A 72,089-nucleotide genomic window follows, 5' to 3' on the forward strand; every position below is an offset into this window, starting at 1 on the left:
AAAGTTGGTATAATGTCCAAAATAGTCCAAGGAATGAACACTTCTAAATTTGTTAATAAGTTCTGTGCCAATCAGCTGTAACAAGATAAAAGCCTATCATGAGAGGCCCAAGGCAAACTCAGGGCCGCCATCCCCCTATTGCCTGCTAGGTCTTTTTTCCTTGACTGTTTGTTTGTTTTTTTTTTTTTCCTTCTAGCAATTCTTTGGGTGACAAGAAGAGTTTTCTGGTGTCTTTCACACACAGTCGGCTCTCCTGCCCACCAATCTTCTGGGTATTTTTATTTCACTCCCTGGATGATTTTATTGGATCAACACATCAAGCTGTGAGGTTTTGCAAACATGAAATGTCAGCGCAAACATAGATACATCCAGAATAGCACCATTCCCTCTCTGCCAATAGCACCCCCCAAGCAACACACAGACACACACACACACACACATACACACACACACACACACACACACACACACCCCATCTTTCCTCAGTCATAAAAGTTAGCCAGTTGAGCCCTTCTCCTCAGAATTCTGCTTCAGCCTCATTGAGTGACAACACAAAGGGGTTTCAGTACTGAGCTCGCCAAAGAAGTAAGGCAAACACAGACAACACAGGCAAAGATATGGCAATCCACCTTCTAAGGGCCAGGCCAGGCCTCAGTCTGCTTAGAGTGAATAAAAGCAGCCTCAAGACGAGAGAGCATAGTCTTGAGAGGTAGAGAACTGCCTTCTCAGAGCAGAGAGTCTGCCAGTGGTACTTGAACAAGTCACCAGGAGAGAGTGGGTTCATGGGGGAGGGGCAAGAGAGGAGGAGGGAACAGAGGCCCGTGCAAGGGCCTTAGAGTGATTTTGAACAGAGCAGGTTAATATAGCTACTCCCCAAACTGGACAACTTTGTGGAGTCAAGAGGAAGCGCACAGGAAAATTGAGGCCTGGATCACTGAGGAAGGGCCAAAGGCCGGGCATGGGTGATGGATGAGACAAGAGGGCCCTGTCACTAAGGTTTCAGCCAAAAGCAGGGATTTATACCCTCAGCCACCCAGGAGGTGGGGACCTTCAGGTTGACAAGGACAGAATCACACAGGCCACAACCAAACCTACTCTGCTGCTCACTAGCTGGGTGAACCAGGACAGGTGACTCGGTCTTTTTGAACCTCTTTTTTCATTTATAAAATGGGATGATAATAGTACTGTATTCGCTCTGACTGCCATAACAAAACACCATAAGCCAGGCGGTTTAAACAGCAAATTTACTAGTCACATTTTTGGAGACTGGAAACCTGAGATCAGGGTGCTAGCAGAGTCGGGTTCTGGAGAGGTTGCTTTTCATGGCTTGCAGATGTCCCCTCTCCACTGTGTCCTCACATGGTGGAGAGAGAGAGGGCTCTGGTCTCTTCCTCTTCTTATAAGGACACTAATCCCATCAGCGGGGGATCCACCCTCATGACTACCCTCATCTAAACCTAATCACCTCCTAAAGGCCCCACCTCCAAATACCATTACATTGGGGGTTGGTTGGGGCTTCAAGATATGAATTTGATGGGTGCAGACATTCAGTCCATAGCAAGTACCCACCACAGAGAGATGTTGTGAGGGTTAAATGAAATTTACACACACAGGACTGATTTAACACGGTGCCTGGCACATCATTGGAACTGCTTAAAGATGGCCATTGTTCTCATTTGTTTTAGGGAATGGGCAGAGGAAGCATTTCCACAGGCCAGCACCACTGTTCACCCAGCGCTGTATTTGGCAGGCAGTTTGCAATGACATTTCCAACAAGGGAGATCATTGCCTGTTACTGAGAATTAGGCAGGCCTTGCTCCCTGGTCCCAGGAAGTCTCACTCCCCGTGTCTATGTCCTTGGTGCTACACAGAGGTCTGAGTTATGGGAGGGGTGATCTTCCTCAGGGCCTGGTGTCAGGGCCTCCCTGGGCAACGAGATGAAGACAAGGACCCTCCCGGGTGCAGGAATCCAAGCAGGAGCCTGATTGAAAGTCACATCCTCACTTTTCCTTTTCCCCTATAACATGGACCAATAATCTCAAACCTGAGTGTGCAAACCAGAATCACCCCCAAGAGCCTGTTACAAAACAGATTTCTGAGCCCCACCTCCAGAGTTTCTAATTCAACAGATCTGGGATGGGCCTGAGAATCTACATTTCTCACTAGTTTCCAGGAGATGGTGCTGCGGCTGGTTTTGGAACTACACTTTGAGAATCACCACCGTCGACCATGAAACAGAGGCTGCAGTAGCATGTTTCCCATGCCAATCCAATCATTTTAGAAAAGACTGACTTTCCTATGCCTTCCCTCAAGATTCCAAATTGAGGACAGAATCAGCCACTGCGGTTTTCAACACAGGAAAAAGTGGAGTCACTTTGAAAAGGAGAAGTGATATCTCATATTTGAGGTGAGTTAAGGTACAGCTCAGATAAGTCTGGACTATGTTCCCAGGGTATATGAAAGGAATCAGTCAAGCCTTTGAGAACTAGAACTAGAACTGAGGGAGGAGTCAGGAATTCTAAACTATCAACTAGATGACAATCTGTCTCTTTTCCCTAACAATTTCCCTGGCATTGGACAGTCTTATCTTATCACACCTAGTGTGAAAACAAAGTATGTCAAATACTTGTTCGATTCCCACCCTATGTCTCTCTAGGACACAATTTGATTGACTCTTGTTTGTGGAAAGAATTCTTGGCTTCCCATCTGCATCTGGGATTGGGTTTCCCCTACACCAAACCAGAAGAGCAGCAGGTGGAAACATCAAATGCTCTTTATCCACCTGCATACTGAAAGCAGGAATTCCCAGGTCTTCATGAACTCCCTCTTATTGAAGAATTGCATCCACTGGGCATTCTGCGAAATTCAGTGGTAACTTCCCAAGTTACTCCAGGACACCAGCCAGCTGCCACCTTCTCTAAAGATGTTAACTTCTCTCAGACTAAGTATCACCACCCAAGAACCCTTACTGCCATACAAAAATTCTTCCTTTTATATGTATTTTATTGGGAGGAGGTAGCTCCAATGCAAGGGGATAACCACAAAGATTTTTTTCAGGTCATCTTCTATCTGTCCTTTCCTTCCTGTCGGGTGATCAGAAAGCCTTTAAGTACCCTAAACAAACTCGCCACATTAGACCCACATAAACTTGGATCTAACTCAGTGGTCCTCAGCTGGGGCCAACTCTGGCCCCCAGGGACTTTTGGCCATGTCTGAAAATATTTTGGGTTTTCATAACTCAGGTCAGGGATGCTCCTGACATCTAGTGGATAGAAAGCAGGGACGCTGCTAAACATCCTACAATGCACAAGACAGCTCCCGCAACAAAGTTATCCCGCTCTAAATGTCAGTGGTGCCAAGTTGGAGAAACCCAGATAAATGACTGTCTAGAGGGAACAGGCAACCTGACTCAGTTCCTAAATAATGAACAGGATTTCTGGTTAAATTTCCAGCCTAAGAGCACTCAAGAAAGTCCCTAGAACAGTGTAGTTTCTTCACATCCACGTGAGAAGAGTGAGAATTTAAAGTCATGGTGTCATCCTTGGATGATGGGTACCTTAGGTTAGGTCCTCCCAGAAGGAACAAGTACAAGTGGTTCATCTGGGAAGTGATCTCCAGAAACCTCAGTAGGGGAGTGGAGACGTAATACCAGGAAAGGAAGGAAGCCATTAGAAAGTGTGTTTTCAAGCAAGTTGCTACTGTGGGCAACTTCAGCTTAATCCCAACAGGGAATGCCGGGAGAGACTGCAGAACATTCATTATCTTCAGTTATCCCAACCAAGAGGCAAGGAGGCTGAGATATTTACTCATGCATCCTGTCAGTCACTGGTCGAGGGATCCCAAGGGTTACTCATTCCCCAGCACTTCCAACCATCCCAAACACAGGTAGAGCGGGCCCTCAAGCAAAGTCCGCAGGCAAGAACTTTCTGGTGCTGGTAGTGATGCATGAAACTGACAAGTGTATGAAACTGACAAGTGTGAATGGTTGTGGGTGGGGCCACCAACAGCATCTGCTACAATGAGATTGCTGAACGCATTCATTTTTTACATTGTATTTCTCTCATGTTGAATATTTACAATAAATTTATTACATTAATAACAAGAATAAAACACATATAACTAAAAATACCAGAGGGAAATGCAAAGAGCATTTAAAAGATGGGATAAAATGTAGCTCTTGCAAGCAACTAAACTGTCCGATTCAAAACTAAGAACAAGGCAATTCAGAACCATATTGTACCCAACATGAAAGAGGTGGTGGTAGCACGGTCATTTTAGATCTGTCATCTCATGTGCCGCTAAGCTCCAAGTCAGAGGGCCTTCTCAGTCATATTCCTAGTGCCTGCAGCAAGCTCCTGGAGGTGACAGAAGGAGGAAGCCAAGGCAGAGATCCTGGTTTCCTAAACTTCATGCCTGCCTTTGGATCGTCTGTCTACAAAATTTGAAAATCCAAAGACTTATAAAAAGTACCTAAGTTTAAATTTTAAAAAATTAAAAAAAAAAAAACTATCAGCAAAGTAACTCTAGCAGAAACAAGAATGTTATGGGGAAATTAACTGATTTCAGTCAACATTGGAATGTTAAAACCACCCAGCCCATTTAGTGAGACCTCGCTTTCCAAAATCTGGTGTTTGTGGATTCATACACAACATAACTAAGAAGTCTAGGCCTTATCAACCATCAAATACGTTATTTGTTACCTTTTTTTCACATTACTTTTTAATGCCAATAGTCTGAACCTCCACTCAAGTAATACATATAAAAGAAACTGAACTTGTTTCAACTGCATTAACTAACATAAGGTGAATTAATTTAAATTACAATACTCCTCAGAAAAATGCAATATCAGTCTAGGATTAATTTTAGCATCTTTCCTACCAGAAGAAGGTGCTCAATTATTCTAAACTCAAGAATAATTTAAAGTAAATTTAAAGAAACTTTTCAGATTTCAAGAGTATCTCAGAAAATAATAATTATTTATTGATGTATATATTTGTTTTTTTGCTACTTAGCTCCAATTTAAAAGGTTAATCATGAACATTTGGGAAAGAGAAAGGGCAGAGATTCTTGTGATTCCAGATAAGGATGATAGCATTGAAACCCAAAACAATACTTTAAACACACACACACATTTGTCTTTTTAAATTAATAAACATATTTCAGACAGTTTCATGCAGCATAGAAAAAATCATTTTAACTAGAAACACACATCCTTTTGAAATAGTAACTATTCAAAAATTAATGTAAATTTAAAAAGGGGATTCTTTAAAAATAGAAAATGAACAGATTATTTCTACAGTATCAATTTGAGAACTTAAAATATTGGATATGTCATTGTAGAGGAAAAGCCCAGTCCAACAAAAATACACCTCATAGGACAGCTCTTTGGGAGAGCATTCTACCTGCTTGTGCTTATTCTCTACATCAGGTATGTAGGTCACCCCATCCAAGAATCTGTGGATAAACATTACCTGGAAGAGTCCTTTGAGCTAAAACTTAAGGCAAAATAACTTGCTGAGAGTGGCTAATTCACATTCTAGAATGAGAATGATCAACATTTTCCTATGGCTGACTTGCGGGGAAATGTACACAGTAAACATGGAGTTCTGACATCCCCTTCCTCCACCCTGTGGTCAAGACCACACATCTTCAGTTTGACCCTTTCTGGACCTTTCATCTCCCTACATGTGTCTCATGATCATGAAACTTTCGTCTTATGTCATCATGCACTGAAATTTCAATCTTTATTGTTTAAGGTATCTTACAAATGGATGATCATTTCAAAAATTCTTTTGACTTTTCACTCAAGCTGGTGCAGTGATTCACCACTCTGCTTCATAAAGAAAGCAATGATAAAGTGTAAAGACAAAAAGACAAAAATCCAAACTTGGGCTCAAAAACCAGATAAAAATCTCTGTAGGTCGGAAAAGGATATAAATGCTAAGCAATGAACGGGGCTGAAGCTGCAGACTCATTGGGGTTGTGGCAAAAGTATGCAGCAGACAACTTGAAAAGGCTCCCACTGACCACAGATGGAAAATGAAACCTTGAAAAGAATGATATCTACCAAAAATTGAAACACAGTGAAAGTGGGAAATCCGGAGTTGATAACAACACTTTTTAAAAAAATTAGTCACCTTTTAGGAGTGCCAGTGACTCAAATCATTATTCTGAAGACTGGCAAACAAAGGAAAAGAATCAAGTATTTATTCCCCCTTTCCTATATGAACTATACCTCTGGGTAACAATAGATGGAAAGGGAAAATTCTTCTTTAGGAGAAGAATTCCACCTAAATAAATAAGAAATGATGGAATTGGAATATCACCATTTTGCAACCCCTAACAAAATAATGGACGTGGGCAGATACCACCAACGGCTGCTAAAACCAGTAGGTGAAAAGCTGATCAATCTTAATGTCATGAAAAACAGAAACAGATGTTATGTGCCTTCTCTTAAGTGCCATGGGAAGTATACACCACCACCTCCGAAGTATTCTTGGAAAAAGAAAAAGAAAAAAAAAAGCCAGATCTCATCAAGCCTCATCTGTAGGTCTATTATCATTTTATGGGTAATGGAGGAGGTGGAGGTACATATCGAACCATATCATGGAGGAAAGGAGAAACTACGTTAACTTTCTTAATAAATAATTGTAAGAAGACAAGAGGTGAAAGTTGGAAACGTTCTATGTATTTGATTTTTTTTTTTAAGTAGTGTCAGTTTTTTTAGATGTGATAACTGCATTGTACTAACGCTTTAAAAAGATTCCCACTGAAGTATTTACTGATGAAATGATATAATGTCTAACTTTACTCCAGAACAATCCATTGCAGGAGGGAGATGGGGGATTCGAGGAAATGCAACTGACCATGTGATGAGAATCATGGAAGTTACACCACTAGTTAATATTACAGAAAGAGAGAGAGGTGGAGGGAGGGAAGGGGTGAGGGTACTAGGGCACTGAGTGGGATTTCATTGAATCTGTACACCTTTAGTAGCCAAGGTGTGGCTCAAAGACCAGCAGCATCAACGTCACCTGCCAGCTTGCTAAAAATGGGGAATCTCAGGCCACGCACAAGATCTCCTGAATCAGAAACCACATGAACAAGATCCCTTCATAAAATCTGCGTACACAGTAAAGTTTGAGAAGTACTTTTGCAGATCACTTGGAAGAAAACGATTATCCTCCAATCCATGCTATACTACTCCATTTATTTAGGTCTACCCTAATGGCTCTCAATAATTTTTTGTAGTTTTCTGCAGAGTCTGTATTAGTCAGTGTGGGCTGCCATAACAAAATACCACAAGCTGGGTGGCTTAACAACAGAAATTTACTTTCTCACAGTTCTGGAGGCTCAAAGTCCAAGATTAGGGTGTCAGCTGATTCAGTTCCAGGTGAGGGTCACTTCCTGGGTTGCAGATGGCCACTTTGCAGATGGTCTTCACATGGTCTTTCCTCTGAGAATGAGCAGAGAGAGAGCAAGAGAGCCCTCTTGAGTCTCTTCTTATAAGGACACTAATCCCACCAGATCAGGGCCCCACTCTTGACTTTATTTAACCTTAGTTACTTCCTTAGAGGCCCCATCTCCAAATACAGCCACACTGGGGGTTAAGGTTTCCACATATGAATTTTGGGGGTACACAAACATTCAATCCATTAACAGAGGCCTTGGGCCAAGCTTTTTGCATTTATTCCTGGATGATTAGTATTCTTAACTGATTTATGAATTATAATAATTTATTTGTAGATTCTTCTAAATTTTCTATGTGCATAATCCTATCTTCAAATAAAGGCCGTTTTATTTCTTATTTTTCAGTCCTTATACCTTTTACTTTTTTCTTACCTTGTTCCCAAACTCAAAGGGGAGTATGGTGTCTGCTGCAGGCTTTTTTTTTTTTTTTTCTGAATTTTTGAATTTTATTTTATTTTTTTCTATACAGCAGGTCTTATTAGTTATCCATTTTATACATATTAGTATATATATGTCAATCCCAATCTCCCAGTTCATCCCACTGCCACCCACCCACCCCCCACCCTGCCATTTTCCTCCCTTGGTGTCCATACATTTGTTCTCTACATCTGTATCTCTATGCTGCAGGCTTTTTGTAGTTACCCTTTAACGGACCAAAAAGTTTCTATCTACTCCTAGGTTACCCAGAGATTTTATCATGAATGGATGCTGAATTTCATCAAATGCTTATTTTGCATCTATTGAGATGATCTATGGTAATATCCCCTTTTCCATTCCTAGCACTGGTTGTCTGTACCTTACCTAATTTTTTCTGGGTCTGTATTGCTAAAGATTTTATTAATTTTATTAATTTTCATTTCATTGATTTTCTTTATTATACATTTATTTCATATTTCATAGATTTCTACTCTTTATTATTTCTTCTTTTTCTCCTTCTCTAGATAAAATTTGATATTTTCTTCTAACTTCTTGAGGTTCAAGCTTAGATTATTGGCTCAGGAGGGTCAGTCTAAGTTACTCTGTCCACCATTATTAGAGGAATAAGAGGGAATTCCCTGGCAGTCCAGTGGTTAGAACTCTGCACTTTCAATGCTGAGGGCGAGGGTTCAATGCTGAGGGCGAGGGTTCAATCCTTGGTCGGGAAACTAAGATCCCACAACCTATGCAGTATGGCCTAAATAAATTAATTAACTTAATTAAATGAAAAGATATAAAAGCAAAATATATTTAAACTTAATTTCATCCTTTGTTTTCAATCTTAAATGAGAGGAGCTAGGAAAACAAAAAGCTACCTAATTCCTTCTATTCCCAAGCAGTTCATCAATTTATAATTATTTAATCCAGAGTAACCAAATACTCATTTGACCAAATTAATGTCTTTTAAAAAGTATTAATCTAAACAAATGGTTATATCAGAATACTTTTACTTTCAGTTTTATTGAGATATAATTGACATACAGCCCTGTACAAGTTTAAGGTGTAGGTTATGTCAGAATGTTAATGTGACTTCCATTTTCTTCAACATCTTAACAAAACTGTGCTTCAGAGTCACAAAGCTTATCATAGTTGATGTAACCATAGGAATAACTAGAAGTATTCCTCACAGGAAAAGCTTCCTTAGACTTGTTCATTGAGATTACGGTTTTAATAAAATGAGTTAAAGATATTTCAAAGCTTGCTGCAACTTTCGTGAACTTTTCGAAATGATTGCCTAAGTATGTTAACCCAAGCACTATCGAATTAAAAATTGTCATTCTTGTCTCATGATGTTTTCTAACTTTACTGTACTCAAACTTTAACCATTTCAGAAAATCCAATTTAAATCAAAATCATAAATTATGACCAAAAATCACTAATTTTTAGAATCTCTTCAGATTAGCATTTGAGACAGAAATTGCTTTTCAATCTTTCAAATTCATTCACCATTTAACAAATATTTGTTGAGCACTAACTATATGTCAAACACATAAGTATACTGCTAGGTTCCTTTTTAAAACATGTCAGATTCTTGCTCCTGTCCTTTGCTGATTTACGTGTCATGTTAAACATTACTGTCTGTAACGTAATCAGTGAAAAGAATATCTCCCAGTTCTCGGTGTAATGTGTCTTTCTAAGACAGCCTTGAAATTTAATCTGGTGTCGGTATTATCTTCCTCATAAAAAGGGACAAATGCAATTGATAGTAAATGACATCAACATTCTTTTCTACTCACCCAGCAAAAATGATCACCTGTGGTTAGAATTTTTCTAAAGCAAGTCTACAGCTAATTGGAACTTCAAATCTCTACAAGCAGGGTTAATTTGAGAAGTCAAAAAGGATCGTGGAAGTAGTAGATAAAGTCTTTGGCTTTCCAGAATCACGACTGCAACCCCCTTTTATAAGTGAGGAAATTAAAGTTGAGTGAGAATAAAAGAAACGTTTAAGGTCCCAGCCAGGACCAACTCAGGTCCAGAATCGATGTCTATCCCCCAGGTGGATCTTCTTTGTACCACACAATGAAATCACGAGCTGTGATCCTACAACTGATATCTCCTGCATGTGTTTTTGTTTATATGTACATGTAAATGATTTTACATCCGTATTTGAACGCTTCAAGTAGTGAGATTTCTTTTTTCTTTCTTTTTTTTTATTCATTCCAGGCAAAATAGAGAAACTGCTGATTTCTTGTAATTTTTGTACGGGTTCTTGTTCAACTTGGGGAAAATATTTCTTTCATTCTGTGTCAATATCTAAGAATTTCAGCAGTATCTGAGATGGCTCAGATGAATTTCATGTTCATTTTTAAGTTCCTTTTAATGGCAGAGTGAGTAGATAGGCTGGAAGGAATGACCCCTTCCCTCACAGCAGTACAGCCAAGTTAGAATCGTCCCAGGAAGCCCCATGGTTAGCTGACAAGTTTCGCTGTCTGACTTTGAGCACATCTTCATTATATGTTGTTTGTTTTCAAGTTACAGGTTCACTTTGGAAAAATAAGATAACAAAAGCAAGAACAAAGTAACGGATGTTGAAGGCTGTTCTCTTTTTAAGGCTTTTACAAAGTTGTTATTGTTCCCCACCTGTCTCTAGATCAATGCTTCTCAACCTTGGATAGTCATTACATATCTTGAGGAGCTTCAGACAATACCAGTGCCTGGACACCATGCCTAGAAAGTCTGATTTGTACTTCCTAAACCTGAGGATTTTTTTTTTTAACTCCAAAAGTGATGTGGAGCCAGAACTCAGAGCCACTGGTCTAGACACTGCTCTGGAGTCAAGAGGAACAATTCCCACTCATAACAAACACAGGGGAATCTATTTCTTGTGGTGTGGTCTTCTCTCTCTAAATAAATTAGAGAAGCGTTGACACTTTCTCATATAATATAATACCTTTTCCTTTGTTAGAAATTGTTCACTGCCTGACTCCTTCAAGGGTCAGCCCATGATTTCAAACAACATAGCAAAACCTTAGCTATCCAAACAGAGTGCATAAGACTCTAGGCAAAGAACCATACATGTAGAGGTCTGAGAACACTAACTTCCCAATAGGACCTCTTCAAATATTAATTTAGAAACCTTATTTGGAACAAAGAAAATAAAGGACAAACTAGAAGAGAAACTTTCCATTAAATTTGTCCAGCTTTGAGGTAAGTCATCTTAATTTTAGTACTATCAACATAACATTTTAAGTAGCATTTTCTTCCAAAGCCCCTACTCCCTTTCATTTGAATTTGTATAGTTGATGGTGAAAAATGGGCATGGTTGTACCCACTTTATAGCTGGAGAAGCATAGGCATAATTTCAGTGACTTATTTCAAAGTCAGCAGTCATTGACAGAATCAAGAAAATCAAAGCTGGGCTTCCCTGGTGGCACAGTGGTTAAGAATCCACGTGCCAATGCAGGGGACACGGGTTCGAGCCCTAGTCCGGGAAGATCCCACATGTCGCGGAGCAACTAAGCCCGCATACCACAACTATTGAGCCTGAGCTCTAGAGCCCACAAGCCACAACTACTGAGCCCACACACCACAACTACTGAAGCTCACGTGCCTAGAGCCCGTGCTCTGCAACAAGAGAAGCCACCACAACGAGAAGCCTTCACACCACAACGAAGAGTAGTCCCCGCTCGCCACAAGTAGGGAAAGCCCACGCACAGCAACGAAGACCTAAAGCAGAAAAAAATAAATTAATTAAATAAATTTTAAAAAAAAAAGAAAATCAAAGCTGTGTTGTAATGTTCCTTCTGATGTTCTAACATTTATACTAAAAAGTACTCTCTTAAGATATTTTCCTCAAGATATATTTTAAGAAGCAGTATTTAAGGCTGGAACTTCAAATTCCATGAAATTTAAAATAGCCACAGGACTTCCCTGGCGGCACAGTGGTTAAGAATCCGCCTGCCAATGCAGGGGACATAGGTTCGAGCCCTGGTCCGGGAAGATCCCACATGCCGTGGAGCAACTAAGCCCATGTGCCACAACTACTGAGCCTGCGCTCTAGAGCCTGCGAGCCACAACTAATGAGCCTGAGAGCCACAACTACTGAAGCCTGTGCACCTGGAGCCCATGCTCTGCAACAAGAGAAGCCACCACAATGAGAAGCCCGTGCACCACAATGAAGAGTAGCCCCCGCTTGCTGCAACTAGAGAAAGCCCACGCACAGCAACGAAGACCCAGTGCAGACAAAAATAAATTAATTAATTTTTAAAAATAATAAAATAAAATAGCCACAAAAGTAAGTCGAGCAAAATAAACCCTGAAATTTGAAAGCTAGGTCTGTATGGTCTGTAAAGACAGCTACAAATTATATTTAGTTTCAGCCTTTAGTTTTACCATCGTTTACTTTCAAAACGAACTTTGTTTCATTTATTTATAATTTCCCTTTATCTTGATAGCAAATACAAATAAATCAAAACCACATGGCCAAATGATAGACACAGGGGAGATGTATAGGTGACTATTACTGAAGAAGTGTGTAGAACTTTCTTCTTTTTTTTAATTTTTATTTATTTATTTATTTATTTTTGGCTGTGTTGGGTCTTCGTTGCTGCACACGGGCTTTTCTCTAGTTGCAGCGAGCGGGGGCTACTCTTTGTTGCGGTGCGCGGGCTTCTCATTGCGGTGGATTCTCCTGTTGTGGAGCACGGGATCTAGGCACACGGGCTTCAGTAGTTGTGGCTCACGGGCTCTAGAGCGCAGGCTCAGTAGTTGTGGCACACGGGCTTAGATGCTCCGCGGCATGTGGGATCTTCCTGGACCAGGGACCGAACCTGCGTCCCCTGCATTGGCAGGTGGGAGGTGGGTTCTTATCCACTGCGCCACCAGGGAAGTCCCAGAACTTTCTTTCCTAGAAATTTTCCAAGAGGATTTACAACCCTCGGCCCCCAGATACTCTGGACTAATAGAAATAGCAACTGAGACTCTTTCAGTGTTGTGACTCTATGTAGTTTCTAAAGAAACTAAATACATCTCACATAAATCTGTCTTGCATTGAGACAATACACATGCTTCACTTCTGCCACTTCACCCCCCTCCAAAAAAAAAAATTGCTCCAAAAGGAGGGAATGGTGAAAATAAGAATTATTTCTCTCTCCTTGTTCTTGGTTTACAGCAGACACTGATGGCCAGAGACCAAACCCAGGAAGGTTATCAGATATAGTTTCAGGTTGGGGTTTCAGGTCTCAGTACCCATAAATACTGCTGGAACTTCTTGAGTACTGTTAAAGGAAGTTAGACATTGAGACTCTGGTGGCCATATACTTCCTTATTGGGGGAAAACTATCCCACTTTCCAAAACTTCATTTCCACTAAGAGTTAAGTAACATAAGGTCAACCTGATCCGTATCATACATACATCAAAAGGCAATGATAATGTGCCAGTAAGAAATAAAATCAAGAAGGGTTCAGGTTCCAAACACAACTGGAAGGTCCCAAACTCAAGAGGGGAAGAAACACATGCTCTGTTCTTCCATGATCCTCTGACAACAAGCCCCAGGACGATACCCTGGCTTCACTCAATACTCAGCTTTCTGGACAAATGCAACCTTTCCATTCTGCACTTAATATTTTATGTAACTCATTGAAGCTTTCAGATAGACTAAATACATTTTGTCTAAAACTTAAAAGGTTCTTTTAAAGTAGTAGGTTGACAAATGTTTGGGAGAAAGGGACAGCTGTATTTTCACCTAAGCAAATTTCATATATCTGTACAAAATCATAAAATAAAATAAAAAACAAGTGTTTGTTACTTTGTCACTGCCTCAATCCCATTTCACATTTTCAGTTGGAGCTATATATCATTTGTAAGGTATGCTCAGCTCAGAACTAAAGCCATTGTAACTTTATAGAAATGGGATGAAATCTTCAAAGACACTCATTACTTTAAATCTGCTTGGTAAGCAATTTTTTAAAAGAAAAAGGAAAACAAATTCTTGTATATGAACGAGATCTCCAAACTCAATGGATTTTTCTCCAAGAATGATCTTCAAAACAGGCTATCAAGAAAATGACCCCTTTCCACGGTTCCTTGACATTCAAAATCTCTGTTCACAAGTTTCCTGCTAAACAAGTTTTTCTTAATATCTAGTTTGGCTCTTATTTTTCACTTTTAAAAACAGAAAAGTAATGGCATGGGAATTTTTAAAGATACTTTGTGACTGAAAGAAACTGGAATAGAACTTTACAATATGGCTTTGGTAATAATAGAGCATACATTTAATCTTTTATGTTACTACAGTAACATACATCCAGTGATGATATGTGTTGGCGTCTCACCTGCTTTAGTTACATATCAAGTTTTAATCACTTTATTTTCTCTTCACCCACGAAATCCAAATAGCTTTCTCTTCATTTTTGCCAATGCAAAAGCAAAACAAACTCTTCTATGTTCTTTTGCTGCCACCCAGTGGCTCTGACCAGCAAGTGCCAGGATGACAAATCTAACTGAAGAGAGAAACACACCTTCAAGAAAACCCAAAGCATGAAAATCCAAATTATGAAAAGGGATAAATGTCGAAGCAAGCAGTTACATGAAAAAGGGTTCCTTTATGTTGCATAAAGATTGAGGGGAAAACCTCCCCTAGATTGTAAATTCAAGCAAAAATGGGAGCTCAGCACTTCACTCTTCCTAGACTCTGAGGCTGGTTGGGCGTCAGCGCGTAGTAGGTGCTTAAACACTTGTTTAGCCTAACCAGCTACCTCTTTAATCCGTTTCATTAAAATGCTTATTATAATCAAGCGGAAAAATAAAGAACGAAAAAGCTGTATTTGCATTTGAATATAAATGGATAATAGGCTCAAAAAAAGTATTCTAAATGGTAGTCAATTATCTTTCCGTGAGAGGACTTTGGCCTCGCCGCGCACCATGAGGGATCTTAGTTCCCCGACAAGGGATCTAACCGGCGCCCCCTGCAGTGGAAGCGCAGAGCCTTAACCACTGGACCGCCAGGGAAGCCCCGAATACTTTTAAGACAGTCTGAGCAGGAGAACAAATTGTCAAAACTGGTCAAAAATTCAGGATGATTTTCCCATCGCGGACACAAGCGATAGAGCACGGGGTCAGAGATATGATATAGCTCCAAATCATGCTCCAAAGTTGGTGTGCAAACTTAACACCGAGACTACATAAACCAAAACTGAAACCAGCTTTCCAGTGTTTGAAAATTCAGTGTAGGTTTAGCCAATCAGCAACCAGCATCCATGACCTGGGTCCTCTCCTCCTGCGAAGCCCCTCTGTGTGCAGTTTCTGGGCGGGTTATAAAGTTCAGGGCAGAGACAGTAAGAGAGGTGCAGTCTCCAGAGTGGGCTCACATCCTAGCCTCACTAATTGTGTGCTCTTGGACATAAATACCCACTTCAATTGGCTTGTATAGATCACAGATGAGATAACACAGGTCTGCCCCAACCATGGCCAGGATCTGGTGTTAGCTGCCACAAATGCCCACACATGGACCAGGCACGACCTTAATATACATATGCACAGAAAAATTATTATTCAGAGAGGAAGGGATGATTGGAGAATCTTTTTATTCATTTGTAAATCATTATTTAAATTTATAACCTATGCTTCAACTACAGGTACTAGTACAAAAACAGTAAACAATGAGCCTGGAATCCAGCGGTGAAAATGGCAATCCAGTAGGAACTTTAAGATATCACTTATTCCACTTTATCTTGATAAATGGCAAAAATATTTAAAACAATTGGAAAGGACAAAGCCCTAGTAAATTCAATTGTGCTTCCCAACCCACATATTAACAAGCATTTCTTATTTCTCTCTAACAAAAAATATGTATTTGGAGAAGAGGATTCCTACGCTTTGCCTCATAGAAATTTGAATATATTGAAAATACCTTCCAATGAGTCAGGAAATTCAAAAAATTTTAAGGCACATTCTAAATGAAAGCCCAAGTCTTATTCAGAATGAAATGTTCTAGTTGCCAGCTTCTCAGGATGCAGCCCCTAGCTCCATTTCTATTTTATCATCAAGAAATGTAAGATTTTCTACCTCTGCTTTGATCCCTTAAATAATTTTTTTGCTTTGAACCCCTACAAAAACATATAGCAGAATCCACAAATAAAAGCTTTAAAAATAAATTCCACCACCACCAAATGCTGGCAAGACGTGGAAAAACAGGGACTCTTATTCATTGCTGGTGAGGATACAAAATGGTACAGCCACTTTGGAAAAGTTTGGCAGTTTCTTACAAAACTGTACATACTTTTACCATATGATCCTGCAATCACACACCTTGGTATTTACTCACAGGCATTGAAAACGTATGTTCACACAAAAACAGGCATGTGGATGGTTACAGCAATTTTATTCGTCATTGCCAAAACTTGGAAGCAACCAAGATGCCCTTCAGTAGGTGACTGGATAAATAAACTGTGGGACATCTAGGCAATAGAATATCATTCAGCACTAAAAAGATATGGGCTATCAATCCATGAAAAGACATGGAGGAGTTTAAATGCAAATTACTAAGTGAAGGAAGCCGATCTGAAAAGACTGCATACATGATTCCAGTTATATGACATTCCAGGAAAAGCAAAACTATTAAGAGAGTAAAAAGATAAGTGGTTGCCAGGGGTTGTGAGGAGGAGGGGATGAATGGGTGGAACACAGAGGATTTTCAGGGCAGTGAAACTACTCTGTACAGGACTATCATGAGGGATACATGTCATTATATATTTGTCCAAACCCAGAGAATGTACAATACCCCGAAGGAACCCCAATGTAAAGCATGGACCCTGGGTGATAATGATGTATTTATGTAGGTTCTTCCAGGGTATGTAACAAATGTACCACTCTGGTGGTGGAGGCAAGAGGGGGTACACGGAACCTCTCTGTGTTTTCTGCTGTGACCCTAAAACTACTCTAAACATTAAAGTTTATTAATTAATCTATTAAAAATTACATATAAGAGGGAAGGGGAGTACAGGCAACAAGGACATCTCATACAATTATAGCTTAAAATGATTAATTCAAATATTTCTGTGAATTTCAAGGCAACACATAAGAACTAAGCTTAACAAGTCAGAGTCTAAGAAGATGTATTAAGCTGTACCTGGTACCTGCCTTAAAGGATTAAAACACACATTGACACTATTCCCAAAAGCTGCTTTTAACATTTCTTTTCAATGTTATATATTTAAATTATTGTAAGTTACTTTAAATGCCTAGCTAAGTGGGAGAATGAAATTTAATTACAGATATTTCCAATGTTATGTATCTAGGTATAATATAGCTAAGTATATATAATGTAGCTCAAATAACAACTTATGCTAAAATAAAATTTTAAGTAGTCGATAATTAAGGAAACACTATTAGGTTGGTCTTTATTACTGTCTTCTACAAATTTAAAAAGTGATAGATAAAATCTAGCAATTGTAATTCATTAAGGCTTAGTTTAAATTGTGTTTAGAACAAATCCTAAAAAAGATTTTATATTTTGCTACACTTCTGACGTATATAATTTCTGATACTGAACAATTAATTTCCATTACAATACAGTTAGATTGCAGTGAGAAAACAGATCCTGAAAAAAATATAAGCATGTTTCCTATGAACTAACCTCCCTTTATGAAAATTAGGTGCAATAAGATCCTCCTCTTCCGATTTGGCATTATTAAGACAATCAAGCAAAGATCCCACTATCACTTACACATAACCCTATTTTTGTGGTATCTAACCTTACCTTAAACAACATTTAGAAGTTTCAAAAGAGTATAGAAAGCAGGTTAGAAAAAGAGCCACTTTCAACTAAGAATTCTCATTTTTCTGGCTATATCTGAATGTAATTTGTCTAACATTAAAATTAAAAATAAACTGGGCCCACATGTAGGAAACTATTAAATGCCTACATTTTTATATACACATGGTGTTTTTTTTAAGACAATGAAATATCTGCTATTACACGTAAGCATTCTCATGTTATTTCCTTGTCACGGAAGGATTTTACTTCTTGCCTAACATCTCACAAACTGAATAACTAGCATTCACTAGGTTATCCGATTCTCGTGCTGCTTCTTTGAGCAAATGTTGATCAGTACAACTTTTTTTTTTCTCATTTCTTTTTACCGAAGAAACCACGCACACGACACAACAGAAAGCAAAAACCCTTTGCTCCCACTTTACTTCTGCTCATGTGAGGGATTATCACTTTTAAATAACTGGTCTTTAATTCTGGTGATTACCTTCATAACACACACCTACACTGCTATTTCGTTGGCCCTCGTCTATTGACTCCCCAGCCTAAAAATGAGGATTTAATTTATACCACTCCCCGCACCTTACTCCCTTACTCCTTCCAGTTTTTGACAGAAGAATGAAATCACTTTGTACACCAGAAATGAAATCACTTTGACTGAATCACGTCGCTGTACACCAAAAACTAACACAACATTGTAAATCAACGATACTTCAATTTAAAAAGAGAAAGAAAGAAAGAAAAAATACAGCTATTACCTTTACAACTTACTTAAAATCACATTCACCCAACAGTGTCATGCAACATCCAGGTTTCCTGCCATGAGCGTGCCCTCTTCCCTCCCCTCCCCATTTCTAACTCACTTCTGTCTACCGTACTTTCACTTTTACATCATCAAAGTTGATTTCCTTCACATTCTTGCCTTCTGTTTAATCTACTGGTTGATTGTAAAAGCTGAAAACCAGTAAGCAACATTTACAATTTTTTTTAATTAAACTGGTCCCAAATCATTAAGAGTAAAAACCCACTTCTGAGTTCTCTAATACCTAACTTTAAAGGAAAAAAAAAAAAAAAAAAAAACTGAATGGTACACTACAGAGTTTAGAATTTGGGGGGGAAAAGGGTTTAGGGCTTTAAAAAAAAAATCTCTATCCAGATGAATTCAATAAGCAATTTTTTAAGTGGTTTGTGCTCTTGGATGAGCACAAATTACATACAACTTGTGTAAGATGTTTTATGTATTTATTTTCATTATTTGAACCTGACTGCTGTGTTATATTAGGAAAAGACCACATGGCACATGATAATAGGCTTAGTGAAAATCTCTCCTCCATGGAAACCTGACAGGGTTTTCTTTCCATCATGGAAATGAGTTTCTTCAAACCAAGGTAAAGTTTAAAAGATGGTACACCCAATCAAAACTAACAAAGTCTGCTAGAAAGGTCTGAACATTTTGGCTTCAGAAAGAGGGTAAGAGACCCTTGACATTTCAAGGTCTAAATTTTGAGATCTTTGCTCCAATTCAAAAATAGTCCTAGATAAGTCTACATAGGTTCCTGGTTTTCTTCAGAATTACATTTTCATCTTGTGTCATGAAGTTTCTTTGCACATACTTTCACTCCAAGTTATAAATCTTTTTAATTCCTTCCATCTAAACGGCCATTGTATTAGTTTGCTAGGGCTGCCATAACAAAGTACCAAAAACTGAGTGGCTTACAAGACAGAAATGTATTTGCCTCACAGTTGGGGAGGCCAGAAGTCCAACATCACAGTGTTGGCAAGGTTGGTTCCCTCTGAGGGCTGTGAGAGAATCTGTTCCATGCCTCTAATTTAGCTTCTGGTGCTTTGCAGGCAACCTTTGGTATTCCTTGGCCTATAAAAGCAACACCCTGATCTCTGCCTTCATCTTCATATGGTGTTTTCCCTGGGTGCAAGACTATGTCCAAATTTCCCCTTTTTATAAGGACACCATATTGGATTAGGGCTCACCCTGTGGTGTCCTCTTCACTAACTACACCCACAACAACCCTATTTCTAAATAGGGAAATATTATGAGGTATTAAGAGTTAGGACTTCAACATATTCATTTTGGGGGAAAAATTCAACCCAGAGCAGCCATTTTTCACATGATCAAGTTTGACATCTCCTAATCACTATACACTGTTTGAATAACTGCTGTATTTCCCATGCTTGTAACAGAACTTGGCACACATGAGAAGCTCAATATATTTGTTGAATGAATGAGTGAATAAATGAATGTGACTGCAACTGAGGAAAAAAACTGTAGCTGCTGAGAGATTAGCTAGGCTAAATCATTAGCTGAATAAGGCCTTCCTGCATGGAATTTAGCAGGAATTAAGATTATGCCTTGGCAAAACTGCAAAATACTATATACTCCATGAATCTCCATAAAGTCACTCACCAAAAAACAAAAAAAACAACCAAAAAAACATACAAGTCTCTCACCAATAGTGAAAATCATAAATGTTGAGACTCACAAATGTCAAAACCCAGCAACTATTGTACATATTTTTCCCCACCCTTATATTGCCCCTCCCCACTGGCAACCACTAGTTTGATCTGTGAGTCTGCTTCATTTTTGTTTTATTCACTAGTTTGTTGTATTTTTTAGATTCCACACATAAGTGATATCATACAGTATTTGTCTTTCTCTGTCTGACTTATTTCACTTAGCATAATACCCTCCAAGTCCATCCATGTTGCTGCAAATGGCAAACTTTCATTCTTTTTTATGGCTGAGTAGTAGTCCATTTTGTGTGTGTTTGTGCGTGTGTGTGTATGTGTGTGTACACCACATCTCCTCTATCCAGTTACCTGTTTTTTGGGTTTTTGGTGTTGTTGTTGTTTTTTTGCCACACCGCTCAGCTTGGGGGATCTCAGTTCCCCGACCAGAGACTGAACCCAGGTTATGGCAGTGAAAGCTCGGAATCCTAACCGCTAGGCCACCAGGGAACTCACTCTATCCATTTTACCTGTTGATGGACACTTATGTTGCTTCCATACCTTGACAATTGTAAATAATGAACATTGGAAAACTAAAAATGGAACTACCATATGATCCAGCAATTCCACTCCTGGGTATATATCCGAAAAAAACAAAAACACTCAAAAAGAAACTAGCACCCCAAATGTTTATACATACTTTTAATGATTTCTTTCTTAAGGGAAAACAGTAAAGAAGAAAAGGATCAGAAATGGGATAGTAAATGATTTCAATTTAACTAAGTCAAGGAATGTATTATTAGAGAGAGCAAAGGTCACTAAATGAAACAAAATCAGCCAGATACATTACAACATGGTCTACAGACCACTGCTATAGCACTAAATCAGAAATGATTACTTGTTATAATCATTCTTTTGTATTTTAATAATTAAACATCTTTGGACAAGGTCTAAGATGCATTATACACTATAGTAAATTGCATATAACAAGCCTCTATCCTTTTTACAATAACATTTTTCAACATAGGCTCTCAATAGCTAATACTCACCTAATAAGAAAATGAAGGCATTCTTTTCTATTTCTCCTAATCATCTCATTCAAATCCTATCACCATGAATTTCCTGGGTACTTGGCTTTAAAATACTGTACTACTATAAACTTTAAATTCAAGCCCTGGATAGGTCTACATTCATTTCAGCAGAAGCATCTTGAAATGCTGAATTATCATCTTCAATTTCCTTCAGTCATTTATTGTAGCTGCTAAACTGAAATGGCACACCTTAAAGGCAACACTAAACTGAAAGGAAATAATAAAAGAGTCTCTTAAATGTTTCATTTATGAAAGCTTATTTTTCCTGCCATGAAATTTTGTGTACTATCTGAGATATATCACTTTACAAAATTGACATCTTGCATGCAGTTATTTTGCCACGATACACTTGCCAGACTTCAAGGTTTTGGGGAGGGGGGGTCGGAGGGAAGGGACTGGCATGTTTTCTCAACCTTTTATAAACAGATGAGTAATAAAGAGCTAGGCTGGTTTTGGTTTTTGGCCTAAGATTGGGAGTAGGGGGTTACAGAATTAAAATTAAGCCTCAATTGCCAGTATATATCACTACAGCTACCCCCTTTTCTGGATAGCTTTAACTAATCTTCCTGGCTATATTACAATTATACCATAGAATAAACACTTTAAAAGGCACATCAGGTCAGAGGGTGGTTGCTCTCTGAAAGGAAAACGAATCTGCAAACCAAAATCATTCCAAGCATTTTCTTGAAATCCTGCTCACAAGCAATATAACAGCAAATTAATCAAGTAGAACAAATCTACAGAATAATGTAATAAAATCTGTATACTCTTCCCCCTAACATAATTGTTAATGAAAACTATAAAATGCTAATATATAAAATAAGCAAAATATGGTTTGTATTTCCAAAACTGATGAGTTTTAGACCAGGATATAGGGAAAAGAAATGTTTTTATTAGTTAAGTACATTCGGATCACATTTATATAAAATAGGTTGCTATTCAGTTAAAACAGCCCCTGAATTTATCAGAGCAAGTTTACTAACTATTCTATGAAGGGAGAAAACAAGATGCCAGTGCTTCTTTTTCTCTGCTTTATCTACCAAACTTAGCTATTACATGAGGCTCAGAATCACTGTTCAAACCTTTCTCAGTTAATGTTACTTTGTAAAGCCAGAATTTCTGATAATTTATTGCATAAAGGTATGGTTTAACAGTATTATAAGCTAAGTGATTCCTAAAACATCTTTTTCTCCAATGACCTGCGCTTAGGAAAAAGTATCTATATTCAATATATTGTCCATTTTTTAAGCATTTCCTGTATTTCTAGTCAATTTTTAAAGGCTCATTTAGAAATAATACTAATCCATTTCTAATAGCTAAGTAGAACAATTTTTTAAATTTGCAGGGTATCTTAAAAACCAATCAATTTGACATAACCTCAAATTCCAGGAATGTAAACCATAATTCAAGCTTCAGTTTTCCTCTTAAAATATTCTACTTTACTAAAATGAATTCCCATCCTGCAACTATGAACAATAAGAAAACTGGGCTTAAAATAATATTAAAAGACTAAATCTCATTATTTAGTATTAGATTAATAATCCATAATTCTAATCTTAAAAGTATCTATAGCTATAACCCCTCCAGTTTGTTAATTCCCAAAGAGATTAATACAAGATATAATTAACATCTAAACTTAGAGCAGACTGTCATTTGGAACAAACTATGTTAACAATAACTGTACCATAGTCAAATAGATCAACCCATCACCCTTTATGATTCTCACTAAGGTTAATGAGCACAAGTTGTCATAAATTTTCCAGTAACTCTGAAAAACTGGATTGAATGAAAAGACTAGTTTTTTCATAATACTTAAAATCGAATAAAGGCTGGAGTTGTCTTATCTGGAACCTAGCACAGTATTTAGCAATGTAAATGTCATTAAGTATTTGTGAAATGAATAGACAAAAAATAAGCAACCCAATACACTTACTATCACTCAGCTCCTTACTATGTGCTAATAAAGTACTTAAAGTCATACATAATAAAATGGAATACACTCAAATTGTTTTTTACCTCTAATAAACACTTTAAAGAATTATTCACTTAAGAATTTCCAGTTTAAGAGAAGGTAGAATTGGACTTTCACAAACCAATAATTTGGCTAATGATTTTCTGCAACTGCATGACATTTTTCATTTAACTTTTTTTTTTTCTTAATGAAATGAGGAAATATAAAGAGATGCAAGCTATAACCTTTGCAATAAATAATACTAGGCCACTATATTTGATCTTAATAACATTTATTTCTCTCATGAAGAAGTTACTTTAAAAAAAAAATTTTTTTTGAATTTTGAGGGGACGAAGGTGAAAAAAGGAGTGAACTAACTATAAATGTTCTTCCACTTCAAAAATTGTCTGACATCTGAGCCAGACGACTTTCTGCATCTATCAGTGACTACCTCTTCATGTGTCATAGGAAGAGTTCAACATGCGTTACAAAACCCATTACATTTTAAGACCATTTCCAATATCTGCTACCATAAATCAAGAAATCCATTTATTCAAGGTTACTTAAGGAGAATTAGTCACAAAAAATTTTAACAACTTCATTTTCAAAAATTAAAGTATTTTACTGTACTTGGCATTCCTATACATAATGATGTGAATTGAAAGACTGAAAGCATTAAGGGTATATAATTAAAATTCATGGGCTTAGACATAAAAAAATTCATTTAATATTTAGAATTCTCTGTAGCAAATACTGCAGAAAAATAAATCAGAATATAAACACAGTGTAATCTCCTTTGGATTTCTCCTCTGCTTAAGTGGCATTAAATAACATACAAAGTTGTTCCAAAATACTTCTATGTAATTGCTATAGCCTCAGAAACATACAATAAAAAAACCTGAAAACATGAGGCCAAGAGACCTGTGGGCACTATTCATAAGGAACAAAAACTCATGAATTCCCCCATTCCTAAGGATTTCTAAAAACTACCTTCCTAATTTCAAGAGAAAATTTACTCAAAAGAGAAAAATAAAAAACAGGTCAGCTACACAACATTTACAGCTTTATTGATAGGGTATAGCCATTATGCCAAAATTCAGCCATCAATATACAACCTCATTTCCCATCTAAAGTTAATGAGAATATATTTTACTTTAAATGGGACATAGTGGCAAAGCGCCAAGAATTAAAGAATAACCTTAAAAGTCTTAATTTCATACTTCAAACATCACAAAAAGCAGTAATTCCCAAAATCATGAAAGCATAATGAAATAACTTCACAGAAAAAATGGACATTTAAGTCATTTCTTTCTTTCCTAATATTATATAGTGAAAACAGATGTATTCAAAACTTCAGCATACTTCATAAAATCATTATTCATCGAAAATAGACAAATGTTTGCAAAGAACATTTAACTTAAATTTCATAGTTGCTTATAAAATGGCACTTGAAAACCTGACCTATATAAGGAAATAAGAGTCTTGTCAAGAGACAGTAAACTATAAATATAAAATATACCACAATGTTAAAAAAACCTCATAATGTTCTATAGGAAAATCAATAAGGATAACTTAATCTTTCTGCGGGAAAAGTATTTAGCATTACAAATTTAAAATGCAAATTTTACACGCGAATTCAATATGGAATACATTTAAACCTTACTATGCCACATAATCATCATCTATTTTGTGGAAAACAATAAAAATTATGTACTTTTTCAATATGTGTACATCCAAATCAAAAGGTTAACTTTTACTTTTTCCTTTATTGGCAACCTTGGATGCATTTTTAGGTTTTGGTTCCCATAGGGCATTTTTTACAAATCTTGAAGCTGCAGCCCTGTCCAGCTTGCCAGCCTTTTTCTTGTCTGTTATTTCCTTGACTCTGTTCATGTATACTCTGATTCTCTCCTTAAAGACAAAAAAAGAAGAAAGGCAACAGATTTACTAAGCTGTTCACCACTAAGTTCTATTATACTATACCTCAGTTAAATTCAACAGCTTTGTATTTATTCCTTATTGAGTGGTGCTAATAAGTGCAAAGTGAATAGGATAAACACATTCCATGTTCTCCTGGGGTTCACAGTCTGAGGGGACTACAGATATTAAAAAAGTCATTTCAGAAGTGTTCTGAGTGTTTCGAAAGAGGAAGATCTAGACACTACAGAGATAAACATTTAATTGTTTATATGTGGTTATACTAAATTTTTAAATTTAGCATTCACCTAAATCCACATACTAACTCTCTTGTATCTGAAGCCTATAATCTAAAATAGAGCTTTCGGGACTTCCCTGGTGGTCCAGTGAGCAAGACTCTGCACTCCCAATGAAGGGGGCCCGGGTTCGATCACTGGTCAGGGAACTAGATCCCACATGCATGCCACAACTAAGAGTTTGCATGCCGCAACTAGGAAGCCCACATGCCACAACTAAGAAGGCTGCATGCCACAACTAAAGATCCCACGTGCCGCAACTAAGACCTGGCGCAGCCTGAATAAATAAATAATTAATTAATTAAAATAATAAAGCTTTCACATACTTTCAACATACAAACTAAACTCTCCAGAAATTTTTCTAAACAGGAAATGGCTAAGGCAGTATTTAACTATTTATTTTTTTGTGTTACCTTCATGTCACAATTAAAATAAGTATAATGAAAATACAAGATCTTTTTATCCAATGTCATAGTTCTGACTGAAAAGCACATGATATTTTCTAATGAAATATACAGTTCTAATCAGACTTTACAAGGTGAGAAACATACTAGGTTGCTGTACCACTTTGAATCTTCTGAGACCACTAATCAGAATAAAGGGCTATTCTATACTTCAGTTGGAGAACTAAAGGCGTGAGAGCTATAAAACAGCAGAGTAAATGATTGATCACTGCTTAAAAGCAAGTTTCATTAAAATAATCAAAATAGTTATATAAACATACACAGAAAAATGCAGAACCTTAGAATTTTTTAATCGTAAAACACTGACAACCCTGCTCAAAACCCTCTCGTGGCTCCCTATTTCTCTGAGTAAAAGCCAAAGTCCTCACAACACACACCCAGCCCAGCCCTGCCCAGAATGATCTTCCCTCACAAACCCACACGGCCAGCCCTTGCTTCTTTCCAGTCCCCTCAAATGTTCACCTTGTTAATAAGTGCTGCCTTTACTACTGAAAATGGCAATCCTACCCAAGCACTCCAATGCCTCTTACTCTGTGCTATTTTTTTCTTTTTTCCCACAACGTAACTTTCCAACATACTATATCTTCATATGTATTTATTATTTGTTGTCTGTTTGATTAGGTTGTTTGTTTCCCTCCACTAGATAGTCTGGCACCTGCCACAAAGGCAGGGATATTTATTGGCTTTATTCACTGAGGAATTATCTCACTTGGAAATAATGCCTGGCTTCCAGTGGGCATTCAAATATTTGTCGAATGAATAAACTATTTTCATTGCCCTTCCCCATTCATGAAAGATATGGCAAATAGTCTTCCTCTCACATACTAACTCTGTGATCAATTAGTGACATCTGTCACAAGGTCAGAAAAGGGGAATAGGTTTATGGATGCTTTTCATTTATCAACCCTTGTCCAAAATATAAATGTACTCCTCCATAAAGTGGATTCTGAGGGAAAAAGACAGATGATTTTTTTTCCAATGACAGAATTAAGTATTACACTACTCCAAATAACTTTGTGTTTAAGAGAAGAAAGAGGAATTTTATAAATGTAAAGTCCATATTAGAAAGGTGAAAGCAGATGATACAATGCATACTTCTTAAGATTTAAAGCCAGTATCACTTGTCAAATCAAGCTCTGTGGATCATGTTGCTTTTTATTTTTGCTTTAAGTATTTTTCACAATTTCTGTATTTAAAAATAAATTTACTTTTCTCCCAAGAAATTTAAAAGAAGAAAATGTCTTAGTCTACACATTTAAAAATTGAAGACAACAGATCTGGTTTACTCATTTTTTAAAATAAATTACCAAGTACTTTACTAAGTTATAAAAAAAATACATATCAACCACCATAAAACTTTAGAACAATAATACAGTGTCAAGTGTATTTCACATATATATTTACCTCATATTTTATAAACAAAAAGAATAAATTTATTAATATTCTTATTCATAAAGCCAAGTCAAGAACGTAACCATAAGTTTGATTTCTAAATTTTTTTCTTTCAAATTGAATGATTTAATTTTTGAAGTCAGCAAAAACTCCAAGATACCAGACCTTATATAATATACTATACTTATACATCTAAATGGAATACAAAGACAAACCTAGAAGATTTATTACAGGTTGTAAATATGTCACTAATGCAGAATTACTGGACAGTACACATACAACTGGTGCCAAAAAAGCTTTTAGCTTTGTTGCCGAAGTGGATTCTTTACTGCTGAGAAAATGAATTAATGGAAGAATTGAAACGGTGGAGGAGAAACTTTCCCGTCTTGGCTAGTAAATCAACTAGAATATACTTTTAAGAATTGCATAAGAGTTTAAAAAAAAAACAGGCGGTTGTAGAGATGAACAGGATTTCAAGAATTTATAGGAAAAATAATATAGCAGTTATAAATAATTATTAGAATCGTGACATTTCCCCATCCAGAGATTTATATAATATATGGAACACCCTTCTCTGACAAAGGTGAGAGAAAGAAAAACTAAAGGCACGATGAAATCTGGCTCACTTTCGTAATTTCATCCCTAAATAATTCTGTTCTCCACAATTCGTGTGATAAAGGTACCGCGATTTTACCTTTAGAAACACTACAACAGACATTACACGTAAAATAAAAAGAAATCGATCCACTGCAATCTTACCAATTCCTGCTTTACTGGATGTTCCTTAGGATTAACTCCCTGCGTTGCCAAATAAACTACAAGAGAAAGATTTCATGGAATAAAATGCATATATATTAATTAAGAGCATTAATTAAAGAAACTCTAGTTACAAAAAGGAAACGTCGCACAAATTATTAACTAAATCTTAAATTATTCAACCTCTTTGTAATACCAAATGTATGTGTGGCTCATGGGCATCTGGTATTCTGATTTAAAAGAAATAAATATCTGACTATTAAAATTGCCATAAAGTATAATTGCTAGCATTTAAAAAATAAGTCACCTTTGACATGATAAATAATTTGCTTTCTAATTAACTCTAAAGTAATATACATACCCCAAAACATTGAATTCAACGTGTAAGCAGAAACTAAATCCACTTTTGCTTGTTCAAGTGGGTCCAACTATTAAAAAAAGAGGGAGAGAGAAAGAGAAAGAAAAAAGAAATACAAACTTTGAGCACCATCACATATTTTAAACTTTCACCAAGTACAATGTATCAAAGAAATGTTTTTTTCACTTCCTATAATCCAATAATCAAACCAAATAATCTGGAAATAATTTGCAAAAAGCAAAGTTTTGTTAACCAGTGATTTTTGCCCACAAATTTTCACTTCAGCATACCATCTTTAAGTTAAACAAGGAATGTGTATAATCCAAAATTTTAAAAAACTCTTTTGAATTATTTTAATTTCAGGATTTACAATCTGGGCTTTGTATGTCAAAAGTAATTCATCAATATAAACATTGTACATGATGCATTTATGTATAAGAAGCAGGCTAAAATGCTTAGGCAATACCAAAGACAGAAGAAACATAATGAGATTTGTTTTAGACTGTCAAAGTCAATTTACTCTTTTTGTCCTATAGGGTTTCCAGAAACCCTGATAACATCATTGTAATACTTAAGAGGTCAAAGATAGAGTCTGTCAAAAAGAATGCTGGGAGAGCTTTTTTTATTCAAAACCAAGTCAAAATAAAAATATAGTTAGGAGGTATTTCCTAAGCTTGGAGTTTGTTATATTTTCTCCTTAAAGATATCCAAACACTTAAAAATTGAACTAAAGGGGGAAAGGGGCATATATCATGTATCTGTTTCTTCTTCTATACGTTTCATAACATAGCACTCGGTTTTATGAATTACATTTTTAGAAATTACTTAAAATACCTTCTGCAACAACTCATTTCTAGAAACAGACATCATGGTCTTCAGCATCTCATCCACAGCACCAATGGAATTCTCAAAGGTTGATAAATATTCATGAATTTCTACTGGGTAGTCTTCATTAATTTCTTTGCTTGCCATTATGACCAACTGGAAAAAAAATTAAATTCTTAGTTCATACTGGAGACAGAGAATGCTCTCTAGGTTACAAAAAAAAAATTAATAGGTCATATCATATGTTTCAAAAGTGCTAAAAGAGTTAAAACCTGAAGTTAATTAAACAAATCTTAGAATATAATTCTGGAGCAGCCACGTTTAAACTTCCCCTTCTCTTAGGTTGCTGGGGAGTGGGGGGTGGGCCGCCAGGATGGGACCCACCCAAGTTCATTAACGCTACACATATCAATCCCTCAATCCCTCGATGCTTTTTGAGAACTAAAGAGATATGACTACCAAACATGTTATATCAATAATAAAAATCCTACATTTTAAAAACGTTCTGTTGAAGTTAAAGACCAAGCAAAGCAATGAAAGTGTGATAAATATACCCTACCCCCTAATGCTTGCTGAAAAAAATGATAAGCAAAGCTCTTTTTTTAAAAAACATACATATTAGCACTTCTAAATTTAGATGTTGATCTAGCAGCATGGTATATTAAACCAAAAAATTAGAAATCTTAGGTCTGAAATATTTTATGATTATTTATCACTAAAATAAATTTTCAAGCCTATATTTATATTTCTATATACTCCTTAAGCTTAAAATATTAATAAGAAATTCAAGAGTCCATAGATCACATAAAGTCTGTAAGCAGAAAAGATGAAACATGGGAGAAATAAACTATATGGTTTTCATTTAGGCTAGAGCATACCTTGACAGCCCATTCTTTAAAATTCACATTTACATCATAATATTTAATAGCTATATGAGGAAAAGAAATATCCACATCAATGTATTTAATATGGTATCTAAGATCAAATTTCAGAAGCAATTCCAAGCCATTGTACCATCCTTAGGTTTTATTAGCTGAAAATACCTCTCTCATTACACAGCTAAGGAGAACATCAAGAATGTGCAAAATAACAAACAGCATAGCCAAAATGAAGTAAAGGGACTCACTCGGGCTTTCCATCTTGCCTGATCACTGACTTTGTTACCTTAGATAAATCACTGAATCTCTCTGGGCCCCAAATATGTCATCCATTAAATAAGGCATTTGGTCTAATGATCTCTGAAGTCCCTTATAATTCTAAATGTTATGACTATGTCATTTAAGTTTTAAAAGTACTACTTGAATATTTAGTCACAATATATCCACATTTCTATTCAACAAGTACAGTCCACTGAGACATCTGGTTTCATTTCAAATTTTAAAAAAGTGAAGTCCAGGGGACTATCACTACTCACGATGTGAAGTTACTATCCAACTACTGTGCAAACAGCAATTAAACAAAGGACTATGAGAAAAGAAAACCACACAGGAAAGAATTGTGACTTCCTATTTCAAAAAGTTAACTGAAAACACGGATTTGCCTCTCATTCCTCCCAGAAAAATCTCTCCAAGATGACAGAAGAAACACAAAACTAAGTCCACAGTAATGCTGGAAACCAAGAAGGGCACATATCCATCAGCCGACCTCAACAGCAGAAATTTTTATAAGCTAAAGAGCAAATGGGATTAGACTGATAGGGAACAGAAACAAGGAGCCTGCAATCCCTTACGAACAGAAGAGAAGGAGAGGGGCTTCCCTGGTGGCGCAGTGGTTGAGAATCTGCCTGACAATGCAGGGGACACGGGTTCGAGCCCTGGTCTGGGAAGATCCCACATGCCGCGGAGCAACTAGGCCCATGTGCCACAACTACTGAGCCTGCGCGTCTGGAGCCTGTGCTCCGCAGCAAGAGAGGCCGCGATAGTGAGAGGCCCGCGCACCGCGATGAAGAGTGGCCCCCGCTCGCCGCAACTAGAGGAAGCCCTCGCACAGAAACGAAGACCCAACACAGCCAAAAATAAATTAATTAATTAATTTAAAAAAAAAAAAAAAAGAGAAGGAGAATCTAGGAATAAACCCAAGATGAAGGACAGTAAGAGGTGAACCATGAGGGCTGAAAGCTGCTAAACCAATCTCGCAATCTGTGAAAGGACAGCTCCAGCATCTACTGCCCAGATAAAGGTATAAGTACAGGGACAGACACAAATATAGAGAAGACTTGATATTTCTTTTCTTCACATAAAATTTTAAACCAATAAATTTGAAAAATATGGATGATAAGAATGAGGTGCTGGGAAAAAAAATTACCAAAACTAACCTAAAAAGAAGTACATAAAACAAATAGATCATTACACAGACAAAAAAAAAAAAAAAACTTTAAAGAAGTCAAAGATCTACGCTCCAAAAAGGTTCCAAGTCTAGAAAACGTTATAGGTAATTTCTTCCAAACCTTTAAGAAACAGTTAATTTTTATGGTATTTAACTGTTTAAGAACATAGAAGGAGATGGAAAACTTAGATACCTACTTCATAACACACACAAAAATAAACTCCAGATGAATTTAAAAGATAAATGTATTAAAAGATTACTTATATAAAATATGTAAATAATCCAAATGAAACCCAAATGCTATAAAAGGAAATGGCTGACAGACTTAAATACATAAAAACTGAAAAAACATCTATATGGTAAAAGTATACCATAAGCAAAGTTAAATGCAAGAAACAGCACGGGGGCAAATATTTGCCAAAATACAACAAAGGATTAGTCAGATTATCTAAAGAGTTCCTACAAAGCATAAAACAGATTAAAATAATGAAGATCTCACCCATCAGATTGGCAATAATTTTAAAGACGGGCAAAGTTTGACGTCAGCAAGGGTATACACTGGAGGTGGAACGTAAATTGGTACAGATTTCTTAAACGCACACACCCTTTGACTCAGGATATCCTCTTCAGAAAGTAGCCTACAGACATCCTTGTATACATGCATATGAAGTTATTAAAATGGACTCCAGACTCTTCAAGTGGGGACTTTGCCTTCCATCAATTTTTCTCTCTGCTGGATCACTGCCCATAAGCTTGAAACATTTTATTCCTCCATTTTAGATAAGAAACAAAAGAAACAGCTTGACTTCATATCCCCCTCCAGCTTAAGCCCCATTTTCTATCTCCCTTTTAGAACAAACTCCTCAAAAGGGTTGCTAATATTGAATACTAGAGTTCCAGTTCCTCTCCTTCCATTCTTTCTTGAATCGACTACAATCAGGCCCCTTATTTCTCACTCAAAATTGTTCTTGTCAAGGTCACCCACTCAGCCACACTGTCAAATTCAATGGTCAAGTCTCAGTTCTCGTCATTTGACATAGCTGGCTCAGTCTGTCTGGTTTCCAGGGCATCACATTTCCTTGGTTTCTCTCTTAGCTCACAGGTTGCTTTCTTGGTCTTCTTTGCTGCATCCTTTTCATATCCTCAAGCCTCTTAACCTTGATGTGCCCAAGGGCTGCCCTTGAATCTCTTCTCTAATTTACTCTCTAGGTGAGCTCTGGGTTTAAACTATATTAATAAACTGATGACTCCCAGGTTTGCGTCTCCAGCCTTGACCTCGCCACTGAACTCCAAATTTAATGTCCAACCGCTTACTCAGTACCTTGGTTGGCTGTTAATAGATTCTCAAATGTAATGTGCTCAAAGCCCAATTCCTAATCTTGCTTACTTTATCTTGTAATAACCTATAATGGAAAAGAATCTGAAAAAGTATATGTATGTATGTATGTATGTATGTGTGTGTATATACAGTAAGTCCCCTACATATGAACAAGTTCAGTTCCGAGAGCACGTTCGTAAGTCCGATTTGTTCGTAAGTCCAACAAAGTTATCCTAGGTACCCAACTAACACAATCAGCTATGTAATACTGTACAGTAATAGGTTTATAATACTTTTCACACAAATAATACATAAAAAACAAACAAATACAAAAAATAAAGAAAACATTTTTAATCTTACAGTACAGTACCTTGAAAAGTACAGTAGTACAGTACAACAGCTGGCATACAGGGGTTGGCATCGAATGAACAGGTAGGAAATAAAGATACTGTACTACTATACTCTATACAGTACTGTAAAGTACACAAAAGGACAACCACTTGTAGAGGATGCATGCACATGACAATGTACGCCAGACACTTGAACTAACTTACATGACTGGACATGTGAACGTACATTCGCATCTTTAAAAGTTCACAACTTGAAGGTTCGTATGTAGGGGACTTACTCTGTGTATGTGTGTGTGTGTATACACACACACACACACACACACACACACACATATATATAACCAAATCACTTTGCTATACACCTGAAACTAACACAGTATTGTAAATCAACTATGCTTCAATGAAAAAAAAAGAAACTAATCTTGCCTACTGCAGTCCTCCCCATCTCATTTCATGGCAACTCCACCTTTTCGACTGCTCAGACCTAAAATTACAGAATAGTCCTTGACTCCTCTTTCACCCTATCTTTAAAACATATTCACGTCCTACCACCTCTACTACTACCACCCTAGTCTAAGCCAGTCCGAGCCATCATTGTGTCTTGCCTGTATTGTTGCAATAGCCTCCTAAATGGCTTCCCTGTTTCCATTCCAATAGTTCATTATCAAGAAAGTGATCATCTCAAATCTAAGTCAGATTCTATCATGCCTCTGCTTGGAAACCTTCAGAGGCTTGCCGCCTCACTCAGTAAGAGACAAAGTCCTTATAATGGCCCAAAAAACCCTGACTCTCTGCTGCCTCCTCTGTGACCTCATCTCCTCCCACTCTGCCCCTGGCTCACTCCATTCCAGCCATAATGGCCTCACTGGGCATGCCCCTATCTCAGAGCCTTTGGACTTCTCTCCTTCCTATAATGTTTCTCCCCCACCAATGGCTTCAAAGCTCATGACTTCACCTCTGCCAGATCTCTACTCAAACGTTATCTATTGGTAAAGCTTTCCTGACCATCCTATTTTAAAATGCGTACCCCTCTTCTCATTCCCAGCACTTCCTATCTCCTTCTTCACCCTTCAGGCCTCAACAGCACCTGACATGTTTCACTTATCGTCTGTCTACCTCCAAAAGAAGGTAACTACATGAAAACAGGCAGTTTTGTGTTTTGTTCACTACCACTGCCTAGCAGTCGATGAACATTTGTTGAATGAAGAAATTATAACCAAATACTGGGAATAATCTAAATAGTCATCAATAGGGGAACAGTTAAATGAATTATACCACATCCATCCAAAAGAGTAAAAATAAAGAAGTAAATCTTTATGTAGTAATACACGATAAGTGGTGAAAAAAGTCATAGAACATAGTATATAACACATAATGTGTCTAACGGATGCCATTTATTTTTTAAAAATTGTATATGTAGATATGTAGAAAAAGGTCTGGAAGGAGACATACAAAAATAGACATTCTTTCTGAGAAGGGATAGGAATTGGGAATGGGATTAAAGCAGACTCATGTTTTTAGCTCTTCATTCTTCGTTGTTTCAATTTCGTTATTTCAAAAAGCATGTATTAAAATTGTAATAAAAATAAACAATCATTAAATTTAAATAAAGGCATATTTCAATAAAGTATTTTGGCTTTTAACAAATACTGCAAGTATAAAAAACACAAAAAAGCCTTTATTTAAATGTGAATTTTTCCATCCGATTTTTCTATTAGAAAATATTTCCCCTCTCAAGATCATGATGGGGATTTTTCCTGCAATTATTCCTTGTCCCTAAGCCCCAGTAAACAAGTAGTTATTTATTGTTAAAATGGGTTACGGTGAACACTGAAAGCAAGGCAGTAAGTAAGAATAATGACTCTCATTAAATCTGAACTGAACCACTTGCCTTTTTCCTAACTAAAAAATAAAGGCAAGGGAGACTGAAAAATAAAGGTTCTTCTATTATCAGAAACTCCCCCCAATTCAGATGATTTCTTCTAACATTTTATAGATAGTTCCTGAGTGTTTGTTCCTTCCACGGGAAGCACCGCCAAGGAGGGAGCTGCAGAAGCCGCCCTCTGTCCCCTTTGTTACTCAGGTGCCAGGATGAAGCAGTGGACGGATGGTTATCAGCAGCCAAAGCCAACACCTGAACCCCACTGCGTGTGAGCCAGGCACTACCCTAAGCACCCACACACACTCATTCATTTACTCCTCACACACAACAAATGGACCCACAGTGAGTCTCCGTAACTTGCCCAAGACTGTACGTGGTAAATGTCCAAAGAAGAGAAAGAAGAGAACTCACCCCCCTCTGCCCCTCACTCCCTGCCCGGTTCTACAGGGACTCCCCACCCCTCCACCTACTCCTTCTAAAGCGCAGGCTGCAGAAGTGGAGAAAGTGGAAGAGGGCATGAGAAAAGGTGCCTCTCTTCATCCCTCAGGAAGGTCTGGCTGAGACTCAGGGGCAGAGGGGAGAAACCCTGCCCAGCAATCCCTACAGGACGTTACTGCCATTCCTTCCCTCCTCTCGTTGGTGATGAGAGCCACAGTACCGACAGGAGAAAAGGAGGGGCACACGACATCATCCCCTACCTCCTCCCCTCCATTCTCTGCTTCAGGGAGCTCAGTGCAGCCTGGAACCTGGAAGTCGCCCCTCATTGCTTCCTCAGGCCCCAGTCCCAACAGTCCTGTCAATATGGCCTCCTTAATCTCCTTAGCCACAAGCTTTCCCCCATTCTCACTAACTAGATCATTTCAAGAGCCTTGGAGTAGTCTCCCTACTGTCAATTTTTCTCCACTCTCAATGTTAGGATGTTACAAAACATAACTTTTCTATAAAGATAGTCTGGTCATGGTACACACCCCTGCTTAAAGTCCTGCAATAGTTTCCCGCCACCTTGAAGATAAACTCCAAACCCCTTATATGGATGTGAGGCCCTTTACGATGTGGCCCTTGCTTGTCTGACTAGCCTCATCTTTCATTGCTCCCCTCTTCCAATCCTATAGCTGTAGCCGCCATGGCAGTTTTCCAAATGTTCTATGCCCATTCAGTCTAACCTTTCGCCTGTGTGTTTCTCTATACATGAACCACCCTTCCCACTTCACTTTGTTCAAACCCTGCTTATGTTTGGAGGTAACATCAGGTTTCCCTTTAGTGGATAAGACTTCTCTGAGTGCCACCCTCCCATTCCCTCTGTCTGGATAAGCACAGCTACAGGTTCTCACGTCACCTAAAACACTATCTGGTGACATGTGTTGATTTACTTAACTTTGACTACAAGCTCCCTGAGGGGGCGGTGTCATCAATATGACACCGCCATGCTGATGTGTCACCGGTGGCTGACACGCAGAATGACTTTATGTCTCAACTTGCCCAAGAGAGTCCCCATTTATGTCTATTGTTTCAGCTTGCGTCTGCTCAGCTCCCCATTTCTCTTTCAGAAGCCCCAGCTTGAGCAATAAATTAGAGGGTCACCCTAACAAAAGTAGGTTCTCTGACCCTTGCCACCACTCCTCACTCCACTTTGTTAGAGAACATGAGAGCCTAGAGAGTGCCTCCTGGTACCAGCTGGGGTTCAACCAGAGCAGCGGAACCAGTAGGAGGTATTCTGAAGAGATGTACTGCAAGAAACTGGTTTATGCAATTGCGGAGGAATCTGCAGGGCAGGCGAGCAAGAAAGAACATGCTGGAACTCTTGGCTGCAAGCTGAAACTGCTGTCCACAGGTGGAACTTCTTTTTCGTCAGGGAAGCTTCAGCTCTGCTTCTAAAGCCTTCTAATTAATTGGATCAAGCCCACCCAGATTATCTAGAATAATAAAAGTCAACTGTTTGTGTATTTCGATTATATCTTCAAATACCTTCAGAGCAATACCTAGTTTGGTGTTGGACTGAATGGGGGCTGCAGCCTCGCCAAGCTGACACATCAAAAAGACCATCACACTCCTTTAAGCCTCCAGAACTACAGCCAGGAAAGGTATATTCCTGGCATCACAAATTGTTGCTCTGACAGCATTTTTCCACAATAGACATGTTATTGATGATTGTCAGGTTCCCAAGTAATAAAACTAGAGTTCAAATTCCAGTTAACAAATGTGGAAGAAATCATAACCTTTAAAAAAAAAGAAAATCACCATTTTGCAACCCCTAGTGAAATTACAGATTCACGTAATGTTCACCGACAGATAAAAGGGGAAGTTTACAATAGAGAAGTGAGACTGTCACTACCTGAACCCACGGATCAGTCTTCATCACTAAAAGCATGACATAAACGTATCATGAACCTCCTGATGTGAAGCAATGTGACATACACAGCAGCGTCTGTGTAGCATTTCCAACTCCCCAAAAAAGTTGAATCTGAATCTAACTGAACCTTTAGAGCTAACTTTCAACTTACAGGAAATATGGAGGATAAAGAAACAAGTTCATGCCACAAGAAAGCAAACACACAAATCTGGAATGAGAAATACTCTATAGGACAACTGACCTGGTTTCCATAACAAGATAATGGCATGAAAAAAAACTAAGAAAAGGGAGAGGAGGGAGAGAAAGAAGAGATCTACCTTCAGATATAACAACCAAATGGAATGTGTAGACCTTGTTTGGATCTTGATTCAAATAAAGTAAGTGTAAAACGATATTTTTGAAAGAAAGAAACCTAAACATGGAACGGGTACTAGATGACACTGAGAAATTATTGATAATTTTGCTATGAAATTATAATTCAGCTATAAAAATGGCATCACAGTTACATAAGAAAATACCCCTATGATTTAAGGATGTAAACTGATGCACATAAGGGTAAAATTACAAGACATGTTGAATTTACCTTAAAAAAAAAAAAAAAGCTAGCCTTCAAGGATTCACCATACTTTGAGAACAAAGATAAGAACTTATGTACATTATTTCTATAGTGAAATTAGATAGCCAACCCACAAATTAACTTTTAGAATATAACCCAGTTCATAAATTAGGGAAGGCTTCCCTGGTGGCGCGGTGGTTGGGAATCCGCCTGCCAATGCAGGGGACACGGGTTCGAGCCCTGGTCCAGGAAGATCCCACATGGCACAGAGCAACTAAGCCTGTGTGCTGCAACTACTGAGCCTGCGCTCTAGAGCCCGCGCACCACAACTACTGAAGCCCGCACGCCTAGAGCCCGTGCTCCACAACAACAGAAGCCGCCGCAGTGAGAAGCCCGCACACCGCAACGAAGAGTAGCCCGCCCTCTCTGCAACTAGAGAAAGCTCACGTGCAGCAATGAAGACCCAACACAGCCAAAAATAAAAATAAATAATAAAATAAATAAAATTTTTTTAAAAACCTCCTAGGTTTCAAAAAAATAAATTAATTGGGGAACACCTAAATAGAAAGTATAGTCTAGAATACTCGACTATATCTCATTTCAACTCCAAATATAATTTGGGGTGAGGGAAAGGTAGGTTACTGGGTGTTCACCAGCTCTGTGATAGTTGCTAAACAACTTATAAAAACAAGACAGAACCAGTGGCCTCAAATGAGGTTTGTATTGTATTACTAACCTTTCCAACAAAGGCTGACGTTCCAGTCTAATTACTTCCATAATGTCACAAATTTCCTTCTAAAAAAATCCTGATGCCTTATATCTTTACTTGGCCCTTACAAAAATGTATGCATGCAAACATGAATTAAAAAACCAAGTCTAAAGTCAAATGAAAAACTAGGGGAAAATATTTGCAACATTAAGACAGATAAAAGAAGCCTCTGCAAATCAACTTAAGAACAACACACAAGAATACCTACAACCCGGACTTCCCTGGTGTCACAGTGGTTAAGAATCCCCCTGCCAATGCAGGAGACAAGGGTTCGAGCCCTGGTCTGGGAAGATCCCACATGCTGCTGAGCAACTAAGCCCGTGCGCCACAACTACTGAGCCTGTGCTCTAGAGCTCGTAAGCCACAACTACTGAAGCCCGCGCACCTAGAGCCTGTGTTCTGCAACAAGAGAAGCGACCGCAAGAAGAAGCCCGCACACCACAACGAAGAGTAGCCCCTGCTGGCCGTAACTAGAGAAAGCCCGTGCGCAGCAACAAAGACCCAACGCAGCCAAAAATAAATTTATAACAAAAAAAAAGAATACCTACAACCCAAAAGAAAAATGAACAAAGAAAATCAGCAGTTCACATATAAAGGAATCCAGACGACCAATAAGCAAAAATAAAGCTATTCAATCTTACTCATAATTAAAGAAACATAAATCACCAGAACAAGATGCCAGTTTTCTTTTTAACATCTTTATTCGAGTTAATTGCTTTACAATGGTGTGTTAGTTTATGCTTTATAACAAAGTGAATCAGCTATACATATACATATATCCCCATATCTCTTCCCTCTTGCGTCTCTCTCCCTCCCACCCTCCCTATCCCACCCCTCTAGGTGGTCACAAAGCACCGAGCTGATCTCCCAGTGCTATGCGGCTGCTTCCCACTAGCTATCTATTTTACATTTGGTAGTGTATATATGTCCATGCCACTCTCTCACTTTGTCCCAGCTTACCCTTCCCCCTCCCCGTATCCTCAAGTCCATTCTCTAGTAGGTCTGCGTCTTTATTCCCGTCTTGCCCCTAGGTTCTTCCTGACCATTTTTTTGTTTGTTTTTTAGATTCCATATACATATATGTTAGCATACGGTATTTGTTTTTCTCTTTCTGACTTACTTCACTCTGTATGACAGTCTCTAGGTCCATCCACCTCACTACAAATAACTCAATTTCGTTTCTTTTTATGGCTGAGTAATGTTCCATTGTATATATGTGCCACATCTTCTTTATCCATTCATCTGTTGATGGACACTTAGGTTGCTTCCAGGTCCTGACTATTGTAAATAGAGCTGCAATGAACATTGTGGTACATGACTCTTTCTGAATTATGGTTTTCTCAGGGTATATGCCCAGTAGTGGGATTGCTGGGTCTTATGGTAGCTCTATTTCTAGTTTTTTAAGGAACCTCCATACTGTTCTCCATAGTGGCTGTGTCAATTTACATTACCACCAACAGTGCAAGAGGGTTCCCTTTTCTCCACACCCTCTCTAGCATTTATTGTTTGTAGATTTTTTGATGATGGCCATTCTGACCGGTGTGAGATGATATCTCATTGTAGTTTTGATTTGCATTTTTCTAATGATTAATTATGTTGAGCATTCTTTCACGTGTTTGTTGGCAACAAGATGCCATTTTTCATCTGTCAAACAAGCAAAAATCAAAAAGATTGATAGTACTTAATATGGGCAAAGATGAAGAGAAACAGCCTCTCATTTACTATTAATTGGAGTGTAAACTGAGCATTTTGGGGGGCAAATTTGGCACTATGCTTTAAAATTGTACATGAGTAAATACTTTGACCCAGCAATTCTATGTCTCAAAATGCACATTTTCACACAAGATAATGTTTAAGGATGTCCACTGCAACACTTTTTAAAAACACACTTTAAAGCAGGGAACAACCACCATGCTCATTAGCAAGGACTGGTTAAATAATTTATGATATATTCATTCAATAAAATACTCTGCAGCAGGGAAAAATATGAAGCAGAGCTTCGATTCCTGAGATATATTAAGTGAGCAAAAACTGAAGAACAGCATTTATAATACAACCCATTTGTTTCTAAGAAAAAAGATGTATGAGTGTGGACGCATACTTCTATATGCATGTAAGTTTCTTAAAAATTACAAAAGGAACTGTTAACTACGGTTACTTCTGAGAAACCAAAGCAGGAAGGTAAAGGAGCACATTTTATGTTATACTCTCAGAAGTAGGATCTCTAAACAATAATATATGTAACATATTACAACAGTACATAAGTTTATGAATAAAATTTTCAACTCTCTGAAATTCTGAATTTACTTTAGTTCCGAATATGCCAGATAAAATGGCATTTGCCCCCAACTCAACAGTTACAATCAAACCAATATTCTTGGGACTTCCCTTGTGGCACAGTGGTTAAGAATCCTCCTGCCAATGCAGGGGACACGGGTTCGAGCCCTGGTCTGGGAAGATCCCACATGCCTCGGAGCAACTAAGCCCGTGAGCCACAACTACTGAGCCTGCGCTCTAGAGCCCGCGAGCCACAACTACTGAAGCCCGCGCGCCTAGAGCCCGTGCTCCGCAACAAGAGAAGCCACCGCAATGAGAAGCCCGCGCACCGCAATGAAGACCCAACGCAGCCAAAAATAAATAAATTTTTTTACAAACCCTATATTCTTTAGCTCTATTTTATTCAAAGAACTATATGAATGGATTGCCTTCCCTACACCTAAATTTTCTAGCCACCATAAGGCCACTTTCTCCCTATTGTCATGGTACAAAAGCCTTTCTAGCCTCGTGCTCTCTAGAGACTCCTCCTAGAGTTGTTGTGAGGACTCCCTGCCCCCAACATGTTTGGTCTGCTTAACTTGGCTCCCTCATCAACAATGCTTTCTCAAGGAAGCATTCCCTCTTGCCTCACAGTAAGTCACATCCACTAGTTATAGTCTCACAGCACCATGTATTTCTCCGTATCATTGTTGTAATTTTATATTTCTGTGATTATTTGATTAGTGTCCATCACCCACACTGGACTGTAAGCACCTTGGTTGCAGGGCAAGTCTTTGCTCATATACACTCCAAATATCAGGGTAGCATGTCACAGATGCTAAATAAATATCTATTAAAGAAATGACTCCTCAGTGCCTGGCATGTAGTCAATGCTGAGTAAATGTGGAGTAGGTGCTAGGAAGAGAGTAGGGATAAATAAAGCAACTGTCAGACAACCGAGAAAGGACCCATTTGAAGGTGGGTAGCATTAATTTGGGTCTTTTGTGAATTTCTTTAGCAGGGTTCAGTAGGCCTGGAGCAAGAATGGTAATCCAGAATGAGGAACTGACTAATGGATACACAGGAAAGGACTTGCAAAAGCATCCTGAAGACAGCTGACTGGGAGGTATGGCCTTGAAGGGAGAGAGTAAGGCTTTTTCCTCTGCTTGCAATACCCCCTCCCCCCACTCCTCCCCTGTCTTCTGGGCCTAGTAAAACCTATTAATCCTTTAAAACCCACATCAAATGTCCTCTCCTCTACAAAGGCTTCCATATCTCCCAAACAAAAGTAGTCTCTTCTTCCTCTTTGCTCCCAAGGTTCTCCAGACCATTATCATTTATCCATTAATAACACTCCTTCTCATGTATCTTGATAAATCCAAAAATGTCAGTCCTCGTTTATCTATCTGATCCATAACTTGCGTCTGAGAACAGTGAACACATTACTCCACCCTGAATTCCACAACACTAGACTCTCAAAACTGTCCTTGTCCCCCGATGGCTGTTCTTTCTGTCTACTTTGTTGGGTCTTCATCTCCCCAAACCTATAAAGGCTAAGATGCCTAAAGACTCACGTCTTGTACTGCTTTTCTGTTTACATGCACTCCTTTGGCGATTGTCTCCAGTCTCACGATTTTAAATACCAACTGACAACTCCCAAATGTTCTTTTCCAGCAATGACCTCCCCACTGAACTCCAGATTTGGTAGACTCAATTGCCTACTCAACATCTCCACTTGGATGACTAACAGAGATCTCAAACTTAACACATCATAATGAACTCCCAATTCTCCCTCACAAGCCTGCTCCTCCCATAGTTTTCCACTTCTCAGTTCATGGCAATTAACCATTCTAGTTGCCCAAGCCCAAAACCTTGACAGTTCCCTTACAACCCACATTCAATCCAGAAGCAAATCTGTTAGCTTTACCTACGAAATACATCCAGAATTGAACTGCTACTCACCACAGTCTTTCCAGCTGTGAAGCTGCTATCATCTCATCTGAATTATTACACCTTCCTAATTAGTCTCCTGGCTTTGCCCTACCCCTCTCTCCAACAACCTGCTCCTAACACAGCAGGCAGAGTGATCCTATTAAAAACCTAAACCAGATCATGTGACTCCTCTGTTCAAAACCTTCCACTGGTTATTTACCCACTGTATCTCCACGTGATTAACATAAAGTCTTGCCACGTACTTAATAACTATTTGTTCACTAACTAAAAACAATGAAAGTAAACTGGAACCAAATTTTGGAGAATCTCAATATCAGATTAGGATAGTGACCATGTGGATCCAAAAGAAAATATATAATAATGTACATTCCAGGGCTGTTTCCATCCCTATACTAAGTAGAGTTACATACAATTATGAACTAAGCCAGGAACAAATCCAAAATATATATAATTTGGGGGGAAAACTAGAGAGACATCCGTAAATGTTGCATCAGAATTCTATTAACGTAATGACTTTCTTGCACTGCATTACCTTAGAAAATGATAGTGAAATGTATATACAACAATCTCTCCATAAATACTGTTGTCTTTGGCAGACAGTCTACGCTAGTGCAGCCTGTAACTCTCCTTCATACTTACAGTAAAATCACGGAGAAAAGATAGAGATGCTAGCCTCTAAAAACAAATTTATCCCAAAGTCTCATAGTAGAAAAAGATATAAATTACAAAGAGGTTGCTCAAGATCGAGATGAATAATTAAATCAGATTACAATGAAATTACTTCAATTGTTAATTCTAACGTTTAATTCGAAGTGTTTTCAAAATTATTGATGTGAAGCAGTAAAATTACCTTCCAAAACTATGGAATTTGCTTATGACAATATTCTCATCTCCTCTCAGGTGTACTGTGCAGGTTAAATAAATAATATAGGTAAAGTTTTTAGAACAGTGCCTGGCTCAGGACTCAATACATTAACTAGTAATACTAGTTATTATTTTACTAAAGTGAAAATGATCAAACACCCCAACCCAGTGGGGACTACTTAGAGCCATACTTGAAGGGTCAACTGTTCGGAAACAGTCGCTAACTGAGATAAAACACATAAAGAGCCATTTGAAAATTTTAAGACTGTTATGAAAAATTATATCACCTCTGAACTGCAATACATACAACATAGCTATCTGAAGACAGCTATAACATCTTTTGACTCAGAACCGTTCTAATTATTTTGAAAACACATTGTTCACACAATCATTATTTTCTCTTTCAACAAAACGGTGAGCTCTATCATTTTCCATCAATCACAAACAGTTCTCGGAATTTCAATAGGAATTATTTAGTTATTTTCGAATCCAAAGTCAACATTCGGTTAAGTCTCGGGTCAGTCTACTATCAGTCCAAAAAGATTAATAAGTGGCCAGCAAACATCTCATTGGGACAGATACATCTTTATCAAGCCAAAACTGTTGCAGTCAACAAACAGCAAGACACAAAAGATACTTTCAAACAGAAGTTTCAGTCACGCTAAACTTTCCTGGGCCGTAAAGAAAACCCACTCTTCTGAGATTCCATTAGATTTCACCTTAAGGTCGAAATTAGCCTACCATCTCAGGTGGGCTAATATTGCAGTGACAGGCAGTGAGTGATCATGTATGTGAATGATAACGGATGACACGGGAAAGCTACTCCCCTACATCTGCCACTTTGGCCTTCCTCCCTCAACCAGGTTTGAAGGCAGCTGAAAATTAACGGTGAAGTCACGTGCTCTTAATTTCTCCGCCCCCCCCCCCCAATACTTGAGAGGCGGAGCTAAGAAGCGAGGAAAAAGCGAAAGGCCGGACCCAGAGACGTGAAGGGCCAAGGTAAGCCGAAGCCAGCAAGCAGCCACAGGAAAGCGGAAGTGGGGAATCTTGCCACGACGCTGCCCCAACGCTCGCGTTCGCGGAAGGCTACGCAGCCCGGTCCCCCTCCCCACAGTCAGCCGGAAGGTGACAGGGGGCTTCCAGGAGAAGCGAACTTAAAAGCACGAGAAACTCCAACCCCAGCTCTGAATAATACCTCGCGGGCCTTCCACTCCTGCCTCCCAGAAAGCAGTCGGCGGCGGTGACGTCAGTGGCGCGCCGGCTCTGCCCGCGGCGCGAGCGGCGCTCTCCGGTGACCTCACGCTGCTCGCCCCGCCCCTTCGCTCCTTTCCCTTCCGCCTTCGAAGGCCGTTTTCTAACCGCGCCGCGGGCCGAAGGTGTGGAAGGTTTTTGGGGCGGGGCGCCGGCACCTTTTTCTAGATTTGCATTTGGCCAACGCCCACCGGATTACAAACTGAGCATATTTAACCAGAAAAAAAAAATGTTAGTTACTAAAGCTTTGTGCTGGTTTTTACGTTCGCTGAAGTTGCAGGGCCCAGGTTCTTACTACGCTCCCATTGTCCGCCTCAAAATTAGCCTCCAAAGCAGCTTCCCAAGTTATCCGTGGGGAAAGTTTCGGGTTCTTTTGTTTTTCCAACCCATCGCTACGAGATACTTTTGTAAAATACAATCAAAATGAATTGCTTGAAAGATGGAGAAAAAGGCAAAAGAGAAGCCCAGATTTCTAATTATTTCAAAAAACGTAAAACTGCACTGCAATAAATGAAATCAGAACAAACATAAGAGGAAAAAAAGACAAAGACTGCATATTGCTACTTGAACGATTAGGAGCATCTTTTTTACATTCCTGACTTTATTCCACAATCGTAATTTAACTAAAAGTTATGCATGAAATAGCGATTCCATATATTAAATGCCTACAAAAGCACTTTGAACAAACACCGTGTGTGTCAATATCTAAAGTATTTTAAGTGGCAAATGAGCTTTCTTCTGGTTTGTTATTCTAATCTACAGGGATTAAAGATAAGGCTTCTGGTTGAGGGTGGTGAGTATCTAAACTGTTTCTCTGGTTTTTTTTTTACACTCAGTAGAGAAACAGAGATAAGTTGATGGGAATGGGAGAAGAGTTTTCAAAGCAATTTCTGCGAGCTAAGAATATTCATTTTTAACTTTTATCTGAAATAAAACAGGGACTTCCCTGGTGGTCCAGTGGCTAAGACTCCATGCTCCCAGTGCAGGGGGCCGGTGTTCGATCCCTGGTCAGGGAACTAGATCCCACATGCCACAACTAAGAGTTCATATGCTGCAACTAAGGAGCCAACTAAAGATCCCAGGGTGCCGCAACTAAGACCTGACGCAGCTAAATAAATAAATAAATATTTTTAAAAAGTAAAATAAATGATGAGATTTCCAAAATTCATCTTCAATCCTTCATCAATTGTCAGTTCCAACAATTTATCCTTTAAAGTTATCTTTAAGATTAAATTATCTCTTGATGAAAGAAATAGATTCCAGATTTTATACATAGTTAGAGTCACCTCAAAATATCGCAAGTTGCAATGTGGTCCTACTACATATGACTACTACACAATCCACACAACATGGGACTCACAGTTTGAGTTCAACAACATCCAAACTAATCTTATACCCTACTCAAGAAAACCAGTTCACAGACCTTAGTTGTCAGAGTGATGCCAAATTGTCATAAAAGTTTTTAAATGATTATTCTCAATCTCTACATTCATCTCATTGTGGACAGGTAATAACAAATAGTTTGGAGATGGGCGCCAGTCCAGAGATCACATTTTCAGTAGCACAATCCTTGAGAGTTGGGTGCATAACCTTACCAGGAAGACTGTTGAGATCTGGGAAGACTGAAGCACCCAGAATAACTCAGAAGCTGACAGTTCATCCAGCACCATAGTGATAATGAGGCTTCAAGGCAAATTGTCAGACCTCGTGTCATTTAGGTCATCAGGAAGCAAACACTGAAATGGAGTTAGTAGTACAAGAGGTTTGAGGTGTGGGGGAAGCAGAGATGTCTCTGAAAGATAAAGACGTAGGAAGCAGGATTGAGCAGAAAGCCTCAGACCGTGATGGACATCTGACAGGGTCTCACCACCCCAACAGTGAGTTCCAGAGCAAAGACTGCCCCTTAGAGGAGACCACATTGGGCAGAAATGGCCAGGCACTGGCACCCACCTCTATATTCAGTCAATAGCAAGAGCATGGCTTCAGCTTAAAAACGGAAGTAGAGCCTAAAGATGCTGCCAGATGGCGGCTCTCAGTCAATTGCACTTCTACCACAGAACGGTAAATTCTTTCTTAAAGGGAGATCTGAGGGGCACATTGCCTGAACTGCTGTACATCTAACCATCAACACCACAGCTGCTGCACAATCCCATGATTTGTTCAACAAATATTTACTCTGAGTCCCTATTAAATACCAGACTCTATTCTACGTCTTATAAGTAGAGCAGTGACAAAAAAGTCCTTCCTCGTTATGGAGCTTACATTCAAATTTACAGCTGGGAATACCTCCCCCTCTTCTTTTCCTCCCCTTTCTTCCACTTTACTTTCCTCTTCTTTTCCTTCACCGAACTTTTTTCTCCTATAATTCCTGATTTCAACATTTAAAACTTCCAGATGTGTGCCTGAGTATTGCTGCCAGAGAATACCCAGATGGTGAGATTTTCTATCTTGAAACCAAGGGTAGGAGTTTTTAGAGGATGAGGAATTGATGCCATCACCATCTCTACTGTTTGCCTAAATAACCTCAATAAATAAGCCACTTCCTCTTTTTCTGTTGCCTTGTCCTTCTTCTTTCCTTCCTTCACCCCTGCCCACCACCCCATGTCAAGGAGTACTTGACTGATTTGAAACATTCTGGTGGGATAGGAATATTTAAATAGGTTGTCAGCTCATGAGTCATTCTAAAAACACAGAAAAATGATTTTTGTTCTAATACTGTCGTAGCCCCTTCATGCTGCTATAACAAAATACTACAGACTGGGTGACTTATAAAAAACAGACACCTATTTCTTACAGTTATAGAGGCTGGAAGTCCAAGATCAAGGTGCCAGTATGGTCAGGTGAGGGTTCTCTCCTTGTTGCAAACTTCCAACTTCTTCTTTTTTTTTTTTAATTTAATTTTATTTTATTTTTTATACAGCAGGTTCTTATTAGTTATCGATTTTATACATATTAGTGTATACATGTGAATCTCAATCTCCCAATTCATCCCACCACCACCACCCCCCATGCTTTCCCCACCTTGGTGTCCATACGTTTGTTCTCTACATCTGTGTCTCTATTTCTGCCTTGCAAACCGGTTCATCTGTACCATTTTTCCAGGTTCCACATATATGCGATACTTGTTTTTCTCTTTCTGACTTACTTCACTCTGTATGACAGTCTCTAGATCCATCCACATCTCTACAAATGACCCAATTTCGTTCCTTCTTATGGCTGAAAAATATTCCATTGTATATATGTACCACATCTTCTTTAACCATTCGTCTGTCGATGGGCATTTAAGTTGCTTCCATGACCTAGCTATTGTGAATAGTGCTGCAGTGAACATTGGGGTGCATATGTCTTTTTGAATTATGGTTTTCTCTGGGTATATGCCCAGTAGTGGGATTGCTGGGTCATATGGTAATTCTATTTTTAGTCTTTTAAGGAACTTTCATACTGTTCTCCATAGTGGCTGTATCAATTTACATTCCCAGCAACAGTGCAAGAGGGTTCCCTTTTCTCCACACCCTCTCCAGCATTTGTTGTTTGTAGATTTTCTGATGATGCCCATGCTAACTGGTGTGAGGTGATACCTCCTAGTTTTGATTTACATTTCTCTAATAATTAGTGATGTTGAGCAGCTTTTCATGTGTTTCTTGGCCATCTGTATGTCCTCTTTGGAGAAATGTCTATTTAGGTCTTCGGCCCATTTTTTGAATGGGTTGGTTTTTTTTAATATTGAGCTACATGAGCTGTTTATATATTTTTGAGATTAACCCTTTGTTGATTCGTTTGCAAATATTTTCTCCCATTCTGAGGGCTGTCTTTTTGTCTTGTTTGTAGTTTCCTTTGCTTTGCAAAAGCTTTGAAGTTTCATTAGGTCCCATTTGTTTATTTTTGTTTTTATTTCCATTTCTCTAGGAGGTGGATCAAAACAATCTTGCTGTGATTTATGTCAAAGAATGTTCTTCCTATGTTTTCCTCTAAGAGTTTTATAGTGTCTGGTCTTACATTTAGGTCTCTAATCCATTTTGAGTTTATTTTTGTGTATGGTGTTAGGGAGTGTTCTAATTTCATTATTTTACATGTAGCTGTCCAGTTTTCCCAGCACCACTTATTGAAGAGACTGTCTTTTCTCCATTGTATATCCTTGCCTCCTTTGTCATAGATTAGTTGACCATAGGTGCATGGGTTTATCTCTGGGCTTTCTATCCTGTTCCATTGATCTGTATTTCTGCTTTTATGCCAGTACCATATTGTCTTGATTACTGTAGCTTTGTAGTATAGTCTGAAGTCAGGGAATCTGATTCCTCCAGCTCCATTTTTTTCCCTCAAGACTGCTTTGGCTATTCAGAGTCTTTTGTGTCTCCATACAAATTTTAAGATTTTTTTCTTCTAGTTCTGTAAAAAATACCACTGGTAATTTGAAAGGGATTGCATTGAATCTGTAGATTGCTTTACGTAGTGAAATATTGTGAATATTTCACTACCCAAAGAATCAATATTGTGAATATTGTTATTTTCACAATATTGATTCTTCCAGTCCAAGAACATGGTATATCTCTCCATCTGTTTGTGTCATCTTTGATTTCTTTCATCAGTGTCTTATAGTTTTCTGAGTACAGGTCTTTTATCTCTTTAGGTAGGTTTATTCCTAGGTATTTTATTTTTTTGTTGCAGTGGTGAATGGGATTATTTCCTTAATTTCTGTTTCTGATCTTTTGTTGTTAGTGTATAGGAATGCAAGAGATTTCTGTGCATTAATTTTGTATCCTGCCACTTTACCAAATCCAGTGATTAGCTCTAGTCATTTTCTGGTGGCATATTTAGGATTCTCTATGTATAGTATCATGTCATCTGCAAACAGTGACAGTTTTAATTCTTCTTTTCCAATTCGTATTCCTTTTCTTTCTTTTTCTTCTCTGATTGCCATGGCTAGGACTTCCAAAACTATGTTGAATAATAGTGGCGAGAGTGGACATCCTTGTCTTGTTCCTGATCTTACAGGAAATGCTTTCAGGTTTTCACCATTTAGAATGATGTTTGCTGTAGGTTTGTCATATATGGCCTTTATTATGTTGAGGTAAGTTCCCTCTATGCCCACTTTCTGGAGAGTTTTTATCATAAATGGGTGTTGAATTTTGTCAAAAGCTTTTTCTGCATCTATTGAGATGATCATATGCTTTTTATTCCTCAATTTGTTAATATAGTGTATCACATACATTGATTTACATACATTGAAGAATCCTTGCATCCCTGGGATAAATCCCACTTGATCATGGTGTATGATCCTTTTAATGTGTTGTTGGATTCTGTTTGCTAGTATTTTGTTGAGGATTTTTGCATCCATGTTCATCAGTGATATTGGTCTGTAATTTTCTTTTTTTGTAGTATCTTTGTCTGGTTTTGGTATCAGGGTGATGGTGGCTCATAGAATGAGTTTAGGAGTGTTCCTTCCTCTGCAATTTTTTGGTAGAGTTTGAGAAGAATGGGTGTTAACTCTTCTCTAAATGTTTGATAGAATTCACCTGTGAATCCATCTGGTCCTGGACTTTTGTTTGTGGGAAGACTTTTAATCACAGTTTCAATTTCATTACTTGTGATTGGTCTGTTCATATTTTCTATTTCTTCCTGGTCAGTCTTAAAAGGTTATACCTTTCTAAGAATTTGTCCATTTCTTCCAGGTTGTCCATTTTATTGGCATACAGTTGCTTGTAGTAGTCTCTTATGATGCTTTGTATTTCTACGGTGTCCATTGTACCTTCTCCTTTTCATTTCTAATTTTATTGATTTGAGTCCTCTCCCTCTTTTTCTTGATGAGTCTGGCTAAAGGTTTATCAATTTTGTTTATCTTCTCAAAGAATCAGCTTTTAGTTTTATTGATCTTTGCTATTGTTTTCTTTGTTTCTATTTCATTTATTTCTGCTCTGATCTTTATGACTTCTTTCCTTCTACTAACTTTGGGTTTTGTTTGTTCTTCTTTCTCTAGTTCCTTTAGGTGTAAGGTTAGATTGTTTATTTGAGATTTTTCTTGTTTCTTGAGGTAGGCTTGTATTGCTATAAACTTCCCTCTTAGAACTGCTTTTGCTGCATCCCATAGGTTTTGGATCATCCTGTTTTTGTTCTAATTTGTTTCCAGGTATTTTTTTATTTCCTCCTCCTCCTTGATATCTTTGGTGATCTCTTGGTTATTTAGTAACGTATTGTTTAGCCTTCATGTGTTTGTGTTTTTTACGTTTTCTTCCCTGTAATTGATTTCTAATCTCATAGTATTGTGGTCAGAAAAGATGTTTGATATGATTTCAATTTTCTTAAATTTACTGAGGCTTGATTTGTGACCCAAGATGTGGTCTATCCTGGAGAATATTCCATGCGCACTTGAGAAGAAAGTGTAATCTGCTGTTTTTGGATGGAATGACCTATAAATATCAATTAAATCTATCTGGTCTATTGTGTCATTTAAAGCTTCTGTTTCCTAATTAATTTTCTGTTTGGATGATCTGTCCATTGGTGTAAGTGAGGTGTTAAAGTCCCCCACTATTATTGTGTTACTGTCGATTTCCTCTTTTATAGCTGTTAGCAGTTGCCTTATGTATTGAGGTGCTCCTACGTTGGGTGCATATATATTTATAATTGTTATATCTTCTTCTTGGATTGATCCCTTGATCATTATGTAGTGTCCTTCCTTGTCTCTGGTAACATTCTTTATTTTAAAGTCTATTTTATCTGATATGAGTATTGCTACTCCAGCTTTCTTTTGATTTCCATTTGCATGGAATATCTTTTTCCATCCCCTCATTTTCAGTCTGTATGTGTCCCTAGGTCTGACATGGGTCTCTTGTAGACAGCATATATATGGGTCTTGTTTTTGTATCAATTCAGCAAGCCTGTGTCTTTTGGTTGGAGCATTTAATCCATTCACGTTTAAGGTAATTATCGATATGTATGTTCCTATTACCATTTTCTTAATTGCTTTGGGTTTGTTTTTGTAGGTCCTTTTCTTCTCTTGTTTTTCCCACTTAGAGAAGCTCCTTTAGCATTTGTTGTAGAGCTTGTTTGGTGGTGCTCAATTCTCTTAGCTTTTGCTTGTCTGTAAAACTTTTGATTTCTCAGTTGAATCTGAATGAGATCCTTGCCGGGTAGAGTAATCTTGGTTGTAGGTTCTTCCCTTTCATCACTTGAAATATATCGTGCCACTCCCTTCTGGCTTGTAGAGTTTCTGCTGAGAAATCAGCTGTTAACCTTATGGGAGTTCCCTGTATGTTATTTGTCATTTTTCCCTTGTTGCTTTCAGTAATTTTTCTTTGTCTTTAATTTTTGATTACTATGTGTCTCAGTGTGTTTCTCCTTGGGTTGATCCTGCCTGGGATGCTCTGTGCTTCCTGGACCTGGGTGGCTATTTCCTTTCCCATGTTAGGGAAGTTTTCGACTATAATCTCTTCAAATATTTTCTCGGGTCCTTTCTCTCTCTCTTCTCCTTCTGGGACCCCTATAGTGCAAATGTTGTTGCATTTAAGGTTGTCCCAGAGGTCTCTTAGACTGTCTTCATTTCTTTGCATTCTTTTTTCTTTATTCTGTTCCTCAGTAATGAATTCCACCATTCTGTCTTCCAGGTCACTTCTCAGTTCTTCTGCCTCAGTTATTCTGCTATTGATTCCTTCTAGTGTATTTTTCATTTCAGTTATTGTATTGTTCATCTCTATTTATTTGTTCTTTAATTCTTCTAGGTGTTTGTTCTTTAATTCTTCTAGGTCTTTGTTAAACATTTCTTGCATCTTCTCAATCTTTGCCTCCATTCTTTTTCCGAGGTCCTGAATCATCTTCACCATCATTATTCTGAATTCTTTTTCTGGAAGGTTGCCTATCTCCACTTCATTTAGTTGTTTTTCTGGGGTTTTATCTTGTTCCTTCATCTGGTACAAAGTCCTCTGCCTTTTCATTTTGTCTGTCTTTCTGTGAATGTGGTTTTCCTTCCACAGGCTACAGAATTGTAGTTTTTCTTGCTTCTGCTGTCTGCCCTCTGGTGGATGCAGATATCTAAGAGGCTTGTGCAAGCTTCCTGATGGGAGGGACTGGTAGTGTGTAGAGCTGGGTGTTGCTCTGGTGGGCAGAGCTCAGTAAAACTTTAATTCGCTTGTCTGCTGATGGGTGGGGCTGGGTTCCCTCCCTGTTGGTTGTTTGGCCTGAGGTGACCCAGCACTGGAGCCTACCCGGCTCTTTGGTGGGACTAATGGAGGACTCTGGGGGGAGGGAGCTCACACCAAGTATTTCCCAGAACTTCTGCTGCCAGTGTCCTTGTCCCCACGGTGAGCCACAGCCACCCCCTGCCTCTACAGGAGACCCTCCAACTCTAGCAGGTAAGTCTGGTTCAGTCTCCTATGGGGTCACTGCTCCTTCCCCTGGGTCCCGATGTGCACACTACTTTGTGTGCGCCCTCCAAGAGTGGAGTCTCTGTTTCTCCCAGTCCTGTCAAAGTTCTGCCATCTAATCCCGCTAGCCTTCAAAGTCTGATTCTCTCGGAATTCCTCCTCCTGTTGATGAACCCCCAGGTTTGGAAGCCTGACATGAGGCTCAGAACCTTCACTCCAGTGGGTGGACTTCCATGGTATAAGTGTTCTCCAGTTTGTGAGTCACCCACCCAGCAGTTATGGGATTTGATTTTATTGTGATTGCACCCCTCCTACTGTCTCATTGTGGCTTGTCCTTTGTCTTTGGATGTAGGGTATCTTTTTTGATGAGCTCCAGTGTCCTCCTGTCAATGATTGTTCAGCAGTTAGTTGTGATTCCGGTGCTCTCACAAGAGGGAGTGAGCGCATGTCCTTCTACTCCACAATCTTGAACCAGTCCTCGACTTCCAACTTCTTGTATCGTCATTTGGGGAAGGCAGAAGGGAGCTCTCTTGGGCCTTGTTTATAAGGGAGCTAACTCCAACATGAGGGCTCCACCCTTACGACCAAATCAACTCACAAAGGCCCCACCCAGCTCCTAATAACTTCACCTTGGGCATTAGATTTTCAGTGTATGAATTTTGGGAGGGCATAAACATCCAGACCATAGTGCTCATCTGTACCTCACTGTGCTTTATTGTCCTAAATGATTTACATCAAAAAATGGAATAAAGGATTTGAATACCTTTCTAGAAGTAGCCATTTGAAAAAATAATCGTGATAAAGGCAATGTTTATTTTAAAAATTGATGCCTGTCATACTCCTTTAAACCTAGCTGTATAATAACATTCTTCAAAAAAAATCAATGTTTATAGACATAATGAAAATAAATTTATGTATTTATTACTCAGAGTAAACCCTTCCTGTGATTACATGTAGCTCTGTTCTCTAATATCAAAGCTGCCTCCTGCCATTCCCTCATGAAGAATAACCTGAGTTTTCTGGATTGATGATCAAGGATTCAGATATATATATATTCATTTTCATATTCTTTTCCATAATAGGTTATTACAAGATATTGCATATAGTTCCCTGTGCTTGTTATTTACCTATTTTACATATATAGTAGTGTGTATCTGTTAATTCCAAACTCCCAGTTTATCCCTCTCCACCCTTCCCCTTTGGTAACCATAAGTCTGTTTTCTATGTCTGTGAGTCTCTCTCTGTTTTGTAAATAAGTTCATTTGTATCATTTTTTTTAGATGCCACATATAAGCGATATCATATGGTATTTGTCTTTCTCTGTCTTACTTCACTTAGTATGATAATCTCCAGGTCCATCCATGTTGCTGCAAATGGCATTATTTCATTTTTGGGGTTTTTTTTTAATGGCTGAGTAGTATTCCATTGTATATATGTACTACATCTTCTTTATCCATTCATTTGTCGATGGACATTTAGGTTGCTTCCAGGTCTCGGCTATTGTAAAGAGTATACACAGCCAGTCTTATGCTAAGGAGATGAAACTGATTAAAGAATCATAGGGCTAAGATTCCTTCCCACTGACAGCACTCATTTGCACTTACTGTACTTTGTTATTTTCTTCCTTAAAGGTTTAAAGGAGCTCCTGATGCCACTATTTGTTCTTTGTCTTCATGTAGTCAACAGCTCCCTTCCTACCCACACTATTCCTTAAATTCTTGACAGGAAGCTATGGTGTGTGCAGATAAGTGTCAATTCATTTCTGATTCAATTCCATCATAATCATATTGTCAACTTTATAAGATGTTAGTTAAGGAATAAGAGACAATTGGGTGTGTTTTACAAGGCCATTATGACAACCTCATGTGGCCAGCGAGAGAGCCAGCTGTGAGGGTGAAATGCAAGTGTTTCCAGCTGCTCCTCACTAAGTGTTAATAGCTCCCTTAAACGTACCATGATGGGGAGTTTCTTCATGTCCCATCATCAGTGTTTAATCATCTCTTTTTTGGGGGGATTTTGCCCCAGCAGGTCCTCTGAGGCTTCAGGAATTCTAACGCTCTATTTCCCAACTTATTCCCTGGTTCCTCTCTCTCACCCCCTCAAGGAAGGAGTATCTGGAAAAGCTTCCACTGCAGTCAGTGGCCTTGATTCCCAGGACCACTGAGAAGCCAGGGCCATTTTTAAAGGAGCTCCACAACTGCCTTCTGAAGGCTCTGGAGCACCATAAACTGATCTGGACAGCAGAGACACACTTGAAGAAATGCCAGAGTGTCTTATTTCTTCACGAAGGATATCTTTACCATTTCACTGAACATTTTTTTCGTTAGTCTTTGCTTCGTAGGGCAACATTGGTTCTGTTCTCACAACTGAAATTCACCCAACTGCGTGATGAGTACATGGGGATTCATCATACTATGCTTTTTAATATAAGCAACAGAAAAATACAGTTTCAGGTTGTTTCCAATATAAGTTCTTTTTTTAAAATGAATAATTACATAATTAAATTGAAATGTCATTTTTAAGGAGAAAAAAAATAAAAGAATGATGTAAGTTCCTTCTGAACTTAAACGATGTGTTCGCCATCTAGTAAGTATTTGGGTTGGAAAACTTTTGTCACCTATCACATTTGATAGTTGCCCTGTCTTAGCCCCAGCATCACACTCGCTACTCAGGATTCCTCACCGTTCTTCAAGGGGCAGGAGGAGACCTTTTCTGTAGAATAGACTGCTTGATTTTACCCCATATTCTCCACCCATCCAGATGGGGGCCATGTTGGAAATGTCAGAACTTAAAGCACTAATTTGAAACAGAAAATATAAACACCTGTTTCAGAAGCATAATTTAGAAGCCACGACTTCTCACACTGCTTCTAGTCCCCTGTCTCTGAGCTGTCAGTCCTTGAAGCTTATTAAACTACATAAAGTACCCACTAGCAGGCAACCAGAATCTTACACATGGACTTGCATCCAGCCCTCACATAACCTTTAAGGGCCTTATTCATGGCATCTCATTTATTGAGCACCTACTATATGCAAAGTCTTCTGTTATAAGACTCCATGTGGTAAGAGACATGGAGATGATTTGCCCTCCTCTCTCCTCCTCTGAAGTTCCCAAAACAAGTTGATGTGTCAACTTTGGTACCACCCTTACATCTTTGTCACTAGGAGACCTTCAGCAACATATCCAGTTTTTCTTGGCGGTTCTGTAGAATTCCCACCTCTTAGAGCTTTAGTGTCCAAGTCTTGCAAGTGGTTGTTTAAAAGACCTAATCATTTCATTTCTACTTAAGAACTAAAAGTAACCCAGCTGGTTATAGACCCCAAACTGCTGAAACAATGGCTGTATTAAATAACCCCATTAATAGAATATCATGCTGCATTTCAATATACTAAAACAACAAGAACAACAAAAAACCTGTTTTATTTGGACTTGAAAGTCTACTGTAAAAAAAAAAAAATCTCAAGAAGAAAATTAATTGGACAATTGACCAGGTTATGCATTCTCGTGTGTTCTTACGTATGCGTAAGAAATTCTTCAACTTCTGTTAAAAAAATTAAAGTAAGTTCCTCATTGCCTTGCAGTTTTGATACTAACTACGCAGAGTTAGGTCAAATTTTAGCTAAGGACACAGTAAGCAGACTCCTCTCACCTCAGACACAAGCCCAAGCTCCTGGGTTCTCTGGCCACGGCATTTCTGACAAACTGGCCACAAATTTGGAGGTTTCCACTACCCCCCAGGCTCAATAATTCACTAAACTAAACTGACAGAAGTCAGGAAAGTGTTATGATTTCAATTTTATTATGAAGGATCCAAATCAGGACCAGCCAAATGAAGAGACACATAGGGCAAGATCTGAGAGGCTCTCAAACACAAACCCTCCGTGTCCTCAGAACAGGTCACCCTCCCAGCACATCAATGAGTATAACCAACAAGGAAGCTCACCTGAGTTCCAGGTGTCCAAAGTTTTTTATTGGGGCTTCATTACCTAGACACGAATGATTGAATCACTGGCCACATGACTGAACTCAATCTCCAGTTCTCCTCCCATATGGCACTGAAAGGGCCTGGCTCAAAGCCCCAACCTTCTAATCACATGGTTGATCTTTCCAGCCTAGCCAACCCCCATCCTGAAACTATCCAGGTGCCCACCATGAGTCACCTCATTAGCATAAACTCAAGTAGGGTCTGAGGGGTTCACCAGGAACAACAAAGACTCTCCTACCACTTGGGAAATTCCAATAATTTAGAGGCTCTCTCCCAGTAACCAGAGACAAAAGCCAGCCAAATTCTTTGTTATATAGCACTAACAACAACTAATAAATAGTTCAAATAGCATTTGGAACCCAAGTTTCAAGCAAGGCTGGAACTGTGTACTGAAACTCTCTTCTGTTGACTTCGTATGACTAATTTTAGCAACAGTGATAGGACAACAATCCCAAGACCTGGCCTGGTGAATTAACTCATGATGAGAAAGTACTTTTGGCTCCCAAAGTGAATGGAAAAATAGGTATGCTGCTAATTATAATTGTGGTTCAGTAATTGGGCTGATTTAGACGGGAAGGTTGGGTTATCCAACAGTTTCCACAAGGAGGATGAATTTAGAGGAAAACTTCTGGATTGGCAAAGCTCACACATCCCATAACTTGGGCTTGGGGAATAACCAAGTGAAGACTGCTGGTCAATACAAGGGTCCTCAATATAATGGGAATTTGGAGTGTCCATGCCTGGAACTCAAGCCCCAGAAGCCCTTATCAAGCCAATTAACTTATAGGATTAAAAATCACAATGACTACTTGAAGAAGTGCTGAGTCCTGCCCTTTCCCAAAGAAAGGCTGGGACACTACAGGCAAAAGGAACTTGGAAGGTGAAAAAATTATCCAGACAAACTCAAAAACCTGTTTATGCTAACAAAATAAACTAAAACATGGAAACAATTATCCTGACGCAAAAGAGACTGGAAATGTTTGAGCAGAGACATTTGTAGTAATTTGCACTATTTTGGACTTGCTCTATGCCATGACTTCTGCTAAATGGAAAATAAATAGCTCTCTGTGGAGAGGACCCTGCTTTTTGGTAAATCTTCTGTAAAACCCCTGTCCCTAGAATGAAATATTTGCATCTGGATACAAGAGATAATAAGCTTGAAAATTCAAATTACCAAAATTGGCTTAATCTCAACAATATAATTAATGTTCCACATTCAGAAATTAAGTACTTAATATAAAAGAAAGGTAGGGTGTTGCGAGGTTCTATTGCTTGTTTTCTTTGTTTTACAGGGTGGGTAGTAGAAATTTCTCATTTTCATTAGCAACCACTCTTGATGTGTGTTTCTTTCAATCCATATGGGAGAGGAATCTCTTTTTATGTCTTATGTCAATAGCATATTTTTCCTTTCATATTAAATAATAAATGATATCTCACTACCTTATTATTATCATTCCCCCAACCACCTGTTAGCCTCACTGAGCAAAAAACTTGAAGAAATCAAGTCACACTGAATCTCTTCCCTTGGCAGCCGACACACAGTGGCCCTGGGGGAGCTTCCCCAGGCATAGAAGTATAATGTGCAGATCAACATAGTAAGGAATTTGATCTGCGTTCAGATCTGGCACCTCTTCTGTAAATTCATCAGCTAGATTTCCAGTTCTTAAGGACACTGACCTCTTTTCTCCCTCCCTAATTTCTTTTTCAGTGCCTGGAACATTACTATAACCCTGTCTAGTCGTTGATTAGCTAGTTGGTATTAGGTTCATCTTTTTACCTATTACATAAAGAAAAGGCTAGGAAATGTGTAAACTCGTTAGTATAAAGAAAGAAATCTGACATCGTTTTCCTCTCAATGAACAAAAATAGAGTGGAAATGTTATACTAACAAAGTTATTAGCAGGAAGAAGCACATCTATATTTTGAAGGAAAAAAAATATGTTCTGTTCAATCGGTACATCTAAATGTAATGTGTATAGAATTTCAGGAAAAAATATATAGCTATATAAGGTAATGGCATTTGGGTGAATTTTTTATTCTATTTTCCAATAGAATTATTCTTTTCTGTGAAAATTTTATATTATGCTGAAACTAAGAAATACAAAGAAAAAACCAGACAGATACAGTTTTGTCCATTAAAAATGTCTTAACTCTTTAATTAGAAAATTTTAGAATAAAGTATTCCATTTAAAAATAAAGAGACAGGGCTTCCCTGGTGGCGCAGTGGTTAAGAATACTCCTGCCAATGTAGGGGACACGGGTTCGAGCCCTGGTCTGGGAAGATCCCACATGCCGTGGAGCAACTAAGCCCGTGTGCCATAACTACTGAGGCTGAGCTTTAGAGCCCGTGAGCCACAGCGACTGAGCCCGTGTGCCACAACTACTGAAGCCCGCGTGCCTAGAGCCCATGCTCCGCAACAAGAGAAGCCACCGCAATGAGAAGCCCGCGCACCCCAACGAAGAGTAGCCCCCACTCGCCGCAACTAGAAAAAGCCCGCGTGCAGCAGCGAAGACCCAACGCAGCCTAAAATTTTAAAAATAAATAAATTTTAGAAAAATAAATAAATAAATGGATGGGGAAAAAGTCAGCCTTTAGAAACTTTACACTCTGAAAAGGGAAGTAAAATTTTATTAATAAAAATAATTTTTACCTTTGGTTTATTGATAGCACTTATGGCTCTGACAGCTTCAGAAGTCTCAAAAATAGACTTTGTAAAGGCAACTGCGGCTGCAGCCATACTATTTTAGATAAAGTAACCTTTCTTAGTAGGTAATATTTACTTTAAGGCCTTAACATAAATCAGTGAGTGAATAGTTTAGCTGAATATTGAGTACATATGTTTGTCTTTTCTCTGTTTAAATGTTTGCCTCAAACCAAATCAATTCAATTATGCTTACCCTGTAGAACTTGGCCTAGATCAAGATAACATGATAGACAGGAAAGACAGGCAAAGATTCCGAAGAATTATGGCCTAAGGAAGAGAGGAATTTGTTGAGATGACCATGTTCACGAGGCCAAGTCCTACACCTCTATATTAATTTGTGAACAACTGTCATAGGTTGACTTATGCCCCCCCCCCGCAAAAGATGTTACAATCCTAACCCCCAGTACCTATGAATGTGACCTTATTTGATAATAGGATTTTTGCAGATGATCGAGCAAATATGAGATCATTAGGGTGGGTCCTAATCCAGTAGGACTGGTGTCCTTATAAAATGGGGGAAATTGGGACACAGAGTCAGAAACATACACAGGGAGAAGGCAGAAATCAGACTGATGTATCTAAAGTCAAGGAACACCAAAGACTGTCAGCAAACCACCATAGGTTAGGAGGGAGGCATGTGACAGATTCTCCCCAAAACCCTCAGAAGGAATTAACCCTGCCAACACCTTGACCTTGGACTTCTGGCCTTCAAAACTATGAGACAAATTTCTGTTTTTTAAGCCACCCAAGGACTTCCCTGGTGGCCCAGTGGTTAGGACTCTGCCCTTCCACTGCAGGGGGCACGGATTCCATCCCTGGTCAGGAACTGAGATCCCACATGCCCACAGCACTGCCAAAAAAAAAAAAAAAATTCCTTGGGCAGTTCACGCAAGCCCCTTTTCAGTCAACCCCCCAGACTGGCCTCCCAGGCAACTAGTACTTTTTTTGTCACTATAGATCGATATCGCTGGTTCTAGAACCTCATATAAATGGAATGGAACCATGCAATATGTACTCTTCCTTCTCTGCCTTCTTTCACTTGGCTTTTTTTTTTTTTTTTTTTACATTTATCCATGTTGTTGGGTATCAGTGGTTAATTCCCTTTTATTTTATGGATGTATAACAATTTGTCTATCCATCCAGCTGTTAATGGGCCTTTGTGTTGTTTGATTTTTTGGTTATTATGAATTAAAAAGCTATGAACATTCAGGTACAAGTCTTTGTACAGACATGTATTTTCATTTCTCTTCAGTAAATATGTAGGAGCAGGACTTCTGGGCCATATGATAAATTTATGTTTATCCTTTTAAGAGACTGCCAAACTGTTTAAAAAGTAGCCATAGCATTTTACACTCCTATTTTTCCTACCAGGGTCAGCAAACTTTCTGTAATGGGCCAGAGAGTAAATATCTTCAGCCTTGTGGGACACAGATGGTCTATGTCACACATTCTTTGTTTTATTTTACAACCCTCTAAAAACATAATAACCATCTTGGCTCAGGAGTCATACAAAAGCAGGCCTTGGGTTTGATCTGGCACCACTGCCAATTTGTATCAGTCAGGGTTCAAGCAGAAGCCCTGGGGGATACAACCATATATCGATGGCCCTTCATATCTGCAGGTTCCACATCTGAGGATTCAATAGAAATAAAGAAATTATTTTTTAATTCCAGAAATTTCCGAAGAACAAAACTTGACTTTGCTCCCCACTAGCACCTGTTTACATAGCACTTACATTGTATTTACAACTATTTACATAGCATTTGCATTGTATGTCATATTATAAGTAAATTCAGATGATTTAAAATATAAGGAAGAATGTGTGTAGGTTACATGCAACGTTATATGTCATTTATATCAAAAAATTTTGAAATTAAAAAAGAAAAAAGTAAGTAAGGATTTTAATAATGATTGAAAATATGAACATATGCTAGAACTATTTTGCAGGTTGCATCAGGCAAGGTGTGATCAATCACACCTTGAGGCAGAGACAGCATCAGGCAAGGTGTGATCAATCTTTGAAGAATGAGTGAACTTTTTAGAATATAGTACAGCTGGCCTGGTTGATAAAGCCTATCCATGTGATAAAACAAGATGGTTAGGAAATAAAGCCACCACTGTGGATACACAAATGCAGTAATTCTCAAACTTGTGTGTGCATCAGAATTACCGGGAAGACTTGCTACAATACAGATTGCTGCTCCCTCTTCCCTCCCCCCAGAATTTATGATTCATCACGTCTGGAGTGGGGAGCTGAGAATTTTCATTTCTGGAAGGTTCCCAGGGGACACTGATACTGCTGGTTCCAGCCTGCATTCTGAGACTCACACAACTCATGGTATTTAAGTGAACTCTGGCAATATATGCCAATCGTATTTTAACAGATATAAGTTATTTTGGTTTCAGGATGTAAATAACTTCTCTCCCTGATATTGATTACTATTAAAAATAATGGGGGAGATGTTTTCCGAAAGACAAATCTTTTTGCCTATCTGAAAAGTTATTTAAAACCAGTCGAAAGACTTGAAGATCAAACTGCTATTTGGGGACTCCCAGAGCATAATATATAAGCAGTCATGAAGAAAATGATACACACATCTAATGTTGAATGAGTTCCTATTAAAAATCAACCTGTCTTGGGGCTTTCCTGGTAGTCACTGGTTAGTACCCTACCCTTCCACCGCAGGGGGACCCAGGTTCAATCCCTGGTGGCAGAACTAAGATCCCGCAAGCCTCATGGCGTGGCCAAAAAAAAAATTTTTTTTTTAAATCAGCCTGTCTTTACCATTTAGCCTTGTCTGGACTAAATATTCCTGGGCTACAATATAACTCAGGCCTGAAATAGATTTTAAAAAGATGAATTACAAATCTAAACTGAAACTTGTTTTATTTCCCCATTTCCATCCCTGTTTTTTCCTTTCTCATCCTGACGGATCTTTCTTTTTCTACCCTTTCTTTTTTGTTTTTTGTTCAATGACTCCACTTTACTAAATACCTACAAATACTTTTTCTCTTTTTGTAGGGCTGCTAAGTACTTCATGTCAAGTGTAGCAAGCAGAATAGACTGTACAAAGGAATCTATTATAAATAGCCAGACTTAGTGGATTTGAACTAAATCCAGTGTGTTCTCTACGTGGCTCCAGATAATTTTTCCAAGCTAATGCTATTATGATGTCAAGTGGAAATGGCTCCCCTGACCCCACCTCATCTTATGAAATTATCACCCTCTGTCCTTATCTAATAATGGGTATAACACAGTTAAGTTTTCTGTGTTTAGCCTACCCACTCATTCAAACAGGAATAGTGAAAAGTCATTGGGGCAAGGCTGAGCTATGAAAGAAATATCAATTCCTCGTGTTTAGAGGAGCCCAGAAATTATGTTGATTTGCCAGCATGAGCTCTAGTGACTGCATTTTACCATTATCAAAGCCAACTCACAGAAGCTTAGTCTCTCCTGGGAGAGAGGAGTCACTGAAAATATAATACTTTATTGCTTTTACATATTTGATGTCTATACAGTGACTTGGTGGATTTTATGAGACTCACATCGATGTGATTTGTCAGACTCCAAACAACTAACTCTTACAGAGCCATGTTGAAACCTCAGTTTGCTGGAGACGGATGGGGTTCTCGGGATGCAGGACTTTGACTTTTTTTTTTTTTTTAATTATTTATTTACTTTATTTATTTTTATTTATGGCTGTGTTGGGTCTTCGTTTCTGTGCGAGGGCTTTCTCTAGTTGCGGCAAGCGAGGGCCACTCTTCATCGCGGTGCGCGGGCCTCTCATTATCGTGGCCTCTCTTGTTGTGGAGCGCAGGCTCCAGACGCGCAGGCTCAGTAATTGTGGCTCACGGGCCCAGTTGCTCCGCGGCATATGGGATCTTCCCAGACCAGGGCTCGAACCCGTGTCCCCTGCATTGGCAGGCAGATTCTCAACCACTGCGCCACCAGGGAAGCCCTCTTTTTTTTTTTTAAGGTTTTTTTTTTAATATCTTTATTGGAGTATAATTGCTTTACAATGTTGTGTTAGTTTCTGCTGTATAACAAAATGAATCAGCTATACATATACATATATCCCCATATCTCCTCCCTCTTGCGTCTCCCTCCCACCCTCCCTATCCCACCCCTCTAGGTGGTCACAAAGCACCGAGCTGATCTCCCTGTGCTATGCGGCTGCTTCCCACTAGCTATCTATTTTACATTTGGTAGTGTATATATGTCCGTGTCACTCTCTCACTTCATCCCAGCTTACGCTTCCTCCTCCCCGTGTCCTCAAGTCCATTCTCTATGTCAGCCTCTTTCAATGGAAACATTCTGTAAGAATATTGTAACTGAACTTGTATATTGAAAAGGTGCTGGTTTACTATGGTAATGGATTTTTTTCCATCCTACAGACATAATCTGAAACAGACCCAAACAGAAGATACAACTTAGGGCACAGACACCTTGAGATCACTGAGAAGATCCAGATTGCATTTAAAGGGTTTGCCTCAAAGCATTAGACATAAGAGACACTCCCTGACTTATTTACTATGAACAATAAATTGGTGCAGTGGGTGGGAAGTTTTTAAAACACTTTTTTCTATGAAAAATTTCAAACATGCACAAAAACACAATAGTACAATGGAGGGAGTTGTTTTAATATAGCTGAAGTTATATTGCAACACAGGAAGCAGAGTGATTAAAGGAAAATGTTTGAACCCTAAGCTTATGCCTCCAGTTATGAAGTAATAATTTATTTAGTAGTCGTAGGATTCTGTTTAAGATGTCATATGATACTCTCTCTCTTTTCTTTTCTTTTCTTTTTGTTTTTTTTTTTGGGGGGGGTGGTGGTGGTTTTTGTATGATACTCTCTTATCAGCAGTGATTAGCACAAACCACAGTAAAAACAAAACAAAACAAAACATTTTACCTCGTGACTCATACTTTATGTATGACCAAGAGAAAAGTTTTCTAAAAGAATCCTTACCATTTGCAATGAACTCTGATTCATTCACTTATTCCTCCATTTGTTCAGTATATGTTTGCAAGGTTATATAAAATAGGTGGAGTAACAACTGTTTAGAGAACAGGGATGTAGAAAAGAGAACAAATACCCCATTTGTCTCACTTGATCTCCTTTCTGAAGATCTAACTAAAATTATGCAGGAGACATAATTTCTTTTCTGCCATAGGAAGCCCACAAACCTGATGTTCATGTAGCCTGATTATTATAAAGGAAACTTTGAGCATTTTTCTTGAGAATTGGAGAACCTAGGCACATATGTGTCATTTAGATCCTGAGTCAAAATGCATAATCCTAAAGGGACTGCAGAACTTCTGCCCGAGTCCCACATCCTAGACAATTAAACATATCCTTTGCTTAAGTAGTGGGCAGACTACTTGAACTTCCGTTCACCCTGGACCCAGAAGAAAAAAGAAAATGAAAAGGATAAGGAAAAAAGAGAAGAAAACATCTGGCTATGTCTAGCTTTGGTAATTCCAATTAAATTAGAATTATTTCTCATCTACCCATCTATCACTTAGTTTCTTTTTCTTATCTTTTCCTTTTGTTCTTTTTTCAAGAAATAAACACAAAATAGCTCATCAAAATAGCAATGACTAAGGGGTTGCGAAGAAGGAGCCCAAGTTTGATGTTGCTTTGTCTCTAACAGAATGAAAAAAAATTCTAAACCCAAACCCTATAATTCAACCCAACTTGTCGTGACCCTCTGATTAAAGCATTTTTTAAAAATAACAGATAGAAGTAGAGATCTGCACTGAGATAAGGATGGTTAGCATAGATCAAAAGGAATTGTACATATGTCAGTAAGATTAAGTGACAGGATGTGGGGAAGTGGTGGGTTCCATATCCCGTTACTTCATGCAAGAGTACATTTGCTGAATGTCGGTACTCTAACGGGAGCTGCACATAGACGGAAACCGGGGAAATTAAGGGAAGGCGACCTATAACGGTTAGAGTGTTTGTTCTAATACGGATCCAGGACCACATTTCTCCTAATTGGTAATACTACTGTAATTTTTTATAACTGTCTATCTTGCCCTGCCCAGGATAGTAAATTATCTTTGAAGCTTTCATCTGGCATTTCTGAGAGGGCAGCATTATGTGGTAAGTACTCTATAGCCCACATATATAAACTTAGTCATCAGATATAGACAGACTACTTCCCCAAGCCTATGAGAAGGAAAAATATTTAAAATCCTCCCCCTCTCCACACACACACAAAGATTCCATCTCTGGCATTTTAGGGAACAAAAGGGGCAAGTAATGTAGAAGAATGTCAATACCAATGGATCCTGAAAAAGAATAGTCAGGAGGCTTTGTGGTGAGGTGGGGCTGGGAGACGAGAGGATGAGAAGGAGAAATAGTAAAATGGGAAAGTCACACAATGTTTATTTTTCTGACAGGGAAATTTGCAATAGCAGAGTGTTGCTAAAGAGTATAGTTAATGCCACGTATTTCTTTGGGATGCCCGTCATACATTACATTTTATAATGAAGATGATCTTGGCTAACTGAGGCCAGGCTATAAATCAGAGAAGTTAGAAAGCCATGTTACAGAAATTCTGTGCAGCTTAACATAGGGGCTGCTTCCTTATTTAACTTAGTCACCAAAATCTAAAATTCTAGAGCTGGAAAAGACCTTCTCATTTACCTCCACCAAGCTTAACTATTCCCCAGCTTAGTAATACTCAAATCAAATCACCTTTTAGCTGAAACGATTCCACACCCTTGATAATCCAACAGGTCAGGACTAGAGTGAGGGGACTGAGGTCCTTGCCTGGGGCACAAAATTTAAGCGAGATGCCCCAAACCTCAGTAATCAAGATAAACAATATTTTAACTTCCTCTACCCAAATCCCATCTCTGTTGGATCCTGTCTTTATTTACATTTCTGATACACTGTTCATCATGGATTTTTTGCACGGATTTTTTAAAAATATTATTTATCTTGATTACTGAGGCTTTTGACCCTCAAATTATGCACCCAGAGGCCAGTGCTTTACTCACCCCACGGTACTCCTGGACCTGTAAACCCATTCCGATACTTATATAACTTCAAGTTCAGAAATTTCTTTCTTACATCAAACCCAGGGTTTCTCAACTTCAACACTACTGACATTTCTGGCCCAGATAATTCTTCGTTGTGGGATTTTGTCCTGTGCATTGTAGGATATTTAGTGGCATTCTGGGCCTCCGCCCATTAGATGCTAGTAGCACCCTCCCTTTCCCCTCTCCCTACCATCATTGCCAAATCACCCCTGGTTGAAAGCCACTGATCTAAGCAAAGTCACCTCATTTCTTCCCGTCATGTTCTCAGGAGAGACAGAAAGCAGCTTTTCATCATCCTCTAAATAACAACCCCATGAAAGTCTTTGCTTTGTAGAGTGTGTGTTTAATTTACAACCTGATTAAAGTGATGATAATCATATTAGTGTGTCTAGACTTACCAAGGTCAAACCCCTGGCCTCTGTAAGATTTATTCCTATCTTATATCTCACATCTCGGTAGACCACTTGGCCATCTGAAGCAGTAGCTTCTTCCAGAAGTTCAGAGATGCCTTGTAATTATAAACCCCTTTGTCAAACGGCAAATTCAACTCTCTCATTGCATTAGGCCAGAGAGATTCGTTACCCACCAACCACATTTCACTCTCTTCAAAGTGAATTCCATCTTGGAATTTATCAGTAACTTTTTTGTAAGCTATCGTATCTTCTTCCATCTCAGAAGCTAAGCCTCTAATGAGTCAGATTACGTTAAATAATTCGGCAGTTCAACTTCCCCTGTGATCTTAGTTTTGTAAGTACTACAATTTGAGGAAGCCATTCCTGCCTATAATAGCAGGAAAGATATGTAGTAATTTTCTTTCGTATTATTCAAAGGCCAAATTCATCACAAATTTTTTAAAGCACAGAGTTAGACTTGGAAGTCAAATTACACTTGGAAGGTAAAAGTCCACTTCTGGACACCGGTTTTGTAACAACATGCTGAAAAATCCCATAATCATCCATGCAAACTGCAACGTGAATCATAAATAGTCACATCAATGAGCTAGAAATTGTTCCCAATGATCCACCATCTTCCACCTTCACCCTCTACTCTGTTGAACTTTCATAAAATTCTGGCTCCATGTGTGTTTTTTCTTCCAGGTAGGAATGATGTATGTTGGAGTCAACCTACGTTAAAGATAATGAGTCTATATATTATACCGGTCAGGGTTGTTGGCTGCAAGCAACAGAAACTAATTCTGGTTGATTAAGCAGAAAAAAAAAAGCATTCGTTGGTGAGTTGTGAAATAGTTCCAGGACTTTCCAACATGATTGGAACCAGGCAAGAAAAGGAAACCAGACGAGGGAAGCTTTGCCGCAGGTGGACCCCAGTCAAAACACATCACCTAACCCACCTAGTAGGGAAACCACCGCCACTGACCCACCATTGAAAAATGGAAGCCACAGATTGCCTGGCAACCACAGACACCGGACTTTGGATGCTGCAGCTTCTGCTACCACCCGCTTGGCGCCTCTGGATTCTCCACTGTCTCTGCCTCTTTATGTCACCAGCTCCCAATTCAGAGTCTCTAGCAGAGGCATCTGTTTAGTCAAGCCTGGGTCACCTGCCTGCATTCTAGCTGCAAGAGAGGATGGGACAATGTCTGGGCTTTTCAGCTTCTAAAATAGGAGGCAGGTCACCAAGGAAATGACAGGTGTCCATTAGAGGTGTGATAAAGGGAGGTCGTTAATAATAACAGATGAAGTCTTGGGCTCTGGAGTCAAGACTATCTGAATTTGAATTTATGCTCTATTACTAGTTATGTGACCTTGGGCAAATTACTTAAACCTTTAATCATTTCTCTTTCCTTATGAGGATTAAATTAAAATATCCATGTATGTACAGTATATGGTACGTAGTAAGTAGTTCTATCTATCTGTATATGTGTGTGTATGTGTGTGTGTGTATATGCCAGCATGCAACATTGATAACAGAGATAGAGTTTCTCCACCTCCATTCCCTTCCCTCTTTTATAAACACCTACCAGATACTGAGACAGTACTTGCTTATCTTAGACTTTTCATTTAGTTTAATGCAGGACAAGGCAATTCAGTTTAACTTTGGTCTCCCCAGTTAAAGCATACGTGATCTAGCAGAGTGACACCAATGAAGGAATAATTATAATTCAACATATGCTATAGTAGCATGAAAATGAAATTTCAGAGAAGGATAGGATCGATTTTATCTGGGGAGCTAGAAAAATCATTATAGAAGGAAATTGCCTGGCAACATAATGAATGGGTAATAAGACTTTTCCAAAGAGTTGAGAGAGAAGGATTTCTACCAGGCAGTGTGAATACCCTCAGCACAGCTGTTAAGTGCAGGGTGTGCCTGGGAATTGGGAAGAGTTCAGAAGGACAAAAGCAAGGAATTGATGGGAAGGTGGGAAAAGATGAACTGGGAAAGATAGACTGGGGCCAGATGGTCAAAACCCTCAGGGTCACACCAGAGTGGTATCATTTCTTCTGCTAACACACATGCCAGCAAGACTGCTAAGAACTGATCAAAAGCCCCAGCAATGTGTCTCATCACTGCTATCAGTATGTTAGGTCAATATTTATTCCTGGTAAGATTTTTAATTCATTATTCAGAAGTTCAACCTATCAACTGAAAAAAGATGCACAACCTAAAAGCTGAGAATTATATTTTATTCAGCAGACTTGCTGAGGACTCAAGCTTGGGATACAGCCTCTCAGATAGCTCTGAGGGAAAGTTCCAAAGAGGTAATGGAAGGGCCAGGATATATTGGAGGTTTTGCAACAAAAAAACGGGTGGTCAAAATTAATCAAAAATTAATTATTGTTAATTAAAGAAAAAGCAGATATCTCAAAGTAATGAACTTAGCACTTTTCTCTGTATGGGAAGATGCGAGAGTCTGGGCTCATTGAAATCATTCCTTTGATATGCACCTTAACTACCTAGGACCATTGTCCTGCTTTTCTCCATCCTGAATCCCCTCAGGGTGCACAGTCGGGGCAGCTGCAGTGGCTGATAGTTTGATGGCTGCACCATCCTTTGTTTACTGATATGGCAGGTGACATTTTTCGTCCACAAACCCCAGGGATTAAGGTTGGCTTAAGGGAGACAGGGGAACAGGCAAAGCTTGTCCCAGTCCTTCATTTTGTTGAGTCCCCCTGTCCCCCCTAACCTAGGTCCCCAAGGCCACCTGGAAGCCTCTGCCTGTACAGGACACCCAATGGTATACTGCCAGAGGCTTCAGGCCCTCACCTGTGCTCCCAGCTCCATGCCCTGCCATTCTTCTTCCCCCACCACTCATCAGAGCCCCGATTTCTGTTCAGGACGAGATTGAGAATGGGCCAAACAGATAAACCAGCCTCCACGGCAGCCCTGGTCCACGGCCATCCTTAGTAACACATTGTGCTAATCGTACAGGACTCCCCAGAAACACCATGAAGAGTTCTCCAACCTCAATTTCTGTTTGCTCCTAGACGTACATTTTTCCCAACCTCTCTTCTGCCCTCCACTGCCACAGTTAGAACAGATGCTCTCATCAGATAGAAGAACTTCTATCCACCACAAAATAAGGGTGTTCAAAAGAGGATTGCTCCAGAAGGTCTGAAGAGAGTGGTTGCTTCTTCGTTTCTTCTCAGGAAATAGAAGCAGCTTTGGGCTGGGCCTGAATCTGCTCTTTCCTTCTGGATCTAGAGTTTGGTCTCAACTTCTCCAACCCTACTAACCAACAGATCTGAGCCCAGTGGCTCCAGCCTCCGCAGGACTGGAAATGGGAGGGTTTGGCCCCTTGCTATGGACGGGGGCTTCAGCACACTGATTGCAGAGCTGAGTGGGTTTCTTTCAGCTTTTGTTTCAGCTGCCGAGAGCCCGGGGGCTCATGACCTGGGAGAAGCTCAAGAATGTCAGGGAGGAGGGGTCAGCCCAGCAAAGGTAAGGAGGCCTGGGGATGAGGGCCATCCGCAGAGCCCAGGCTGAGAGACCTCTGTGCTGCGGGGCCAGCCTCCTTAGTAACCTATTCTGGTAAGACACGAGGGATGGATAAAAATGAGCCATTATGCGTAAGACAGATCTGTTCCTCCAGTGGCAATACATTTTCCTCACATGCTTTTCTCTTCACAGTAAGTAAATGCATGAGAAGCCAGTGACTCTGAAGTCGGTCATATTGAATTTACTCAGTTTTCCTCAAGTCTTCAAGCGTGAAGTGTTGCAAACCTTCATATGTACACTGGGGAAAGAAAGGATGAAAAAAAGGCTCCAAGGCAAGGCCTAAGGAAAAGCCTATGAAAGGAAACGGTAAGATAAAGCAACACAATTTCAAATCTTAATCTCTTGAAATGGTGCCTCGAAAGCCGCACTTTCCACATTTCTGAGTGGAGCCTTCAAAACTCCGTGTCAAATCACGTTATAACCTTGCTTCTTATCTGTTTGTGAGAGATTTCAAGGGCCAGTAATTCCCCCAGATGTGGCAGAAAAGTTCACAGTAGAGATTTGCACACTTGACTAAGCTTCCTGCATTGCTTTTTGTGAGGGCTGGTGAAGGAGAGAGATTTGTTCTCCCTTTCAGAACTAAATCATGCCACTGCCAAGGACACAGTCTCGAAGCCAACTCCCTTGGTCAGATAATCTCCAGGACAATGACTTAATATTATATACTCTCTGCTTTGGTCCAGCAAAACACATAGCCTGGGAGAATGTCCCTGCATTTTTTTCTACCAGTAAAAACTAAGAGACAAGACCCGTCCTATGAGGGACGCCTTTGGGTGCCCTCTCCCCAGACACTCTCCTGTGGTACCCCATCCCATAACCAGTGATGGCCTGGATATTTGGGCGCTGGCTGGAGGCTGAGGTGATAACAGTGCAGGGGGGCTTAGGAGAGAAGAGTCACGAAAACACTAATAGCTGTGGAGAGAGGGTGTCACCTGCCATAGGAAGGGTGGGAGACAACTTATTTTGTCTTCTCCTCTACCCGTCTGGTGG

General features: G+C 38.9%; 1 protein-coding gene across 1 annotated transcript; it reads right to left on the bottom strand.

Annotated features, from left to right (window-relative positions):
• Positions 1-20,848: 20,848 nt before the first annotated feature.
• C1D (C1D nuclear receptor corepressor) lies at positions 20,849-45,057 on the bottom strand. The gene is made up of 5 exons (XM_068564932.1): positions 44,989-45,057; positions 29,180-29,326; positions 28,349-28,415; positions 27,991-28,046; positions 20,849-25,073 (listed from the first exon to the last, which is right to left on the bottom strand). The coding sequence occupies exons 2-5, from the start codon at positions 29,315-29,317 to the stop codon at positions 24,909-24,911; spliced, it is 426 nt and encodes a 141-aa protein (XP_068421033.1). The 5' UTR covers positions 29,318-29,326; positions 44,989-45,057; the 3' UTR covers positions 20,849-24,908.
• Between the last annotated feature and the right edge of the window lie 27,032 nt (positions 45,058-72,089).

This window comes from Eschrichtius robustus, chromosome 15 (genome assembly GCF_028021215.1).
Source record: "Eschrichtius robustus isolate mEscRob2 chromosome 15, mEscRob2.pri, whole genome shotgun sequence".
Lineage (NCBI taxonomy): Eukaryota > Metazoa > Chordata > Mammalia > Artiodactyla > Eschrichtiidae > Eschrichtius > Eschrichtius robustus.

Coding starts and splice junctions, on each gene's coding strand:
- C1D (XM_068564932.1), bottom strand. CDS start 29,317: ATGGCAAGCAAAGAAATTAATGAAGACTACCCAGTAGAAATTCATGAA. Junction 28,047..28,348: donor GTTGAATTCAATGTTTTGGG/GTATGTATATTA, acceptor TTTCTCTTGTAG/TTTATTTGGCAACGCAGGGA. Junction 25,074..27,990: donor ATCCAGTAAAGCAGGAATTG/GTAAGATTGCAG, acceptor TTTGTCTTTAAG/GAGAGAATCAGAGTATACAT.